The 59,415-nt window shown below is 42.0% G+C and overlaps 1 protein-coding gene across 3 annotated transcripts; it reads left to right on the forward strand.

The window, feature by feature from the left end:
• Nucleotides 1–30,808: 30,808 nt before the first annotated feature.
• Nucleotides 30,809–58,629, forward strand: ARIH1 (ariadne RBR E3 ubiquitin protein ligase 1). Of its 3 annotated transcripts, none has more exons than XM_072147806.1 (15): nucleotides 30,809–31,095; nucleotides 31,745–32,063; nucleotides 38,654–38,721; nucleotides 39,211–39,355; nucleotides 39,768–39,860; nucleotides 41,875–41,930; nucleotides 42,200–42,266; nucleotides 44,467–44,573; nucleotides 45,707–45,749; nucleotides 45,877–45,948; nucleotides 49,544–49,674; nucleotides 50,262–50,319; nucleotides 53,114–53,374; nucleotides 56,849–56,961; nucleotides 57,806–58,629. In XM_072147806.1, exons 2-15 carry the CDS (start codon nucleotides 31,776–31,778, stop codon nucleotides 57,888–57,890), a joined length of 1,587 nt encoding a protein of 528 aa, XP_072003907.1. In that variant the 5' UTR covers nucleotides 30,809–31,095; nucleotides 31,745–31,775; the 3' UTR covers nucleotides 57,891–58,629. The 3 variants fall into 3 exon arrangements, with proteins under 3 accessions (XP_072003907.1, XP_072003908.1, XP_072003906.1); XM_072147807.1 differs by having other exon boundaries at nucleotides 30,809–31,090; XM_072147805.1 differs by having other exon boundaries at nucleotides 30,809–32,063.
• Nucleotides 58,630–59,415: the final 786 nt, after the last annotated feature.

Here is a 59,415-nt window from a genome sequence, read left to right on the forward strand (position 1 = left end):
ATCTAACTGACCTCAACTCGCCCTCAGGTGGTATTTCAACTGCAATATAACATGTCAATGACTACCAACAGTAATTCGCCAACAGTAACTGTAGGATAAATTAGTGGTATCTATAGTCCCTTCTACTGTGGCTCCTCCGAAGATCTGTGTGGCACCTCTCCCGTCCTATAATGGCCGCCCAGACATTGAGAGTCCAGGAAACTGGGGGGCATCTCAGTTCAAGAGTCTCCAATCCTCCTGGGCCTCTTGTTGCCTGTAGATCTCCATAAGCCGCCTCTCGTGAAACTGTAGACTATGGTACCATAGAGGCTTCTGCCTCCTGCTGATCATGAAATTCATGCTGGACTCCATCTTGGGTCCTGATGCACAGCAGTGCTGGATAGGCCATTGGAATTGTGCATTCGTTGCCACTAGTGAAGAACATACTGGGCTAAACAGCTTACATTTTTTCGCCAAGATCTTACAGAGAGAGATGACTGTTACATTTTCAGGGTAAACTTAATTTTTAAGTAGTGGTTAAAAGTAGATAAAATTTTTATATTGATGTTAAGTATTGTTAAAATTTTCTTTCAGGAGGAATGGGTAAAATAGGTAGATAAAATTCATAATTTTTATAATACAATTTTATATATACTTTCCATGTATATTTCTCTTCAATTGCAGAACTTACATCGTTTACAATGAGGGGTTTAAAATGTATTATGTTAATACGATACACACTCAAATGTAGAGCTGATTATAGTTGGGTTGTGTTCACATTAATTTTTCATTAGTTTGCATATCAGAGAACTATCCCAGCATACTGTGGTCTCTGTTTATTCCTTTACAAAAGAAATGTATAAGGAGTTGTATACAGTTTTTAGTGGGAAAGATGTTTACTAAAAGATGTTTTCAACTATGCTTTTTCATAAAGAAAATGTTGGTTTGCAGAACATTATAATATACACGTCAGCTTCTGCAGAAACTCCTAATTAACGCATCATCTGCTGCAGAACCTGATAATACACATCTCAGATGCTGCAGAATTCCTGTGGACTGTTGGGGAGCTACTCCTGTTGGGAAACTACATAGGCTTTGCAGGTTTACAGGAAAAAAACATTTGTTGATAATTCCAGAACACAAGCATTTAGGTCTAAACACATCTGCATTCAGGAGAAAATCCTACCTTATGTGCTTGAAATTGTTTTTTAAAACACAATTCAAGAGCTTGAACTAGAACTCCCATGCGACACACTGTCAGACTTTGCATGTTAAATCTGGTGCATGGTCCGACTGTGCACCGGAATGCCCCTTTCAGTGCAGAAATTTAGTCATGGCTGCACTATTCTTCACACGACACATCTGCCATTTGATCTGCATAAACACTGATCTTGTTTAATCCCTGAATTGAATGGTTTTGCTGAAAAAACATTTACAACATTCAGGACCTTGGGAAAGAGTTTACATGGAACTGTAGAAGTTTACATGTAGCTACAGATGAAGAGACGCGGGAACGGGAGCATCGGGGAGCCATGTGGAGCATCGGAAGCGCCATAAGTTGAGTATGTAAGTTTATTTTTTTTTATAGACTTGTGTATAAGCCAAGGTGGGGTTTTTCAGCACATTTTTTGTGCTGAAAAACTTATGCTTAACAAACAAACCAGCTCTAGTCCAGCTTGTTGGCTGTCTGGGTGTCCCTTGTGCATTCTTGTGTATTGATGATAAACAAATCCTTTGATAGGGTGCAATGAAGATTCCCGAAGTTGGTTTTGCAAAACTTTAACTTTAGAGATAACTTTATAGGGGTAATTAGGTCACTTTAATCAAGACAGTCCGCTTTTGTGGCGGATTGGGGTTGAGGTCAGAAATTTGTTATTTCTAACGGAGTTAGACAGGGGTGTCATCTTTCGCCCCTTATTTTTAAGCTTTGTATAAAACCACATGCACAATTTATAGGATTAAAGGTATAATATATATTGGTCACACTCCTGAGGGTGGTGGCTGCCTGGGATAGAGTTCCTACACCCAATAGTATGAAAAAGTAAATCTTGGCACTCCAAAGATGTCTTGCTATAAACAATGTGCTTTACTACATGCTGGTAGGAGTATCTTGTAGGAAAAGGCAGTGTTATGGAGCGTAGTGGATCAGCACAGCCGTGCTCTTAAAGAGGACCTGTCACCCAATTTATCGTCACTAGGAGCTGCTTACTAAAGTAAGCAGCTCCTAGTGCTCGATCAAATGCCCCAGTGTTAGAGTGATAGCGTTACCGGAAACCTCCGGTAACGCTATCAAACACTGTGGCGGAGTACAATGTAATCATCGGACAGCTCGCAAAGCTGTCCGACGTATTCATGAGGGGGTGGGGTTAGGGCGTGGCTAGGGGTGATGACGCCTCGGACCGCCCCCTCATGAATACATCGGACAGCTTTGCGAGCTGTCCGATGATTACACTGTACTCCGCCGCAGTGTTTGATAGCGTTACCGGAGGTTTCCGGTAACGCTATCACTGTAACACTGCGGCGTTTGTTCAAGCACTAAAAGCTGCTTACTTTAGTAAGCAGCTCCTGGTGCCGAAAATTGAGGTGACAGGTCCTCTTTAAGTGATGCGGAAGTTGAATTTGTATGTAAGTCAGAACTGTATATTTTAGAATTGTAACTCCAGGCAAGTTTTTTTTTTTGGTCTCACCAAAGACACCTTTGATAACTGTTATAGCTGTTTATTGTAGCCTAGAGCTAAAGTACAGTATATTACCAATTACCAGAGGTCTAGGGGTTGTCTGTAAGTCGGATATTCTTAAGTAGGGGACGCCTGTATTAAATAAATACCAAAAACAAGACGAAAAGAGTGAAATCCATGCCAATAATAATCGTAAAAATAGAGAAACTTTATTGATAAAATAATTCTTTAAAATGTACTAAAAAATTCCAGGAGAGACACTGCATGAACAGCCCAGGTAAGGGTACACATCGGTATACAGAGTAGTACAAAAGGAGCACAGCTCCTAATGGCATTAATGTGTACTGCACCACATAACATAACTCATGCCCAGCCACAGAAGTTAAACAAGTAAATGCTACAAATAAACATACAATTATTTGGAATAGTGTCAGACCCAAACAAGAATGAAGATCTGTGAAAGGGAGATCCTGTGGACCACAATACCTGAGTTCTGTTATGTGGTGCAGTACACATTACTGCCATTCGGAGCTGTGCTCCTTTTGCACTACTCTGTATACCGCTGTGTACCCTTACCTGGGCTGTTCATGCAGTGTCTCTCCTGGAATTTTTTAGTACATTTTAAAGAATTATTTTGTTATCAATAAAGTTTCTCTAATTTTACGATTATTATTGGCATGGATTTCCCTCTTTTCGTCTTGTTTTTGGTATTTATTTAATAATTGTGAGGGCCACCTCTGACCACTCTGGCATAGTGGAGTAAGCCTCATGATTAGGTCTTAATTGACCTCTGTTACTGTTAGTACTGTTTACTGTTGTTGTGTTGTTTTGTTATTTTGAGACAGCCTGTATTAGTCCACAACTTTTCAATATATGAGGAATATGGACTATATCTGGAGAGACAATTTCTCCTCTCTCACTTCTTCACAGCCTCGCATAAGGGAGGCTCTGCCAAAGCCACGGCGAGGAAATAAAGAAGAGACGATTGTACAAGGAGCTTATGACTTCCTCTGCTGCATAGGAGTCCCTGTGCCAATACAGGTGATTACGTGCGGAAGAATGGAGGAAGCCCCTTCACTGATCAGTGGTGCTTATACCTTAAATGGGAAAGCCATATTGGAAGTGACTTGGAGAGTTACAGCCACGTTCAACAGCCTGGTGACATGCCCCCATGTTCTGGGTCACCTTTTCTAGATAACTCACAGGCAGCCACGGTGTGAGTCACATAAAAATAGGCATCCAAGTTGTGGGCCACCTTGAGACATGCGTCCATGTTATGAGTCTATCTAACCTTACTAAATGGTTTATCTGGGATATGACCTCTGCTATGTCTGGTGTGCTCTGTTTGATCCAGTGGTACATGATACTACGTTTTGCCATGAGCAGAAAGGCGTTGATGTCAAAGCTAATTAGTGTTCCCTCTTCTTGTACTCCCCCTCGCTCTAAATCTTAAAAGATCAGAAGCAGCGGGTCCAAGGGTAAGCCAGTTCCCCAATGACTTTGTATGTGGTTGAGCTCCAAAAGGTCTGTATTTGTTCACACTGCCATATAGCGTGCCATAGGTCCGTATTTGACGTCAAGCATTTTGAGCTTTAGATTAGCCTGTCCGGCATATTTTGTGTCCTAAGTAAGTTGAAGCCATAATATGTGTGGTGAAGGATTTTAAAATAAGTCTCCCTCTATGTCTTGCCCAGTACAGACTTTCTTACTTTTGTCCACCCTTTCATGATGCCTTTGTATACCTCCTTCTCTGGAAATTTGCGTATCCAGCACTTTCCCTTTTTGTTGCAGCTCCTGTTCTGTGGCCCATCGGGGTTCTGTTTCGTGTAATAGGTCACCCGCTGTTTTGATCCCTTTTGCTTTCCACGAGCGGTATAATACACTCTCCATCAATGGAGTAAATTCTTTGATACACCATAGGGGCATGTATTTGGATAGTAGGAAAGGCAAGTTTTATAATTTCCTCACCTCTTTCCAAGCCACTAGTGTGTCTTATAGTACTACTGATTTTATAACTAGTGTGTGCCATTTTGCATACACTCTATGAAGGAGTGCCTTTAGATCATATGGTGCTGCCAGGGCTTTTTTTCCCAGTCCTGTGTTGGAGAATGTATTAGTGTCATGATCCACATGGTGGAAAAGACTGGTCAGGTTGTATCCCCTAATGTTGAGAAGATTCATCCCCCCTTCAGTTTTGCACAGCATCATCTTGTGTGCTGCTATCCTTGGCCTCTTTCCCTGCCATATAAATGCCTGGAAAACCTTTGTCAGTTTGTTTATGTCTTCATGTTTCAATAGTATGGGTATAGTTTGTAGTGGGCATAGCAGTCTGCTGTATAAGTGCACCAGCTTTCGACAGGAAAGCGGGAAAACGCCATAGTATATCTGTACATTTTGGGTGTGTGACCTGTAGTGGGGCATGGTCTGACACTACTAAGTCTCCTATGTCTGAAGTCAGTAGATGATGGCATGCTCTATCTGAAAGTGTTATATAGTCAATGCATGACCAGCTGTCTTGGAAATGCGAGTAGAATGTAAATTCCCGGTCGTCTGGATGTAAGAGGCGCCAAGTGTCATGCAGACCTGTGAGTTTTAAGAACTCGGATAGAACTTAGTCTGTTGTTCTTGTGTGGTGCTTTATTGTTTGCACACTGGGACGGTTGCGTTTGCGGTCCTCAGCAGGGCAAAGTGTAGTGTTCAAGTCCCCTCCCAGTATTTTGAGTTTGTTACTATCCCCCATGAGTCAATGGGGCCATACACATTGTATATTGACCATAGCTCCCCTTGGAACTCAAATTTAATCCTCATCCATCTACCCTGAATGTTTTCCCGGTGAATTTTTGTGGAGTAAGATCACTACCCCTGCCTCCCCTTGTTTTGCCGGGGAGCCCATTACCTGTCCCACCCAGAATTTTTTAAGGTGTGGGAAGTCTTCTGCCCCTAGGTATATTTCCTGGAGAAATGCAATGTCTAGGTTGGACTTACATAGATATCTAAGGATTTTGGTGCGTTTATGCGGGGAACGTAAACCTTTCACGTTCCGTGTTATAATCTGCATGTTTTATTCATAGTGTTTGGAAAGATGATATTGCCCCATGTTTTATATTATACAATGTGGATTGGTGTTGGGCATAAGCCTTTTCGAGTTGAATTAACAATCCCCTCCCGGGACATAGTGGTAGTAGTGGAGGTGTTGCATTACAATGCTTGTTTACCAGGTATGTTTTAAAACATAAATAACATATAACCCAACATTTCAGTAACAATAACATTCTTCTTAACCAAAGAAGCATGGCTACTTGATGCTTCATCAGAAGCCTATGGACCAGCTTAGGGCTTGGTGCCATTTGGGCTATGGGACTTCTCTTTTTTTCGATGTGCGAGGGACGCTCAGGTCCACCGGTCATATGATAATCTCGGCTAGCTCTTCACCTGCCCTATTTGAATGTCCCGCACTTATTGAATTCTCATGGCTCCCACCTTGATTATCAAACAGTCCTTAAAGGGGTTGTGTCACCATAGCAAATGGCTGTAATTGGGTCCAATGCATTGTGACAAGTACTTTCACCATTTACACTTATTACAAAATCTGCAGGCTTACTAAGATAACTCCTTTTGTCCTGGTTGCTGGTGCCCCCTGGTGGTAGCTGTGTCCCATCCTGAGCTACAGCTGATCTGGCCGAGTCTGCGCAAAAGGAGTCAGTCAGCTGCTCTGCACTACAGATCACTCCATGGGCTCACAGCTCCTCTCCACACTGAGAGATCAGCTGACACACTGCAGCCAATAGGAGGTGAGAGAGGAGGAGGGGAAGAGATTGTGCTGTGATGGCCACTGCTTACCAGCTCCACAAGCGCCTACAGCAGCAGATACAAGGTAACTGCAGCCAGACATGACTATCTGCTGCACAGAGGAGTCCTCCCCTAACATCCCCTGGATCATAGCAATGTAGCAGCCCTTCCCTCCCTCCACCATTAGTCAGGTCACACAGGAGGCTGCAGAGATAACACAAGTAACAGGCTGAGCTCTGACCTCTCCTGATGCAGTCCTCCTCCTGTACTCTCCTCCATTCACTGTCCCTCCATGCTACCCTGCAAAGGGGCCCCTGTCCCTGACTAGCAGGGAAGTCGCTAAAGATTAGTAACATGTGAGAAGCTGTCACATATTTATCTATCCAAGTTCTATTATCTATCTATCATCTATCTATCCATCACCTGACATCTATCTATCCATCGCCTGTCATCTATCTATCTCATATCTATCTCTCTATCTATCCATCACCTGTCATCTATCTCTCATATATCTATCTCTCTATCTATCCATCACCTGTCATCTATCTATCCTATATCTATCTCATATCTATCTAATAATCCATCACCTGTCATCTATCTATCTATCACCTGTCATCTACCTATCCTATATCTATCTCATATCTATCTAATAATCTATCACCTGTCATCTATCTATCCATCACCTGTCATCTATCTATCTATCTATCTATCCATCACCTGTCATCTATCTATCTCTCATATATATATTTATTTTCTTATTCAAGTATATATTGACAATGATTAAAAGGAGAGGAAGCAGTGTCAGGGCTTTGGTAGGTGACACACAGCACCGATAGCATATTCATGCTGTGCTGGGGATCAGTAAATGCAGGGACTTTTTGAGCACAGCAGGTGAAAGGAGACTCTGAAGGCTTATCGCTATGCCCCTCCCACATCTGCTTCTGTGTGGAACAGAATAGAGGCTGAACAAGCATCATAATAACAAATAGAAAGATATTTTCTAATTCCAGGTAACCATTACAAATAGATTTTTGAAATATTTTAACCTCTTTGACAGCTTTTTGTAGTAAATAGTTTCGTGGCATAACCCCTTTAACAATTGTAACTAAACATAAGGTATCTGGAACATAGAGTTTCCTCACAGTGGGGCTGTATGCTTGCCCCATTATGTGGGCAATCTTACCCCCGGCTCAAGCGCGCATTCGGATCAGTCCCTTCTTAGCGCTCTCGTAGTTGGAAAACCTCCTTCTGGAGAAGAATTCCTGGAGTCGAAGCTCCGAAATCTCCGTCTTGACATTCTGGGGGGTCTTGGAGATGGCGTCTTCTTGCATCTCTCCGTATAGGGTTGGGATGCCGAAAGAATGCAATGACTCCAAGCCTCCTCCGCCGCCATTGGAGAGGTGTATGTTCCTACGGACCCATCTGCATAGAATACTCTCAAAGTCGCCAGGAACGCCAATTGGAAACAGATCTTTTGGTCCACCAATGCGGTGCAAATGGTACTAAAGGCTCTCCTTTTCTTTGTCACTTCCGCTGAGTAGTCTTCGAACAGGAGCAGCTTGGAATTTCTGAACAACAAGGGGCGGCTGCAATGGTGAAAAGCTCTAATGAAATCTGATTTGTCATTAAAGTCCAAGTATCTCATGATTACTTGATGAGGCCCGTTGTGGCTTGGTCTCTGCTTGATGGCTGTGAGCTGGTGAGCTTGGGATCCGAGCCCAGGCGGTGCGCCCATTCAACTCTGCATCTGCCTCTAATACCAAGCGCCCTTGGTAGCTCCATTTCACAGAATATCTGAAGATCTCCCTGTGGAATTGATTCTGGTAGGCCCACTAGACGCATGTTGTTTCTTCTGGAACGGTTCTCCATGTCGTCCAGTTTTTCTGTAAGGTGTTTTACTTCTAAGGTCACATCTTCCAGCTTGCTCAGGGCCTCCTCTTGTGAGTCTTCTGTATGGGACACCCTGTGCTCTGATTCCTTCAGCCAGGTCGCTTGTTGTGTGAGATCTTTTTGGAGGGACTGTATTGCCGCTTGCATGGAGGTCTCCAGGGCTTTCTGAATATCCGGAGCTAACTTGGCCACCACCTCCGCTGCTAGGACCTGGTAGTTCAAAGTCAGCGCTGTCGATGCACCTGCTTCAGACCTGGTTCCCCCTTCATCTGGTGGGGCTTGGAGTGGGGCTTGGAGTGTGTCTTGAGCGGGCATTGCTGGTTACTGTGCTGGGTCAAGTAGCTCCAAGTTATCTTCATGTGAGTTGTCTGGCTTGTGTTTCTGCGCACTTCGGAGCTCTATACACTCCCTTGCCTTTGCTGACAGAGTTTATCAGAGGTGGGGTCGGTCAGCAGTGCAAATGTGCAGATGTGTGTGCACCTTTAATGTCCTTGGTCCCTTCTAGCTGCTTGAGCCTTGTGAAGGTCTCCTAGGGTGCAGGGCTATTTACTTATTGCTGTTGCTGCATCTCTGCACTGTTGAGGGATGCCATTTGCAGCTGCCAGCCTGCCACATGGTTGTAATGGCTGCAGGTGCTCTGGCGCAGTAGTCAGCCTGCTATTGCTGGGCTGCTCGATCTGCCCCTGTCGGTGACGCTTCAGCCCGAGGAGGGCGTGTTTGTCTGCGCCTCTGTGGGTAACGCTCCATATGCCTGCAGCCACGTCTTGCCCTGCAATGCACGCCGGCTGTTTGCGGCTCCGTGGTTTAACTCCGGGGGCAGCAGTAATCTCCCCTGCGTGTGGACCGCTTATGTCGGGATGTGAAGGCCAGGGATGTCCGTGCAAGCCGATATAATGCGGGTATTCTGAGGCCGGTATGGGAGCGCTCTAATCACGCTCCCTCACATCACCGTGCCGGAACTGGAAGTCTTTTGGATGAGTCTGGGGAAGTGACACATTCATGATTTCAGACGTATGAGTTAGTGAATCGCAGCACACAGCATTATACACTCACCGGCCACTTTATTAGGTACACCATGCTAGTAACGGGTTGGACCCCCTTTTGCCTTCAGAACAGCCTCAATTCTTCGTGGCATAGATTCAACAAGGTGCTGGAAGCATTCCTCAGAGATTTTGGTCCATATTGACATGATGGCATCACACAGTTTCCGCAGATTTGTCGGCTGCACATCCATGATGCGAATCTCCCGTTCCACCGCATCCCAAAGATGCTCTATTGGATTGAGATCTGGTGACTGTGGAGGCCATTTGAGTACATGGAACTCATTGTCATGTTCAAGAAACCAGTCTGAGATGATTCCAGCTTTATGACATTGCGCATTATCCTGCTGAAAATAGCCATCAGATGTTGGGTACATTGTGGTCATAAAGGGATGGACATGGTCAGCAACAATACTCAGGTGGGCTGTGGCGTTGCAACGATGCTAAATTGGTACCAAGGGGCCCAAAGAGTGCCAAGAAAATATTCCCCACACCATGACACCACCACCACCAGCCTGAACCGTTGATACAAGGCAGGATGGATCCATGCTTTCATGTTGTTTACACCAAATTCTGACCCTACCATCCGAATGTCACAGCAGAAATCGAGACTCATCAGACCAGGCAACGTTTTTCCAATCTTCTACTGTCCAATTTCGATGAGCTTGTGCAAATTGTAGCCTCAGTTTCCTGTTCTTAGCCGAAAGGGGTGGCACCCGGTGTGGTCTTCTGCTGCTGTAGCCCATCTGCCTCAAAGTTCGACGTACTGTGCGTTCAGAGATGCTCTTCTGCCTACCTTGGTTGTAACAGGTGGCGATTTGAGTCACTGTTGCCTTTCTATCAACTCGAACCAGTCTGCCCACTCTCCTCTGACCTCTGGCATCAACAAGGCATTTCCGCCCACAGAACTGCCGCTCACTGGATGTTTTTTCTTTTTCGGACCATTCTCTGTAAACCCTGGAGATGGTTGTGCGTGAAAATCCCAGTAGATCAGCAGTTTCTGAAATACTCAGACCAGCCCTTCTGGCACCAACAACCATGCCACGTTCAAAGGCACTCAAATTATCTTTCTTCCCCATACTGATGCACGGTTTGAACTGCAGGAGATTGTCTTGACCATGTCTACATGCCTAAATGCACTGAGTTGCCGCCATGTGATTGGCTGATTAGAAATTAAGGTCGCACAGTCCTAAAAATGATAACATTGTAAACATCATCAAAAGCTGCAAAAAAGCACCTCCCAAAGCTCCGTACACCAAAGTATAAAAAAGTTATTAGCGCCAGAAGACAGCAAAATCCCCAAAAAATTTTTTGTAAAGGAGGTTTTAATTTTTGTAAATGTATGAAAACATTATAAAACCAAAAACAAAAATTTGTTATCCCCGTAATCGTACCAACCCAAAGAAAAAAGTAGAGCTGTCATTTGGGGCATACAGTGAAATCCGTAAAATCGAACCCTACAAGAATATGGCACAAATGCATTTGGTATTTTTTCCCCGCTTCCCAGCACACAGCAATGAATATTAAATACCACCATTTTGAAGTGTAATTTATCAGAAAATAAGCCATCACACATAAATTGTCAGTTTTTGACAAAAAAATGAATATGTTTTAAAACTTAAAAAAAATGTTTCTACTTTTATTACAGCCATCCAAGGGTACCTGAACCCTAGGGGATCTGATCACTTATACAATATACTGCAACAGGGTCGGTCTGGCCTGCCAGGGGGCTGGTGAATCCTCCGGTGGGCCCCAACTCCACGTTTCCGGCCACAATGAGTACTATTGCAGCCACTGGCAGGGGTCTTCCACAGCACTTCTCTTTACATTACCTCATACCTAGGACCAAAATGATAATCGCTCCTTCTTGCTGATAGGTTGTTTCCCCTCTAGATGGCAGGCACGTATCAAAAATGTTCTAGCTCAGCTCATGGCTCTAGCTCATTTGTGAACACCAATTTCCAAGTCAAGCAACAGATTCTTAGTGGGACTTAGTACTGGACTTTAGCTGCCGACTTCATATGTCTTACTTTAAAAAAAATGGCATCTTTGCAGCTCCGTCAGAGTGACCTTGGCTTCTTGCTGCTTCTCTTATTTGTTTCTCCTTGTGTGGGCTGTCAGTTTCCATGTACGGCCATTTCTTGGTAGGTTAGCAGCAAGGCCAGAACAATGGATAATTACAACCAGGTGCTCACCTTGAAGGTTGTGTCATAAGCCACAACAAACTTGTAGTGCTTTTGTAGACCAAATCCACAGGGCTGCCCTTGGTGGACCCACAGTCTCGCAACCCGTGGGTAAATTGCAGATGGAAGTTTGTGAGCATATAGCTTGTGGTTGAAAAAAAAAATCCCGTTCAGCGTCCGTTTCTGGATTTTTCACTTTTTTATTGTTTATGCTTAAAAAGCAAGTAAAATAGACTATAATTAAAATCACAGTTAAAATGGATTATTATTTAGGAGACTCGTTTCGTACCTGTACTGGGTACGTCATAAGTCCATCTGGTCAATGGAACCTGGGATTCCCAGCCAGTTTCCCATTCTGGTACTTGCCAAGCCTTAAGCTGCATAGCTGCTGTGATCTTACAAGAGCAGGCACGTTCAGCTTAGAATGGCCGATGACTCTGACGATGGACTGATGACGTGCCCGGTACAGGTACGAAACACGTCTCCTAAATAATAATACATTTTTACTGTGATTTTAATTATTGTCTATTTTTACTAGTTTTTTAATCATAAACAATAAAAAAGTAAAAAATCCATAAACGGACGCCAAACAGGATTTTTATTTTTTCAAACACGAGCTATATGCTCACAAACTTCTATCCGGAACAAGGGTAATCGCCTAGGGCGCCACCTTGCCACCTAACCTGGATCTCACTAGTAATCAACGTTACTGAATGTTGTACCTTCAGGATGCAGGCAGCATGATATTACCACTGCCTGTACCCTCTTTGTGACTCAGGTGGCACCGTCAACTAAACAATGAGGTCATTGGCGCCATTTGTGTCATAGAGAAGTTGCTAGCAGCAACATCATCACCCTGCCTGCACCCACGCCAGGGAGAGAGGCAGAAGCTGCTGAGGGCATGGGTAAGTGAGTATTCATTTTTTTTGTTTTACTGTGCTATATAACTAAGGGGATCCTGTGTTACATAACTAGGGGTTCCAGTGGCAGGCGAGCCTTGTGCTACATAAAATGCTACCTAATTCAGGGGTCCTGAACTAAATAACTAGGGTGTCCTGTGCTACTTAACTAGGGATGCTCTGTGTGTCTGGAAGGGTCAGACACAAATTCTGGTGTGGAGCAGCACCGTGCAGAGGGTAAAGCCGGGTGCAAAAATCTTCTAAACGGGCTTGGACACAGCCCACCGTAGTAGCAAGAGAAGCGATTAAGCAGCACTCCGTGTAGTGAAAAAATCTTTGGTTTTATTCCACCATAGTAAACATGCAACGTTTCACCTTATCAATAAAGGCATTTTCAAGCATGGAAGGGTCACATACTATGGGTGCCCTGCATTTTCTGGTGTGTTTTTTTTTTCATTATGCTATATGTTCACTAATGTTTTCTGAAAAAAGTTCTGTAGGCCATAAAAATATCCACAACAAACATTTCATAAATACCAAAAATTTGTAAAAGCATGGTGTCAAAACTCACAAAATTGTTCTGATGGGATCAGGTTTCTTGCTGGAAAACCACACCCAATGCTGCCTGTGAATGACAGCTCCATTTCTGATCTTGGGAAAGCTGGGTTTGTCTTTGAACTCGTTTTGTCTGCAGCTGCGGTTTGAGTGATCGACAGCTGAGCCAGTCAGCGCTGGAGGTAGTGTTCATTACTGCCCTATATAGTCTTGTGTGATCTCTAGTTCTGTTGCTATTGCGGTTCTTGCTATTTTGTGTATTGACTTCTGCCTTGCCTACTGACCATTCTAATTAAACCTCAGAGAACTCAAAGCAGTTCAGGAAGCCCTTTTAGAATTCTCTTCTGAAGTCCACTCATGCCATGTAAAGATTTTATTGGATGCCAACATACCTTACCTAAACAAGCAAGGGGGTACTCAAAGCATGAAACTGAACAACTGGGAGTCTCAAATTTTCACTTTTCAAAAAAGAACATACTTTCCCTCACAGTTTGGTAAATGGAGAATTGAACACCAAAGCGACCTTCCCAAGCCATGTCCGCCTGGATGAAAGGGAATGGTCGCTGTCACCAGAGGTTTTTCTCAGGGAAGTTTTTCTCTGGGGAATACCGGACTGGATCTCTTCGCATCCAGGAAAAACCATCTTGTGCCGAAATTCTTGTCCCTACATCAAGAAGACAATTCTCACAGAATAAATGCTCTCTCACAGCCCAGGCCTCGGGGCCTGCTTTATGCATTTCCTCCCTTTGCCTTCATATCAAGGGTAATACAAAAGATCCAAACTACAAAGGCAAGAGTGATCCCATTTTGGGAGAAGAGAGCCTAATTCCCTCTGCTACTTCAGATGTTGGCAGGAGACTTCAACTCCTCCCGGCAGGAGGGCAATCAACTAGAAAAACAAGGTTTAATCACCAGAGGTGACGTGGCTTTTTTTACTATGAGAACTGTCAATCTGTGGAATAGCCTGCCTCAGGTGCTGGTCAAAGCAGGGATAGCAGAAAGCTTCAAGAAGGATCTAGATGCCAATAACATTGGCGGTTATGTCCTATAGCAGTGATGGCGAACCTTTTAGAGGCCGAGTGCCCAAACTACAACAAAGACCCGCTTATTTATTGCAAAGTGCCAACACAGAAATTCAATTTGTGATTCAAACTCCCTTCTCTGTCACAGTTTTCATTGATACCAGCACTCTGAGGACACCAATAAAGCAGAAAATAGTCCCAGGTAGAGCTGTCACTTTAAAATAGCTCTGTGCACAGCAAGTCCTGGGCTGTCTGGGACTGCAGGAATATACCTGGAGTCCTCTCTGGTGATGGCCTGAGTGCCCACAGAAAGGGCTCCGAGTGCCACCTCTGGCACCTGTGCCATAGGTTAGCCATCACTGTCCTATAGAATTGTTCCCCTAAATTCCTCCCTTATCCAATCCCTTCCCTTGGTTGAACTTGATGGACATGTGTCTTTTTTCAACCGTACAAACTATGATATCCAACTGTATGAGCATACAATGTAAGCTTACAGTGGGATACACTACTTCCCTCCATTATAAGGATAGGTATCCTCCCTATGAATACTTACAACAGAGGAATAAAACCAAGTGCGAAGGGTTGTGTCAGGATCAGTGGATCCTCTGGACCACAGAGATGGAACTAGCCGATGCCTGGGAACGGAGTCTAAGGGGCACCTGGTTTTCACCAGAGTCAACCGCAGGCACACGGAACACAGCAACACGGAGGAACTCGGGTAACATAGCAACACAGGACTCAGGAGTGGAAATACACAGGAACGCAGGAATACACAGGAACGCAGGAATACTCGCTGGGAAGCTTTCTCTTAGGCTATGAGGCACAAAGATCCAGCAGAGCAGGAAGGGAGGAGCCGGACTATAAAGTGGAGGTTTTCAGCCAGCGCACCAATTTGCGGTGCGCTGGCCCTTTAAATTTTCGGCAGCCGCCGCGTGCACGCCCTAGGAGGCGGGGACGCACGCGCGCGCACAGCAGTCCAGGGAAGAGCAGGATCCGGAAGAGGTGGGGCTGCAGTGGGGGCACACGGAGGACCACGGGTGCGCCCGCGATCCGAGACAGGGAAAGCGGGAGCACCCGTGACAGGTTGTCTGGTTTCATAAAATAAATGCGTAACTTTTGTATTTTGGGAAGCTACACATTTTTCCAAAATTCTTTGTGCTTCATGGTTTTCTAGATATTTGCTTGCTGTTACCCTTTGCCTACTTCCAGTGGATAAAAATCTGTGCACTGTGTTATAATACACAGCTCTGATTACTGTGACATCACAAAACCATGGACTGATTTTATCCACTGGGAGAATATATAATGAATGACAGCAAGAATAGATCTAAAAACCATGATAAATTGATAAAATATATATTAAATTAATAGAAACAAAGCAATTTGTTAAAGGGAGGCATTATACTGTGTGGGGGCCACTAAGGGGATGGGATTAATTAACAAAATTTATTTATTTGAGATGTAACTATACATCTGTACATCCAGTGACCAGTATATTTGCACACAATAATGTACAGATTGGGGGGTGCCCAATCAATTCTTGTCACACCACTGATCTCTATAATATTTTCACATTTGGTTTTGACTCACAATAACCGCAGTCTAAGTGGTACCCAGTTTTCACCAGAGCCCGCTGCAAAGCGGGTTGGCCTTGCCACGGTATGGAACCACCTGGCCGTTCCACAGGTGCAACTTTGTCCGCGGTGGCGGCCAAGGCGAGGTACAGAAACGTTGAGCAGGATCATAGTCGGGAACAGGCAGAAGATCAGAGTCAGCGATGTAGCAATAGGTCAAGGCAGGCAGAAGAGAAGTGTAGTCAGAAATGGAACCGGGGTCACAACGGGAAATCACAATGACAGCACAGGTCATCAGGAACAAAGGTTTCTCTAGGGCACAAAGATCCGGCAGGGTGAGTTTCTGCGTATAGGATTCTGGGTATGGCAAGCGACAATTATCGGTGCGCTGGCCCTTTAAATCTTCTGAAGCCGGTGCGTGTGCATGGACGTCGGACCAGATGTAGGAGTGAGGACAGGTGAGTGATGCGGGTGCCGTGCTGGAGCATGGAGGCCACTGGTGAGGCCGCAACCCAAGATATGGGTTGTGAGAGAACCCGTGACAGTAACTCCCATTTCGGCCTCCCCCTCTTCTTGGGCTGGAGGAATCTCTGCGGGAGAACATGGTCCAAGATATTGTCCTCGGGCTCCCAAGATCTCTCCTCAAGCCCAAACCCCTTCCAGTCAACCAAGAATAACTGCTTACCTCTCATGTCTAGGATCTCTTTTACCTCGAAGACATCGGTGGAGTCAGCCTCAGGAGTAGGAGGAGAGACTTGCCGGGAAAAGGATGACAGACTTGAGTAGAGATGTGTGGAAGGAGTTCGGGATGCACATGGTGGGAGGAAGGCGCAGCTTCTAGGCCACAGGATTCATGCGCCTCAGCACCTCGAAGGCTTGGTTTGGGCGGAAGCCTGAAACAAGGAAAGGCTAGTCTGCTGCCAAATGGACTTCAGATCCTGTACAAACTCCTCAACAGCAGGAACATCCGAGGACACAGGTAGAGGAAGAGGGCGTGGATGCAGTCCGTAAACGATGAAAAATGGTGCAGAGCTGGTCGATGCTGAATTCAGGGAGTTATAAGAAAACTCTGTCCATGGTAACAGATTGCACCATTCGTCCTGACGAGCAGAAAAAAAACGGCGGAGATAGGAGCCCAGAGTCTGGTTAATTCTTTCCACTTGACCATTCAACTGTGGGTAATAGGTGGAAGAAAAGTTAAAAAAGATGGAAGTGGATAAAGAAATTGAAACGAGAAAAGAAGAGTGACCAGCAAGCTTGTCGTGGGTTAAGTCGCTGAGCAGTCTGGATATAGAGGAGGTTCTTGTGATCTGTGTATACCGGAAAATGAGCTCCCTCCAGGAGATACCGCCACTCTTCCTAAGCCAAGCTTTAAAGCCAATACTTCTCAGTCCCCTATGGAGTAATTCCTCTCTGTGGAGGAGAAGGTTTTAGAGAAAAACCACCAAGTAAGATTTCGGCCTTTGAGCCCTTTCTGGGTGAGCACTGCCCCAGCTCCTACTAAGGAGGCATCGACTTCCAGGTGGAGAGGCTTTTCTGTATCGGGCCGTGTGAGAACTGGGGCCGAGGCAAAGGCAGACTTAAGTTTAGAGAAGGCTTCTTCAGCTGCTGGAGCCTTCTTGGTGAGTGCCACAATGGGAGACACAGGAGAGGAGAACTGCGGGATACACTGCCAGTAGTAATTTGCAAAGCCCAGAAACCTCTGTATAGCATACAGTACTACTGGGCGTGGCCATTAAAGAACTGCAGACAACTTAGCAGGATCCATCTGTAGGCCCCTGTCAGAGATAATATAGCCAAGGAAGGGAAGACTCTTCTGATGGAACTGGCACTGGCTTAAAGGCGATTAGCTCTTATGTACTTGCCGTACGTAGGACCAATGGTATTCAATGTCTGTAGAGAATATTAGTATATTGTCGAGATAGACCACGACACATGTACACTCACCGGCCACGTTATTAGGTACACCTGTCCAACTGCTCGTTAACACTTAATTTCTAATCAGCCAATCACATGGCGGCAACTCGGTGCATTTAGGCATGTAGACATGGTCAAGACAATCTCCTGCAGTTCAAACCGAGCTTCAGTATGGGGAAGAAAGGTGATTTGAGTGCCTTTGAACGTGATATGGTTGTTGGTGCCAGAAGGGCTGGCCTGAGTATTTCAGAAACTGCTGATCTACTGGGATTTTCACGCACAACCATCTCTAGGGTTTACAGAGAATGGTCCGAAAAAGAAAAAACATCCAGTGAGCGGCAGTTCTGTGGGCGGAAATGCCTTGTTGATGCCAGAGGAGAATGGGCAGACTGGTTTGAGCTGATAGAAAGGCAACAGTGACTCAAATCGCCACCTGTTACAACCAAGGTAGGCAGAAGAACATCTCTGAACGCATAGTACGTCGAACTTTGAGGCAGATGGGCTACAGCAGCAGAAGACCACACCGTGTGCCACTCCTTTTAGCTAAGAACAGGAAACTGAGGCTACAATTTGCACAAGCTCATCGAAATTGGACAGTAGAAGATTGGAAAAACGTTGCCTGGTCTGATGAGTCTCGATTTCTGCTGTGAAATTCGAATGGTAGGGTCAGAATTTGGCGTAAACAACATGAAAGCACGGATCCATCCTGCCTTGTATCAACGGTTCAGGCTGGTGGTGGTGGTGTCATGGTGTGGGGAATATTTTCTTGGCACTCTTTGGGCCCCTTGGTACCAATTGAGCATCGTTGCAACGCCACAGCCTACCTGAGTATTGTTGCTGACCATGTCCATCCCTTTATGACCACAATGTACCCAACATCTGATGGCTACTTTCAGCAGGATAATGCGCCATGTCATAAAGCTGGAATCATCTCAGACTGGTTTCTTGAACATGATAATGAGTTCACTGTACTCAAATGGCCTCCACAGTCACCAGATCGCAATCCAATAGAGCATCTTTGGGATGTGGTGGAACGGGAGATTCGCATCATGGATGTGCAGCCGACAAATCTGCGGCAACTGTGTGATGCCATCATGTCAATATGGACCAAAATCTCTGAGGAATGCTTCCAGCACCTTGTTGAATCTATGCCACGAAGAATTAAGGCAGTTCTGAAGGCAAAAGGGGGTCCAACCCGTTACTAGCATGGTGTACCTAATAAAGTGAGTGTGAGTATGAGTGTATATAGTAAGTCTCTGAAGATGTCATTGACGAATTACTGAAACGGCATAACCAGGTACTCAAAGTGTCCATCGCAAGTATTGAAGGCGGTATTCCACTCGTCACCTTTGCGGATACTAATGAGGTTGTAGGCCTCACGTAGGTCCAATTTGAAGTACGCAGTACAACAGTTCAGTGATCAATGGCAATGGATAGCGGTTCTTAATGGTAACCTTGTTAAGACTGCAATAGTCTATATATGGACAGAGTGACCCATCCTTTTTGGTCACAAAAAATAAGCCTACACCGGCTGGAGAAGAGGACTTACGTATGAACCTCTCTGCAGGTTCTCTTTGATGTAGGCTGACACTGTCCCCTGGAGGAGACGTCCCCAGCAGCAGGTCAACAGGGCAGTAGTAGGGACGGTGCGTTGGCAAAGTCTCTGCTTGCTTATTTGAAAAGACATCTGCAAAGTCTTGAAAGGAAGCTGCAAGACCATCAAGAGGCTTGGTGACCACAGAGGAGACCATGAGAGGTACTGGATGAGGAACCACCATACAGAGAGACTGGCAATCTGATCCCCAACAAAGAATCTCCCCAGTCTTCTAGTTAAGCACGGGAGCGTGGAACTGCAACCACAAAAGACCCAAAAATAGGGAAGACGTGGACCGAGGTAGCACATAGAAGGATAGTTTCTCTTTATTTAGAGCTCCGATTTTCAGGAACAAAGGCTCACAGAGGATTTTGGCCACTGACCAAGGTGATGACCAGGGGCTTCTCAAGACAGACCACAGTTTATTGATGCTCGGAGACCAGAACAGCATCCTCAAAGTTTCCTGCAGAGCCGGAATCCAAGAAGGCAGAAATCTGGAACTGGCTACCAGTCCCAGAGCTGAGCAAAATGGTAATATTTAGATGCGAAGAAGCTTTGCTCTCACCTAGGGACGCCTCCCAGGGACATGAGACCACTCAGTGTAGACGTCAGGTCGCTTGCAGTCAATGCATCTTTAATCAGCCCAGAAAGCCCTTTTTTTGAAATCACGAAAATCACGAACATTCCCCCTGACGGAGGTTCAGCAGTGCGGTCTCAGCAGAAGAAGCACGTTCAGGTTCCTCAAAGACAGACTAGAACTGGTAATCGTGGCTGTGACTGGGTCTTTTCTGTCCCAGAGGGGAGTAGCCCATGCCAGGGCCTTCCTGGAGAGGAGGCTGATGATGAATGCCACCTTAGACCATTCCGTGACGAACTGTTGGCATAAGCTCCATGTCCAGGGAGCACTGGGTGATAAAGCCCCTGCACAACTTGGGGTCCCCATCATACTTGGATGGCATGGAGATTCTCAGCCTAAGTTCAGTGGAAGGCAGGCCAACCGTAGTAGCAAGAGAAGCAGCAGGAGCTTGACGCTGTTGGTGAGTAGCCATCAATTGCTGCAACATGGCAGTGACTTGTCCAAGCTGATCACCTTGCAAGGCAATCTGCCAGGACTGCTGGACCACGATGGCGATAAGATCAGTGTACTCAGGTGGACCTGAGTCCATGGCTGGATCTTACTGTCAGAGTCCAGGGGTAGTGGACCCACAGGACCACCAAGGAGAATGACGTAAGATGATACCTGGGGCCGCAGTCTAAGTGGTACCCGGTTTTCACCAGTGCCCGCTGCAAAGCGGGTTGGACTTGCTGTAGCGTGGTACCACCAGGTCGTTCCACAGGTGCGACTTTGTCCGTGGTGGCGGCCAAGGCGAGATGTTGAGCAGGACTGTAGTCGGGGACAGGCAGGAGGTCAGAGTTGGGGGCGTAGCAATAGGTCAAGGCAGGCAGAAGAGAAGCGTAGTCAGGAATGGAACCGAGGTCACAACGGGAAATCACAATAACAGCACAGGTCAACAGGGATAAAGCTTTCTCTAGGACACAAGGCACGAAGATCCGGCAGGGTGTGCTGGGAGAGGCTGGATTACCAAGGATTCTGGGTATGGCCAGCAGCAATTAACAGTGTGCTGGCCCTTTGAATCTTCTAAAGCAGACGAGCGTACGCCCTAGGAGATGGGGACACGCGCACACAGCTGCTGGACCATAAACAGGAGCAAGGACGATTGAGTGGTGCGGGTGCCGCGCTGGAGCACGGAGAGGGGCACGGGTGAGCCCACGACCCGAGATATGGGTTGCGGGACCACCCATGACAAACTGATACAAACAATTGTGTTGAGTTGTGAACTTGCCATAGCTTTGTTGGGATACAATTATAGCAAACTGTTAGAATGAGATGATGAGGACAGTACCAATTTAATATTTACATAATAATAATTTATTTTTATTTTTTTTCATTTTATTTTACTTGATGAATAGGAAAACTGTCATCTAAAAATCTCCTGGAAGGTGGTGTAACTCTTTCTCTCTCTTTCTTTATCTTTCTCTTTGTGTCGCATCTGGAACAATAAAGCTTTCAAATTGCATAGTTAGCTTTTTGGCATGTGACTACTGAGTCAGTTGAATGGGTGGAGATTAGACAATTTTCCACTCATCTACTCTGCTATTTCTACTGCACATTCACATGCTTGTGCTCATACAATTGAAAAAAAAAAAAATGAAAAGAAGCAACTATAACACCTACTGTACCTAAACATCGCCATGTTTATTTACTTCTCTATGCAGGACAGTAAACAGCACACAAAGAAGAAATTTCACACTGAATTTGGAAAAAACAGTAAATATATACACAGCAAAAAAAAAATTAAAATGGTCACTAACTGTTCCACAAACATAAATCAATTGTACAAGAGAATACAAGAAACTTTGTGATATTTGTAATCAGTGATTTACTGTCCTATTAAATATGGGATATGGTGACCTGATACAGTGCCGGGAATGATGGGCATGGCCGGCCACCTTGGCTGGAAGCTCCCCGAGCACAGCTTCCGTGCCCCAGTAAACAAATAGGGGCACACATCAGTCGGACTGCGGTGTGGGTCATCAGGAGCGACGTAGGAGGAGTAAATGTTTATTTTGTTTAAAACTCCTGCACCAAGCGCGACTCCTAATTCTTTGAACTCTCAGACAATCCCTTTAAGATTTCCCTTACAAAACAACAAATCATAACAATTTAAAATCACTTAAAGGACGTCTACCACCATTTTCTCGGTAGTAGACTGTCCTATAACGCACCCTTGTTACCTGCAGGGGATGACTGAGCCTTTTTTAGCTTCTGCCGGGGCCTCCATCAGAGGTTATAAAAATATTCAAATGAGCCTGAGGCGCTCAATGTCACATCGTCCGAGCGCCTCGTGGCTCCTCCAATACCTAATTTATGCACGCCCCCCACTTAATTGTTATGCACCCCTCCCCAGCCCTCATTGCGGCCAGACAGCCAGGTGATGTCACTGGCTGATACAGATGTGACTGATCAGATGGCTGTGATGTCAGTAAAGGTCCTCTAGCCCAGTGATTTTCAACCAGTGTGCCGTGTGCCGTGTGCCGCGGGGAAAGTTCCCAAAACTATGGTGCCCCCTGTGTTTTGTTTCCCGGCAATGCGCAGCGATGCACAGTCACGGCTTCTTACAATGTAGGAGACGTGTACAATAACACATGCGCAAGCTTTGAACCTCGGGGGACAAAATAACGTCACCAAGGCTGGCGCATCATCCTGAGAGCGGAGAGACTCTCGCATTTGGCCACCGCCAAGGTAATGCCCACCAATAATGCTGACTATATGAGATTTTGCCTGAGTATATGAACTGTTGGCAGAATACTCAGCATATGAGCTGGTGCTTTTAGTACTCCAGCAGTATACTTCATATAACAATGAGAAATGTAAAATGAGAAATACTATAGTCATGAGGCTGGAGTACTATAAGTACCAGCTCATATGCCATGGTCATAGTACTTCTCTTTGTACCCCTTTATTTTGCAGTATATGAGCCACATAATAATCAGCACCATATACTAAAACCAGGGAGAAACTGAGAACTGTTGAGGAAGAGCTTCGTGTGCGTCTTTCCACCATTCATGCCAGGATATCCCTTTTGTGTTTATCGAAACAGGCCCAGGTTTCCCACTGAGTGAGTAAAATAAATTTAGAATCTATATTATTAGCTATATGTATAATATGACTGTTTTTGTGTCATTTTGTGCTATTTTGGTTGGTGGTGTGCCCCAGGATTTTCTAAGTATAAAAAGTGTGCCGCGGCTCAAAAAAGGTTGAGAATCACTGCTCTAGCCTATTAGTGGCCACACTGTGTTCTGCTGTGCGGCAGCCTCTGGCTATCTGCTGCTGGAAGGTACGGCTGTCCGGACATCTTCTCATGTCTTATTAAAATCATAACAACTAACCCAGCGCTCTCCGGTGACAGCCGGCAGCTGCACAGCAGAACACAGTATGGCCAATAGTAGGCTAAAGGAACTTTACTGACGTCACTGCCAAGTGATCAGTCAAAGGCTTATCAGCCAGTGACCTCACCTGGCTATCTGGCACAGAGAGGGCTGGGGGTGCACAAATTAGTTATCGTAGTAGCCAGGAGGCGCACAGCCGATGCGACCCTCATTTGAATATTTTTAGAACCCTATTTTCTGGCTCTAACAGAGGCCCCAGAGGAAGCTACTAAAGACTCAGTCATCCCCAGCAGGTAACAAGGGTGCGCTATAGGACAGTTTACCACCGAGAAAATGTTGGTAAATGTCCTTTAAAGGAAAGCAACAATTTATTTTAACAAAAAACAAAGTAAACATACTCACCTGTGCTCCTCTTAACCGGTTAAGGACCGGGCCCTTTCCTGTTTTTTCATGTCCATTTTTCACTCCCCACCTTCAAAAATCTATAACTTTTTTATTTTTACACGTAAAGAGCTGTGTGATGGCTTGTTTTCTGCGTAACAAATTGCACTTCATAATGATGGTATTAAATATTCCATGCCATGTACTCGGAAGCGGGAAAAAATTCCAAATGCAATGAAAATGGTGAAAAAACGCATTTGCGCCATTTTCTTGTGGGCTTGGATATTACGTCTTTCACTGAGCGCCCCAAATGACAGGTCTACTTTATTCTTTGGGTCGGTACGATTAAGGGGATACCAAATTTGTATAGGTTTTATAATGTTTTCATACATTTACAAAAATTAAAACCTCCTGTACAAAAATAATTTTTTTGATTTTGCCAACTTCTGGCGCTAATAACTTTTTCATACTTTGGTGTACGGAGCTGTGCGTGGTGTCATTTTTTGCGAAATTTGATAATATTTTCAATGATATCATTTTTAGGACTGTACGACCTTTTGATCACTTTTTATAGATTTTTTTAGATTTTTCAAAATGGCAAAAAAGTGCCATTTTCGACTTTGGGCGCTATTTTCCGTTACGGGGTTAAACGCATTGAAAAACCGTTATCATATTTTGATAGATCGGGCATTTTTGGACACGTCGATACCTGATGTGTTTATGATTTTTACTGTTTATTTATATTTATGTCAGTTCTAGGGAAAGGGGGGTGATATGAAATTTTAGGTTTATTTATTATAATTTTTTTAAACTTTTTTTTATTTTTATTTATACTATTTTTCAGACTCCCTAGGGTACTTTAACCCTAGGTTGTCTGATCGATCCTATCATATACTGCCATACTACAGTATGGCAGTATATGGGGATTTTCTTCCTCATTCATTACAATGTCAGCACATTGTAATGAAGGGGTTAAAACGAAATAGCCTCGGGTCTTCGGAAGACCCGAGGCTACCATGGAGACGGATCGCCGCCCCCCGATGACGTCACGGGGAGCGGCGATCCCAGGTAAGATGGCGGCGCCCACGCGCCGCTATCTGTTTGAGGCTGCCGGCAGCTTTGCCGGCAGCCCACGCTGTAAAAACACCCGATCGCAGATGTTACCGGTAAGCCTTTGCTGCAATATGCAGCAAAGACTTACCGGCTATGGAGAGGGCTCAGCCCGCGGTTAATTACAATCCCAGCGGAATCATCTGGAAAAAAAAGATTTATAATTAGCATTCTTAATCAACGTCTCAACACTTCCCTCTCCCATGCTAGATGTGACATCACGTAAGAGGCGTGAATAGTAAAGCGTGCATAATTAGCAGCCCATAGCATCGGACAAAGGGGTTTCCTTTATTGGTGTCCATATTCCCATTTAATGACCTCTTATTTTTTTCTGAAGTCAATACAAAAAGTAAACAAATTAACAGAACTACTAAAGTTCAAAAACCCTAAGGTGCCTCAATAACTGAAACCCTTGCTGTAAAGAATCTGAGGAGAGATGAAGTCAGAGCCACAGGGTGAAGAGGAACGCCAGAGGTAAGTGTATTCTTTTATTTTTTTATGGGGCCCTCGCTTTGGACATTTAATAGTGGGGGGAGCACTCCAGGGGACATTTTATGGGTGGGAAAGCACTGCTGGGGACATTTTATAGAGGGGGAGGCACTACTGGGGGACATTTTATGGGGGGAACACTGCTGGGAGCATTTTATGGAGGGAGCACCGCATGCACTGTTGGGGACATTTCAGTGGAAGATCGCTGCTGGGGACATTTTATTAATGTTGGTGAGGCAGCTGGGACATTTTATTATTGAAGGGAGGCTACTGCTGGACATGTTGTAGGGAGGACACTGCTGCAGATGTTATTAGTCAGAGCAGGGCATTCCTGGGCCATGTTATTAGTGAGGGGGACACTGCTGGCACATTTTATTATTGAGGGGAGGCCACTGCTGGGACGTTATTAGTGAGGGGAGCTGCTGCTGGGACATGTTATTAGTGAGGGGAGGCCACTGCTGGACATGTTATTTGTTAGGGGAGGCCACTGCTGGACATGTTATTTGTTAGGGGAGGCCACTGCTGGACATGTTATTTGTTAGGGGAGGCCACTGCTGGACATGTTATTTGTTAGGGGAGGCCGCTGCCAGGACATGTTATTAGTGAGGGGAGCTGCTGCTGGGACATGTTATTAGTGAGAGAAGGCCACTGCTGGACATGTTATTAGTGAGAGAAGGCCACTGCTAGGACATGTTATTAGTGAGAGAAGGCCACTGCTAGGACATGTTATTAGTGAAGAGAAGGCCACTGCTAGGACATGTTATTAGTGAAGAGAGGCCACTGCTAGGACATGTTATTAGTGTGGGGAGGCCGCTGCTGGACATGTTATTAGTGTGGGGAGGCCGCTGCTGGACATGCTATTAGTGTGGGGAGGCCGCTGCTGGACATGTTATTAGTGAAGGGCGGCCGCTGCTGGACATGTTATTAGTGAAGGGCGGCCGCTGCTGGACATGTTATTAGTGTGGGGAGGCCGCTGCTGGCACATGTTATAAGTGAAGGGAGGCCACTGCTGGGACATGTTATTAGTGAGTGTTATTACAATATACAGGAAAATAAGGAGAAAAAAAAATAGAACACAGAATTTTTCTTTAAACCAGTTCCTTACTGCCGTAAACGATATATGTTGTATAGAAGTAATTGCTTCATGCTGTGCCCTCTCCATATGTGGCAGGTGTTCGCTGTATCACTTATACAGATGTATGTGGAAACATAAAAGGGATATCTATTAATAAGTAAAAAATAAAAGTCAAGTTTTAATATTTATACACCATTTTCGCTTCTTACCCAATTTTCTCAACAACTACAGTTATCCTTTCTGGTGGTGTACACTGTGGGTGTTCGTCTCTTAATATTAACACCTTACATTTCTAGGTTTACCTGGTGTGCTGCTTGGACACAGTTCACACAGTGTTAACGTTCAAAATAAGAGTATCATTCATGGCTAGCTTAAATATTACAGAAGCTTTAAAAGAGGGATATTACAAACAACTTACAGTAGTAGATTTCTTTCAATCAGAAAGTATAGAGGAGGAGAGAGATAACAACATAATCTCATTGTTAAGTTATTGTTAAGTTTACAGATCTATTAGTCAAATAAACACAAGCTGGGTGGACAAAAATACTTTACAACAACAAAATTAGTCACAAGAGGACTAAGAATATCTCCTTTTCCCAATTAGGAACTACAATATATACTCAAGTATAAGCCGACCCGAGTATAAGCCAAAGCCCCCAATTTTACCACCAAACACTAGGAAAACCTATTGACTCGAGTATAAACCGGTCGTAGCCGCCCAGCATATAGCCATCCAGCCGCCAGTTGTATATACAGTAGCCAGTCAGAAATATTTAAATGATCAGAGAGACTTCAAATCTGGGACAGTATACAACTGGGACAATAAATACACTGATAAGAAAACAGGTGTTAGGAAAAAGGCAAGATACCGGTAATATAAGGAACCCTGATTTTGAGTACAGTGAATCCTCTGCTATAGAGACAGAATCGGACATTGAGGTAGTAGCAGGAGATAGTAGTTCTGTAACACCTCTAGCCAGATCTCTAACAGTCAGTCCCCCATTTTTTAATAGACAAAAATGGGGGTACAGAGGAAAGAAGCTACAAAACTGGAACATTTAAGGCAAAAAATTATAGTAAAGAGATCAGGAGAAGGACTCGATGAAAATTGTGAATCTTTCACATGATGTGTTAACTGGAGATCAAACATCCATTCTTAAAATAAATCCAGTACAGGCAGTCCCCGGGTTACGTATAAGATAGGTTCTGCAGGTTTGTTCTTAAGTTGAATTTGTATGTAAGTCGGAACTGTATACTTTATAATTATAACCCCAGGCAAAAATTTTTTGGTCTCTATGACAATTGGGTTTTAAAAATGTTGGGTTGTCATAAAAACCAGGATTAACAATAAAGCTTACTTACAGATACATTTGATAACTGTTATAGCTGTTTATTTTAACCTGAGACTTAAGTACAGAAAATCACCAAAATCCAGAGGTCTGTTTGTAACTAGGGGTTGTCTGTAAGTCAGGTGTTCTTAAGTAGGGGACCACCTGTACTCTAAATTTCACAAGAGAAGAAAATTTAGCAATTAAAGAAATGCAAAAATGGGATCACGTGGGAGCACTATGGAATGATCCCACCACAATCTTTTTGGAACTCCCAAACTTTCCAGCTCCCAGGATCTTTCCTCTGAACCGAACCCCTTCCAGATAAGATAGAATCGCTTCCCACTGACAGTCTTCATATCAAGAATGCGATTGTGCTTGCGGGGGCAGAGGGACACGGGCGAGACAATTATAAAGGGCTTTTGGAAAGGGGAGGTCAGAATAGAGACATCTGCTGCTTAAAATAAATTTTAAAAAAACGTAGAAAATCCACCTAGCAGGCCGATTGGATCATGTATTGGGTGTCTGACTGAGAGGCTAAGTAGATAGCTAGATGAATTAAGACAATGGGGCTCATTTACTAAGGGTCCGAACGCCACACTTTCGTCGGGTTTAGCGATTATTTCCATTTTGCGCCGAATTGCCCTGAGTTTTTGCCACACGCGATCGTATTGTGGCGCATCGGCACCGGCTTGCATGCAACAGAAATCGGGGGGGGAGGGGGGAGTGGCCGTCGGACAACCCGACGGATTCGGACAAACTGCGGAATTTAAAAAAAGGAAATGTGTTGCAAGATCAAGCACTTCCATGCACCAGGAAGAAGCAGGTGAACTCCGGCGGACCTCGGCACAGAAGCGACAGATGCAGGAACTAGGGCGCACGAGCTTAGTGAATTGCGGCAGACCCGAATCCTCGTTGGGCAACGCACCTCGGGATCACTACAGGACCGGGTATGTAAATCTGCCCAAATGAATTAAGACATTGGTCTTGCAACACAATTTGTAAGTTAAATCCCTGGCTCAGTCGAAATCCGTTGGAATGTCCCCCGATTTCTGTTGCATGAAAGCTAGGGCAGCTGATGACACAATCCCAGCAAAGACGCCTGTTAAATGCCTATCAAAGCCGTGCATAACCTGAAAACGGCGCAAAGTCCAACAATGGTGAAGGGCGCAACCTGTAGTAAGGAAGCCCCATTATGTGCTGAACCTGACTTCTTACACAAGAGAAACCACGCACATTTTAAAAGACCTTAAGATAATAACTTAGAAAGAGATGAGATACTAGTAACATTGGATGTGGAAAGTCTCTATACCAGCATTGGGCAACGAGACAGATGCAATGCAGTGGAATATTTTTTGAGGCTACAACGATAAAAGCCCAGCAAGACAAAGCTTTATTTTTGATTCATTAGCTTTTGTATTGAAACACAATTACTTTATTTTTGATGCTCGCGTCTTCCTCCACACCCAAGGAATGGAAATGGAGGCAGCTTGAGCACCCACATTTTCCAATCTGTTCCTTGGGTCGTGGGAGGAAGATCGGGTAGTCTGTGTTTCATTAGAAGAACTCACACACTGGGGCACATTTACTTACCCGATCCAAGGAGTTCACAAAAAGCGCATGTTCCAACGATCATGCATTGTGCCGCGATTCACTAAGATCGTGCGCCCAATATTCTGCATGTGTCGCTCCTTGCGCAGGTCCACCGGAGTTCACCTTCTTCTTCCTGGTGTATGTAAGTGCATTATATTGTGACACAAATTGAATGTTAAATCCCACGCTCAGTCTGAATCAGTCGGATAATCCGACGGCCTGCCCCCTGATTTCTGTTGCATGGAAGCCAGCGCAGCTGCGCCAAAATCCGATCACGTGCGACACAATCCCCTGCTAAATACCTGTCACAGCCGCACAATCCCCAAAAATCTGACAAAAGTGCGGCCGCAGACCCTTAGTAAATAAGCCCCACTGTGTGATGTTTTGGAAAAGATGTAAAGACGGTGTAGTACCTGTCTGGAAAGGAACAGAAGAGATGCTTACAGAATTCATTGGTAAACTCAATGGTAATGACCTGAATATCAAACTTACCCTCACCTATAGAAGAAAATCCATTCCATTTTTGGACATTGATTTTCTGGTAGGAAAGAATGGGGCACTACAGACTGACATGTACCGAAAGGAGACGGCGACCAACAGTCTCCTACATGCTAAAAGTGTACATCTTCCCTGAACTATTAATGGCATCCCAAAGGGTAAATTCTTGAAACTACGTTAGAAGAGGGTGCAATAGCCCTTATAGCACAACCACGTCAGAGGCAGTACTCGGGTCATCAGATCAAAAAAAGCATATAATAAAGCAATGTTGGCTAAGTATATGTCAAAGATAAGAGATGATCAAATGTCTCTACAACAATATTGACTAAGCGTCACAATGCAAATCATATTAACCCACTTATAAGTCTTATACTGAGAATGTCCCTTCTTCTCTATGACAACCAGAGTTCTTATTTATGCTTTGTAGCAAAATAGAATGTGAGCTGCGATTGGTTGCTATTTAGGCTGACATAACAGTCAACAGCCAATGGCTCCTATTGTTTTGCAGTTACTAAGTGCATTTTGGAAAGTAGAGGTTAAAAAATTTCTACTCATAATATAATCTGAACTGATCCCGGTTCACAAGGGTGTTTTATTACTGCGACATTGCGTATTCCATTAGCTGACATACACTCAGTTTTATATATTAGATGTTGCAAAGTATAAGGTTTACTATTAGCACCTGCACAACTGATTTATCAGATTTTTTCGTTAATAGCATTAATGTTTAAAATAAACACTGTCAAGAAATTAAATAAACCAGAATAGCTCTTTTGTAAGACCTGCCTTTCCACAAAAATGTATGAAGAAATTAATGTTTAATGTACCGATGAAAGCTACAGCTGCATAAAAAATATGCTGACATAAGAAAAATAAAGGTCTGAAATTATGTTGATATAAAGCATTGTTTAAAAATGAAAACATTGGAAATAGTAAAGAAATTGGTAACAGGCAATTTTACCTCACACTGAATAATGTAAAACTGTGATGTAAGACAACGATAACTTTATATGATAAGGTTTGCATGGACTAAGCCGTTTTAGCGTTTCTATCCAGATTGAACAGACAAACATCACAAAGCAGCCAAGTATGAAGGCAAACTTTGTCCCAGACCCAAATCTGCCACAACCACAATGGCCTCTTCCACAAGTCGCCCATTCTGCCTCATACAAGCTGATACACTTCACTCTTTCCACACCCAAGATGGCGAACTGACTTCGCCGGAAACTCGACGCCGTCGCTCAGGTGGTGATGCGCTAACGTGCCCGTGCGTGACACTACCGCCCCTTTGTTGGCTCAGCGACGGGAGCTGCACGGTGTCTCCAGGAGACCGGAACCGGGGGAGGGGGGGTTGTCCGTTAGTTGGCGAGTGAAGACGATCTGAAACGGCGCGTCTTCTAAGCTCGTAGGAGTAGCGGACTCTTCACCCGGGGGCGCGCACTAACCGGAACGGGGGCGCGCATCGGGAAGGGGCGGTGATAGAGGGGCCTGAGGCCTGTCTGCCTCGGACATACCGGAGTCCCGTGTGTCTATGTCTAGCTAGAGGTCCGGTGAGCAGGGGCCGCACACACAGTGTATAGGACGCACCTTATATAGGATACGGGCCGTATAGGGCCCAGCACAGCAGAGAGAGCTCCTGTGTGACTCATTCATAGGTTATATTAGGAGGTGCACAGCTCACACACTACATAGAGAGCGGCACATGTCATGGTAGTACTGCAGATACTACTGGGCACAGTTACCCCTTCCATGCCTGTGTACAGCTAACCTGGGCATCACTTGTGTGCACACCTGACATTTAGCTTCAGACTATTAATATTTACATCAGTTCAATGAAACTATTAGCTATGTGAATGTCCATATTTACTGTGACCTGCTAAGGAGGACGTCATTGACTTGCAGGGACAAAGATGTTTTAGATCTTTTAAGTGACATATCTCTCTGACCTAAGAGATATTCCCATTTACATAATTCTCTATCCTACCCCAAGATCGGGCCTTGTACCGTATTGACAGCATTACTGCAGTGTAGCCATTTATACACTGGCCTTTTGAGATTGCTGACATTTGGGCGCTTTTGGGAGAAGTTTAGGGATCCGTTCATTTCTATTATTTGACGTTGTCGGCTTTTTGTTATCTCCTCTGACGGGACTGTGAGGAGTGGCTGACCTTATAGCTAATACCTGATATTGGTTTGTAGTTGTGTTTATCTTGTCCCTACAACTGGGAACATGGACTCAGACGAAGGCTACAACTATGAATTTGATGAAGATGAGTGCAGTGAAGATAGTGCAGCTGATGAGCCGGAAGATGAGCTAGAACTAGCAGATGTGGAGCTGGTGGAAGCTGGACTTGGTGGATCTGAAAGAGCTGGAATATGTGGAGAAGGAGGAGGGGGTGTTCTTGGACCTGGTCCTGGTGGAGAAGAAGATGACGACTACAGATATGAGGTCCTCACCGCTGAGCAAATTTTACAGCACATGGTTGAATGCATTCGTGAAGTGAATGAAGTTATCCAGGTATGTCCTGTGCCATGTTACTCGCCTAATAATGTCTAATATTTTGTAAATAGAACACAATGCTAGACACATCTCATTTCACATCTCAGTTTGAGATACTGTATATTGAAGGACTATTCCATGATCTATTTATCACTGCTCCTTTTGGATAGGTAATCAGTATTAGGTTGGTGGTCTGTCAATAGGCTGTATGCTTCAAGGACCAGTAATGTCAGGTCCATTTTGTCACATGACCATTGTACAGTTGCAATACCAAGCACAGCTGCTGAACAGTATATTGTGATGAGAGAAGATGCTGCAGTCTTTTGATAATAGTGCTGATATTGATCTGTAATAAAATCCTCTAAAACCCCTTTATTAAAGGGATCCTGTCACCACATTTTATACTCTTTTTCATGCCATATGCCTCATTTGTTCATCAAAGGTTCTTTACCCAGTAACATTAACATCTACCTCAGGTATGTATCTGATCACATGAAATCACAGCATGCCTCCATGATGTTACATGACATCAACCTGGTAAAATGACATAAAGTTCTCAATGATGTAATAGAACTCTCTCTCAATGTTCCAGCAAGGCATTGTATAAAAGTGACAGTTTTTTTTACCCATTATAATTGGTAAACAGAGCTGTATATGTCTCTGGTTGAATATTGACAGGTGGTCCCCTTAATTTTTACAAAATGTCATCTATGTTGTGAAAAAATTTAGTGGTGACCAGTGCCACCCTCAACATGTCTACTTATTGCACATAGTCTAGCTTGCACATTAGTTTTTTTTTTTTAATTGGGGGCTTTTCAGAAATACTCTTGACTTTCTGTGATGGTAAGTCAGTGGAATGTCTGCCCTGTCCCCAGCTTCATAATTTCTCTGTTACTATCCATTCCTGATTTTGGCTTCTTAAAAACAATTTAAAAAATCCTATATAAGCTGCTGTTTACACTGGTTCTGGATTCTACAATGATTTATTGTGTCAGATTAGCAGCGTGACACACACATTTATAGATTGATATTATTGGTACATAAAGCTTTTCACAGATACTGTATTAATCTATCTTAGGTAATTGGGGGGTTCCTAGACTTTGCAAAAACAAATATTGCACTTTTGAAAAGGTATCTTAAAGAGGACCTGTCACCCTCAATGATGCCTCTAGTAGCTGCTTACTAAAGTAAGTAGCTCCCTACCCCAGCAATAGCATTGTTAAATCGGTAGCTTTATCGAAACATACCGATAAGATAGCAAACACTGCACTACATAGCCGCCCGCTGTGAGCTTGGTCCTGCGTATTCAAGAGGGGGCAGTCCAAGGACTCTGCCCTGGACTCTGCTTCGCCCCTCCCACACAATATGCCAGCGGTGATGCCAGGCCCCCTTTATGAATATGCTGGACCGCTGTAAGCTGCGTTTTTTTTCCAAGTACTATTCATGTACCTAACCCATAGCACACTGAAAAGGTAATTTTTCCGGCCTCCGACACAAGGCTGTGGTATCCACAGTCCCATGCGTTAGCCGACTATCCATGGGGGTTGACTTATTATCGGAGTGGACTTCACACACCATTGACATACGGGCAATAATCAGAACACTGATCTGTTGTTTGCAGCCTATGATTTGCACACATTCATGTGCACGAGGGCTTACAAAGCAGATTGTTATCACAGAATATAGAACCCCCCTGGGATTCTCTTGACCTTTCAGTATTCAATGATTACTTTCTGAAAAAGTTTTACTTCTAACAACTTCTGTAAAGTTAAAGTACTTTCTAATAGTAGATAGGTTAATGTTGCAAGATTCCTGAGATTACCAGTACTCACGGCTATATATAAGCAACATAAGTGGAGGTAGCAATTCTATGCGATGTCAAAATATCACAAGACATCTTTGCCTGTGGCATGACTCTGCACAATCCAGTGAGTATCAACAAGAAGCCCTAATATGACTCCTCTGCACAAGTCCTATGGTCAGAGATAAAGTGGGCTCCAAACCCATGTTTTGTCCCTTTTTCCAAGTTTATATGTTGGGAAGAAGATACGATGCATGACTTTGATGTCATGCAGTTACATATATTGTCCGTTCATAAAAGGGGTACAGGAAAAAGTGGCTTCATGTTGGTCCATAACAGAGAGGTGCAGGTACTTTCTGCTACAATAGGAAAATTTGTAGCTCTATACCAGCCAATGGGAGTAGGTCATAAAAATGAATTTCTTTGTCATAGTAACGTTATGTCCCTAGCTGTCATAGTTGGTATTTAATTTTGCAGGAGGAGGAATGTTAGTATGACATCAATGCAGTAATATGGTATGTATAAACACATTGAGATGCCGTTGTGTGACTTGGAGTTTGTCATCTTGATAATTTCCATGTCAAGCGAATGATTAACCGCCAGCTGCATGTCTGTCTTCCTTGCTCCCTTTCCTGGGAACAGGGTACAGTACAGGTAGCATACGGCCATAAAAAACATTTGTGTTCAAGAAACCTAAGGCACATGAACGGAGGTTCACCCAGGCATCCAGCCTGTTACAGGAGAGAGGAAGTGTGGGCACAACTTAACCATCCATTGTAAGCCAAACAACTCGCACCATCATACGGAAAAATCGAGGAAATGTCCTATATTTTTTCATGCTCAGTCAAGCTGCAGTGAGAGATTGTGTGCCAAAATTGACTGGCCGCCATAGACTTCTACGGGGCCATGATTCGGCAACAACATTTCCCCTTCTGTCTGTTTGCATGAGGCCTAAGTCTGTAAACTCCAAGTTAAATATCTCTTCCACTGATCTTCTATGTTATCACATAACAATATCCATCCGATCCTGGTCATGCACATTTAATTGCGAAACGAGGAATAAGCCGCTAAATGTTGCTAGATACTTCCATAATTGGTGTTTTTATGCCCTAATTTGTGTGTGGCATGGCAAGTATTATGTTATGTAGGTAGTATATTATAGATCAGGAGGATCTGATTAGATTTATGTATAGTTGTATTTCTAAAGATTTAGTATAATTTGTGTTTTAAATCTTTTACTTATTCTGTTCTTAGGAATTCAGTGGGTGGCCCTCCTTGGGGATTGACAACGTTGACTGTATGATTGAGCATGAAACAAATGTTTTAATTCACTCATATGACCATTGGACTCCTAATAAAGAATAGGCAAAAATGTGGACTAATATGGCTATGGCTCCTACATTGCTCGGATTGATTGACTTGTTTGCAAATAGAGACTTATCAACAAAGCCAAGCAGGGTGTGGACAACACCTCTAGCAGAGTAATGTCCTGTGACTGGCCTTTTACCAACAAATTCTAATGCTGCAGGGGCATAAACCCAATGACTGGTTTTTGTCTGATCTGCTAATATACCAGGGAGCTAGACGTACAACTTTCCTCCATGTAAGAAATATGGAGAAATCTATGGAGACCTAGAAATGGACTTGGCTGCAGTTGCTGATAATCTGGGTTCTTAAATACAGCTGCTTCAGTTTCACATTGCTACACTTTTAGGCTACTTGCACTAACTGCAAAAATTGACATCGATTCACTTGTTTGCGGCCCACAACAGCCATGAGAACAGCAATTTGTGTGCCTGAACGTGTATCTTACATACAGACTATCTTGTTCATGAAACTGCTATTGTCCATTCATAGCTTCTATGGAGCAAGCTGTAATTTAGCATTACAAGGTGGTCCCATCGTTCACCTCCTTTCTTATCCTTCATAATTTCTGCCATAAATGCTTGGTCAGCACAAGCTTTGACTAAGGAAAGGGATCTTGTGACCCATGTTCATTTATTTTTGTGTACATGACATTATAAACTTGTAAAAATGGGTTTTATTTGGTAATAGCTATGAGTTTTAAATCTTGTTTTAGATGAAGGTTTAGTTATATCGCCCCTTACTGCAAACAGGTTAATTCCTGGGCCACAGCACAAGCTTCTTATGTGTGACGCAGAAGCTAATCACTAGTCCCTGTCTCAGTACCTGCCCCGAAATGTGTCAGGAGTTGTACTCATCCTGCTTTAATCAGCTTTTATACATCAATTCTTTTTCACTTGTTTTCTATAATTCTTTTTGAATATTTTGAATATTTCTTTTGGAATAAAATAATCTTCCTTTAAGCATTTCTTAAAGGGAACCTGTCACCAGGAGACCCATTTTTAGCACTCCCCCAATCCCCACAGAGCATAGTACATACACTGACAAAGTGTTTTTGTATAAAAAAAAAATAGGTTTCACAGAAAAAAAGATGTTTTATTGTACCTTTCATTAGCATCTGCTGTGTGACTAGGCAGTTGCCCACTGGGAGTGGCTAGAAAATATCTTTTTTTCTGTAAAACCTATTTTTAATACAAAAACACTTTGTACTAAGTGTATGTACTATGCTCTGTGGGGACTGGGGGAGTGCTAAAAATGGGTCTCCTGGTGACAGGTTCCCTTTAAAGAAATATATTATTTTATTTAAGAATTTGACCATGACAGCTGGCAGTTGCTCAAAGATGTGACTAGAAAAGGCATAAAAGTACTAAAGTGCTATACAGTTGAATACAGATAGTTGGTAGATGGGTGTCGACGAACTTTAGAGAATCCAAGAAATTTGTAACCCTTCCAAAGCTTGATGAAAGTTCTGAATTTGAGCAAAGTCCTGAATTTTTTTAAATGGTTTTCTTACAAATCTGATTGCTTGTCCAAAATACAAAAGAAAACAAAAAAACACTCAAAGTTAAATGTCTGTTATGTGAAAAGACGTAGGGCTTTCGTCTCTTTGGCTATCCATTTTGTGCAAAGCCCTGATCAAATAAGCCATTCACAAGCTATCCTGCTTGTACACGTACTACTTCAAAAAGGATCCTATGCTTATATATGTTCACATACATATGTCTACGTTGTTTGCTGCTGATTTTTTTTTTTTCACTTAACTCCTATTTTGCATTAGGCCTTTTTTCACAGGAGCAGTTGTTATGCATTTCTGCATCTTGTATCTGTAATATGGACAGGTACTGCATTTTATATCCCTATTTGTGTTGTGTACACCATGTCCTTGAAACCGGAGAGTGTGTAGCAAAAGAAGATCTTATAATGGTGAGGTTAACTGTTCCAGTACCCGATACTGTAGCTTTATTTACTTCCATGGGACAAACATAATATAATAAGCAATATAAAAGCAATAAACTTAATAAGCAATATTCAGCTCTATCCACATAGGGGGATTCATTGTGATTGTTGGGGAACTTGGTGGTAGATCCCCAGTAAAGAGATACTTGATCTTCGTCAACCTCTTGTTACCTGTTCCTTAGTGTACCTTTTTTATGGATTCAATGGGATTTGTAAATGTTACTGTATCACAAAAAGAAAAATATTGCTGATTTTATGCAAACTATGTAATACAGCCAGAAGTGATTATCTGTGTAATGGGTAGGTAGTTAATAATAGGAAAGTACCTGTATGCAACCTATGGCCTTTTTTGTTAGTAGCATCCTGACAAGAAGATCCTGACAATTCTGGTGATTATTAAAATACTGTAACAGTTAATACTTATATAGTGAATAGGTGTTATCTGTGGTGATAGAATACAGACTTCCAGTCTTTAAGAATATGGGAGAGTTTAAAGAATGGCTTTAAGTTTTCCTGTACCTTCTGGCCAATTTCTACATATCTACATTAACTTTTTTTCCAATTCAGATATTAGAAGGTGGAGATTTTTGTAGGTTTTTTGATATTTGGGGAGGGGTAAAAAATGTACACTTTGCAACCCCCAACCCCTGCATATATGATGAAGTATAAGTGCACGCATGTTATCAGTAAACACTTGTGTGGACAAAGTTGCAAGTAAAATATGGCAGCTGTGGATAAAGACTTTCTCGGTGGAAAATTTTGAAGGAGAAAAATACGATCCACCAGGATCAACATGAAGAGGACAATAGGTGAGTATTTTCAGTGTAATTTTACTAATAGTTTGTGGTATATTTCCTTTAAATACATTCATCCCAGAGCTAGGGGAAAGAATTAAACAAAGAATTAACCTAAAATAGGAGATTAAAACAAAGATTATTTTATGACAGAGGACTAGTGTGGGGCTTATATTCCAATTTCTAGGATAATTGGAGCAATATCCGATGTTAGGATAGGGCCTAACTTCCTGATCAGTGGGGTCTCGGTAATGAGACCCCCACAGTTCATGAGAACGAGTGGTCCCGCTGGTACCTCCGTCAGACTCCTCGTCATTTCCTGAGATTGAGGGAGCAGATGGCTGCTCGTGACCGTTCTGCTCCATTTATCTCTATGGAGCTGATGGAGATTGCAGCATCAACTTGTTTCTTGGGAAAACCCCTTTAAGTGTTCTTGTAGATCCTTCTTCATTTTCCTGGGATTCCACATATTTGTTAGAAATACAAAGTCTCTATTTGTGGCTGTTTGAATTTTTCTCTTGTAGTGTTACCATATATTTGTATCTTTTGTTTTGTAAGCACACTTTCTTTTGAGGAGTAGGAAAGTGTGAGGTGGAAGATTCTGTTGTCTAATTAAAAGTTGCAAGTGAGGAATTAAAAATAGAAAGCATGATCTTCTATGTTTGACTAATGTATTTTTAATAAATCTACAGAATCCTGCTACCATCACTAGAATACTCCTCAGTCATTTCAACTGGGACAAGGAGAAGCTAATGGAGAGGTGAGTCCCTTGTTTGTGCAAAATCTAGAAAGTTTCCTTGTTACTCTAATTTTAAGTGACTGTTCAGTAGTTGTGGAACAAAGGAAGAATTTATGATAAGGCAGGATTTGTGCGGCAGTCTTAGGATCTCTACTGCATGTCAGATTTATCATAGTGGCTTAGATTGCTTGTTAAATCTGACCTATGAAAACTTTGCAGAATTGATTCCTAATTATTCCCTACCCCAGGATATGGGGATTAAAGTGGCTTTGCACCGACCTCCGAAAAAGTCACGCATGTTAAATCAGATATGGATTCTAGTGATAAATGAGACGCATGTTAAGGAGTGGCAAGGGTATGGAATAGTTGCTCATATCATTAGATGGGACAATTTAGCAACGTGAAACTGCCTGAAAACAGGCGCAACTACAAAGATAAATCCTTCCCAATGTTTACATGTCTTAGGTTTTTTTATGTTACTTTTAATAACTGGTTGTTCTGCTTACACAGGTATTTTGATGGCAACCTAGAGAAACTCTTTTCAGAATGTCATGTAATAAACCCAAGTAAGAAGTCTCGGACACGACAGATGAACACGCGTTCCTCTGCCCAAGATATGCCCTGTCAAATCTGCTACTTGAATTACCCCAACTCAGTAAGTGGTTTTAAAATTATGATCTTGTATAATTCTGTTAACTTCACAAAATTTGTTTTCTGTATATCTCATATTCAGATCTGACTATTGGTTGGCATCTACACTAAAATAACAGTATAGGTTGCCAACTTTATATGCACATATTGAAAAACGGGCAATAAAATGTGAAGGCTGCATGCTGTATGCTCAACCAAAGTGGCGGTCATCTATGAGCACATTGGGTTGCAGTTGTCTGCTTCCTTGGTATCTCTACTTGTGAAAGCAAGAAAAGTATACATTACAAACATATACAACCGCCTGATTGAAGGCTTCAATATTTTGCTTCCTGCAAAGTAATTCTAGTTGTGACCTCTTTATTTTACGCTTTTTGAATTGTGTTGTTTTTTTCTAATTCCACTTCATGTTTCTCCAGTATTTCACAGGCCTTGAGTGTGGTCACAAGTTCTGCATGCAATGCTGGGGTGAATATTTAACTACCAAAATCATAGAAGAAGGAATGGGACAGGTAATAACAGCCATAGAGCATTCTAACTTTATGGACCATAGTTTAGATTGTGTTTGTCATTGGGTGATTATATGGTATGTTGTATATTGAACAGTTGCCTCCTCTTATAGGTGATGTGCTTACCATGCATAGTGGTCAGAATAGTTTCTTTTTTAAATTGAACATCTTTTTTCAGAGGTCCTAAACCACAATACTTACAGGTAAAACTGAGGTCAGCACTTACAGATGCTCCCCCTTCCCACCAGTTACCCCAACCAGTCATATACACCTTTATCTCCTCCATCTAGTACGATTTAGGACTCGCCACTTCCTCCATCTCTGGCGGTGCCAAGTATGACAAAATATAAAACCTTTGCCCCCACCAAGCTGCACGTCCTCGTCTGCGAAGCCGGAGTTCTGCGCATGCGCAGTAGCTCCGGTTTCGGAGCAATGACTGCGCAGCCGCGGGCCTACTGTTCTTTGCATACGCAGCACTTTGGCTTCGCAGGCGAGGGCAGGCAGCTGCTCATAGCTGCGCGAGACGAAGATATCTGGTAGGAGGATCAAAGAGGCTACTGGGGCCACTCCACGCCCCAGTAGCCTGTTTAGAAAATTAGCATATTAGGGAAATAAAAGTTTTATATAAAGATTTCAGGAACTTGAGGATTAGCCCTTAAAAGGGCTATCTTCACGTCCAATAGATGCACCTACCACCCGATCTATCTTAATCGGTAGGTGGTGGTAGGTTTCCTTTAAAATATTATAATCTCCATAATAATAATCATCATCTCCATAATAATAATTTCTGAGAAGATCCCTGTCTATATACCAGTGCATTGAACCTGTGTCACAGTGTCACAGTGAATTTGTTACTTACAAAAAAAAATCCTTGCATTGACAGCCGGTAAGCCCATAGCATAGTGGGTTGAGGCTCTGTCTTATATCTATATTGCAGCTGAGGTGTGGAAGTTGTGGGTTCAAATCCTGGGCTAAGGAAAAAAAATTTTCATTGCATAATTTAGAGCCTTGTGCCAGGGGAAGCCCTGGGGGATCTTACCCTACTCCCTGAACACAAACATTTTGCTACCTGTCAATTCAACAGATATTACATTTTTATGGGCTCATACATAGCCATGTATTCTACGCATCCATTTGCAAATTGTGAATCCAGAAAGTTTCTTTTGCGGTCATCGGATTGTGAGGGTACTTCACATGCCAAATATGTGTGGTGTGAGCACAGATCTGTTGTTTTTTTTTTTTAATTAAAGGACACCTGTCATCAGGTCTCTGTCACTATTTCTGTCACCTTTACCTGTTGGAGGAGTTCACAAGGATCCCATCCCAGCCGTTATCTAGTTATTTCATACGTTAATGATTATAAAATCATCTATTCTTTATTATGTAAATGTGGCTGATCACATGGTCAGAGGCAGTGATGTCACCCATGTTACCCCTCCCCTCTCCTCCCCCTGCTCATGTCTGTGTGTAATGTATAGTAAAGCATTGCTAGTGTCTGTGCTTTATCTGCTGACATGCTGTATCCTCCTAATACACATGTGAGAGACACAGACATCAGCTACACAAGTACCTGACATGTTCTGCTATAACATGGCTTCCTGAAGCTGTTGTATCTCTCCTATACACGCACACAAGCTGCAGGGGGCGCCAGCATCAGGAAGCACATGGAGCAGCCATTACACCATTATACCTCACATCATTATACAGGCTGTCAGTCAAGCACTGGGGGTGTGGCTGTACCTCCCACTCATGAATAAGCTGGACAGCTTGAATATGCTAATGACTCATTGGCAATTGCACAGGTCATTTGCATACAGCTTTAGGACCTCATTATTTAAGTTTACAGACATGTAGAGGGACAAGGAAGGGATAGAGGCAATGCTCTCTAATGGCAGTTTATGAAAATATATTTAGATTAGACAGATTATTTTGCATGACGGGTTCTCTTTAAGCTTGTTTCTTACTTTGGCTAACAGTCCCGCTTTAATATTTTCACATGTATTCTCTCTTTTTTTAGACCATCTCCTGCCCAGCTCATGGCTGTGACATTTTAGTTGATGACAATACAGTAATGTAAGTGTTGAGCTACTATTAAGTTTGTTTTTGGTGTTTAATTGTTCTTAACTTGGCAATAAGCATACTCCAAGATATTATTTAAAATTATACAAGTCTGGTTCACCCGTTTAAGGAAGTGGATCAATGGAAGAAACTGGCCCATGTTTTTCACAGTGTTTGGCCTAATTATTTTCTTGTGCAATCCATCAAAAAAATCTGTATATTTATTCCTTCAATTCATTTTTCATTTTGACATCATAACTCTTTTGATCTCTTGTCCCCATCAGGCGTTTAATCACAGATTCAAAAGTGAAGTTAAAGTATCAGCATTTAATAACTAATAGCTTTGTAGAGGTAAGAGCATGACATGAAGATTCCTTTTTTGTTTTTGTTGTGATAACTCAGACACGTATTCTTGGAACTAATACTTTTATATTTAAAGGGGACCTGTTATCTACTTTTATCCCATTGAACTAGCAGCCCCTTAGATTATGGAATGTCCTTTCTAGAATTCCATCTTTTATCAAAAAAAAAATCACACACATACCTATAAAAAAAAAAAAAAAAATCTCAAGTCATGTGAAATTGAGCAAAGAAAAGTTATATTTTGCCGGAGTTGAGTAAGGTTTAGAGGCTGTAGGGGGTGTATCTGTAACGGATAGAATTATGGCTCTGGTATCAGATTAAAGAACCAGAGACTGAACTGCACCAGACTTGTGGTTCATGGAGCTACAGAACCAGACATAGGAACTGGTAAAGTCATAGTTGGGAATGCAAGCCACAGATAAAGATCCAGTTGCCACCTCTTTCTTTAACTTGCTTGTGGCAATGACAAACTGTGTTGAGAACAGCCTATTGATCTAGGGTATGGTAACACAGTGTACGGTTCCAGGAGGAATAAGAGGGACACTTAGAGAGTTCCAGAATAGTTATATAAGTAATACAAGTGGTTTAAACAGACATGTTGGGAGGTATACAGATCCCACAGGTTTTTTTTTCCTGGTCTATGCAATGTAGTAATTGTTAGCTGTCTTTGACCAAAAATATTTTTCTTTCTCAAGGTTGTCAATCTGTTATGTTCTAATCCTGCTCTCTATTGCACTCATATTTCTTAGCTTTCTGCATTGTATCAAAGTACCTTATTTAACTCGCGTATCGTTGTCTTGATTGGATACCATTTTGTCCGCTTCTCAGCTTTGCCTGGTTAAGGCTGCGGTCACACTTACCCCTTTGACTCGGTTTAGAAACTTACTCAAACGCATGCAATCAGTAACCAGCGCCCAGTGTCTTGTATTGTTTAAATGCAAGACACTGGCTGCTGGTTACCGATCGCATGCATTTTCACAGAAACGTATATGTGCTCAGGTTGTGGCACATCCCTGTGCACTTTGATTCTGTTTGAGTCAAAGCAGTACGTGTGACTGCACCCTACAAGAAAATCTCTTGTAAATATACAGGCATCAGTCTAGCATCTGTTTATCATGGATTCTCATAAACTATAGTCTGAGTGATCCTTGAAAAAATAGGACATGCTCTACTTTTACAGATTGCATGGTCTATGGTAGCTGATCCATTAAAAAGTTTATCTTTAGTGCAGCCGTGTGCCATCCATTGTTGTTTTGTGGGTATGATTCTGGGTTTATGATCTGGTTTTATTCCATATTTTTGGCGCAGCAGTGAGATGGAGCTAAACATTTGTTTTGCAAAAATCTATAAGATCTATTTTTTCCACAATAAATGGGAATAATAAAATTCTTATGAATGATGTCTTATTTTCTGCCTAAGTAAATAGATGATCCACTTATCCTGCTTATGTGTATATATGCACAAATCACTTGCCTATCATATAGCAAATAAATATATATTATAATATATAAAATCACATTACACCTAAATAAAGCTTTGTGGTAGAATGTGTGATAGAGCTAATATCACAGCTGGAATATTATATAAAAGCCCGACTGAGGCTATATACCTTGCTAATCTACTCTTTGCCCCGGCCTGGTCAGCTACATATATAAGTCCACCCATCACATGCCTGTTGGCTGTATTTATATATGGACATGTAATTATATATGCTATTTACATTTTTGAGATTCTTCATTTCTTTTTAGGTTTTGGAATGCGTATATTATACTTGAGTGATTTGTATAGATAAACAGGATAAGTGCCCTTACAGGTTAATATTTAGTTTATCCATTTACCTTCTAGTCAAAGTATAGACAGACAGATTGGCATATTATCATTTCCAAGTGGTTTATTGTCTTTTTTTTTAAATTCATTATTGATATTTTCCCTACTGATACTTTTAAACAAAATATAAAAAAAATATTTGGTTTGGGTAAATAATAAAGCCAGTCTGCCATCTCATCTGATACAAAAATAAAAATGTAAAACGTGCATATAACCTCTAGTTACAGTGAGGGACTCATTTGTAGTATACCCTAAATTTTCTAACATTACTAGAAAGTACTCCTGTGCTCTACACAGTAACAGTAATTTGGTACATTATCTATTACATTTATTTTCATAAAATCTGTATTTCTTTGTACAGTGTAACAGACTATTGAAGTGGTGCCCTGCCCCTGACTGTCATCATGTTGTTAAAGTTCAGTATCCAGATGCCAAGCCTGTGCGCTGCAAATGTGGTCGTCAGTTCTGGTGAGACGCTTGTAGAAGAAGCTCCTTTCCTTTGTTTAAACATGTATTGGGAAGAATGAATGTTAAGCTGTCAACTGTCTGAGGAGCATTTTCAGCTCAAAGGGGTTATGCTAAAAAAATACTCCTGTCAAAATGTTAAAGGGAACCCGTTACCAGGGACCTCATTTTCACTGAAGACAGGTTGCAGAACCTGCCTTCTCTAAGCATCTGCGTTTATTCCCAAGGGTTGGCTTTGGTTTTCATGCATTTCAAAAAACAACACATGACTTTTCTGTGCTGCTCACCCCTTAACCCTCCTGTACAGCTCCTCCCTCCCCCACTGATGTCAGCTCACTACGCTGTGAGCTGTATTCTGTGAAGGAGCACAAAGGTGGGTATTTTTGAAATGCATGCAAACCAAAGCCAACCCCTGAGACTAAACGGAGGATTTTGTCAGGAAACATGTCATCCGGACAACTGGAGCAGTTTGCTTGTAAGGAGTGGGTCCAAATACTTCTTGAGAGGTGCAGGAGTCTTATTGACAGTTACAGAAATTGTTTTATTGCTTCAAAAGGTTGTGCAACAAAATATTCATGAGTTTGTTTGTTTTTTATTCTGTTGAAGCATGGCTCAAAAGCAATGTCTGCCATTCATTTGTTCATTTTTGTAGAAATTTAAAATATAAATGGTGGTCTCCCAGGACCCCACATAAAGGAGAATAAAAAAAAACAGAAAACAGTGTACAACTATACAGTATGCATACTTTATCTGCTACCATAGACGGGTCGTCTCCACAGTAAAGTAAAAAAAAAAAAAAAAAAAAAGAACATGTAGAGGCATCAAGCATGTTTATAGAAAACTACAGTAAAGGGCAGTCAAGCCATTTGTCCCAGATGGCGTGGAACCAAATTTAAATATTTTTTTATTTTTGCCAGATTCCAGTTATTTTTGTGACTATTGTGGGTTTTTCTTGCATTAAGCGAGGAGTACAAAAAGTTTTGTCCATGTGTACAAAAGACCTTCTCTGAGTTTTGGGCTCTGGCAGTTGGATCTTTGCCGTGCAATGGTTGTGGGTGTGTATAATATGTTTGTAGTTCCAGATTATTGTTATAGTCTATGCTGAAAGTTGTCTTTCTTTTTTTATTTTGTTACAGCTTTAACTGTGGAGAGAATTGGCATGATCCTGTTAAATGTAAGGTCAGTAAATATGGTGGAAGTGATTTTTTGATTACTTTGCCAAATCCTGTTTCCGGGATATAAAGTGTATCTTAAAGAGGAAAGAAATCATTGACATTTTTAGAGCATTGTGATTTCTTTGTTTCAGTGGCTAAAAAAATGGATTAAGAAGTGTGATGATGATAGTGAAACATCAAATTGGATTGCAGCAAACACAAAGGTAATATTCTTAGAAACATTTATACATCTTTGAAAATCACGTTTCCTAATAGATAATATTTAATAATGACAACTCCAATGTCTCTTCCCATCCTCTTTCATGGAAAATTAATATTTTATCAAGCACATACACAGGTGTTCTTAGAGTTCATCAATGGAAAATTATTATTTTAATCTAGGGTTCACATTCAGAGTTATTAGTTGTCACAGGAAAAAAAAGCATTTCTCAGATCCTGAACTCTACATTTTTACACTATTATACCAAATCTCCAGCTGGATTGTTAAATGGGTGTTCCAGAGAAATATTTCTGGGCTAATTATTCAGATGTCCCACAATTAGCTTATTTGGATTTTTTTCAAAGTAGTCATTTGTGACCATATTCAAATATTGTGTTGGATGTTTCATGCCATTGCCAGCATTTTGTTCCTCTAACTTCTGTGGTTTTAAGCCTCTGTAACACATAATGAAACCCAGTATACTGCACTACATACTGTTTACTGTCACTATACTACTGCAGCGGCAGTATGTAAACCATATGTGGCAGCCTTTTGGATCTCCAACAGGATAATTTTGCCTGATGAATGGTTTATACATGCATCACGTTAATTACTTGTGAGGTGCTTGGGAAATCCTTGGAGAATAAGCATTTCAGAATACTAACCGGTATATTGTTAGCTCTTGGCAGTGGTGGTTCCCAGGGTAATTATTGGGGGTACTGTAATAATGTAATATCATCAGGACAAACCACAGGCAGTCACTAGGTTGCAGCTTTATGCAATTCGAAACTGTTATATTTTATAATAGTAACTCCAGCCAAAAATTGATTTTTGTCTCTGTGACAAGGGATGACAAGACATATGTGCATTCTGCTTGGTAAAATGACTTCAAGTTAATGATAATTATTACCAAGGCAAAACATGGTCAATCTTGTCACAAAAAATAAATTGCCGCTGCCAGTACATCAACGAGCGTCTGGGTCTTCCGGGTGTCTGCTCCCCTCAGGTGTGTCTCCTGGGCCTAGTAGGAGACGTCCTCCAAGCAAAATTTGAGAGGGTTCTGTTCCGACTACTAATGTTTTATGGTAGGAAGGTTATCCTGCTAAATTGGAAGCCTCCTAAGCTCCCCACGTTGGCCAAACGGGTATCGCTGATTAATGCAGAACTTCCAATGTACAAACTCACACTGCTAGAGGTGCTCCGGACCACTTTTCCTTGATCTGGGATGTGTGGGTGACTGCTCAGACTGCTTCGGGAGAGGAGGAGGGATAGCTCTGTGTGTGTGAGGTGTGAATGGAAGAGTGAATGAGTTTCCCCATCTTGGGAAGTGCGATGCCTTCTGCGAGGCAATATACGGGCTTGGTATTGCATTACTGACCGATGTATTTCTCCAATATTGATTTCTTTGTACTGCTAACCCTAACTTTATGATTGTGCCTTATACTTGTAAAAGAGACATAACAGGTGCGCTCACCAGCAGGTGCTCAATCCAGAAAAGAGTCTTCCACTTTCACAAGCAAATGCAAGTCCAAAAAAAAAAGGGAGTTTGATCCCAGCTCCGTTAAAAATAGTTCAGCTTTATTCATCCAAGATGAGACAATACAAAGTGCAAGGATAAGGTGCAAAAACGAATAACAATCTTACGAATCCGGTCTGCCCAGCATATTAGACTGCTCTCAAACATTCAGGGATATCTATGATTAACCCCTCTACGGCGCAGAGGTATAAGGGATGTATGAAGAGGGCTCACAGGCTGAGTCCTCTTCATACAAAGGTGGGGGTTTTTGCATTTTGCAGAAAACCCCCACCGCTAATAACCGCGGTCGGTGCTTGCACCAATTGCGGCTATTAACCATGTGATTGCCGCCGGCGTCTTTAATGCGATCGCTGCGCCCCCGAACGTCATCGGGGGGCGGCGATCGGTTGCCATGGTAGCCTCGGGTCTTCTTTTGACACGAGGCTACATGGCTTCTGCAGATTCGTTACAATGAGCCAGTGGCTCATTGTAATGAATGTGTTGCAAAAATGCCATATATTGCAATACAGAAGTATTGCAGTATATGGTAGGAGTGATCTGACCATCTAGGGTTAATGTACCCTAGATGGTCTGAAAAATAGTGAAAAAAAAAAGAAAAGTTTAAAAAATAAAAAAAATAAACAGTAAAATAACACATAATAAACAGTAAAAATCACAAACATATTGGGTATCGCCACGTCCCAAAATGCCCGATCTATCAAAATATAAAAACGGTTACAGGCGGCAGTGACCTCCGAGGCGGGAAATGGCGCCCAAATGTCCGAAATGCGACTTTTACACCTTTTTACATAAAAAATGAAATAAAAAATTATCAAAATGTCGCACAGACCTCAAAATGGTAGCAATGAAAACGCCGCTTTATTTTGCAAAAAATGACCCCTCACACATCTCCGTGCACCAAAGTATGAAAAAGTTATTAGCGTCAGAAGATGGCAAATTTTTTTTTTTATTTTTTGTACACATTTGTTTCATTTTTGAAAATGTATTAAAACACAATAAAACCTATATAAATTTGGTATCACCGCGATCGCACCGAACCAAAGAATAAAGTAGGCGTGTTATTTGGAGCGAAGAGTGAAAGTCGTAAAAACTGAGCCCACAAGAACGTGACGTGCGTTTTTTTTTTTTTTCAATTTTTCCACATTTGGAATTTTTTTTCAGCTTCGCAGTACACGGCATGTTAAAATACATAACATTATGGGAAAGTAAAATTTGTTACGCACAAAATAATCCCTCACACAGGTCTGTACACGTAAAAATGAAAAAGTTATGGATTTTTAAAGTTGGAGAGCGAGAAATGAGCCGAAAAACCCTGCGCCCTTAAGGGGTTAAGGACTTTAGTGTCTGAAATGCGCAAGATTGTTATTCGTTTTTGCATCTTATCCTTGCACTTTGTATTGTCTCATCTTGGATGAATAAAGCTGAGCTATTTTTAACGGAGCTGGTGAGTGCCAATCAAACTCCCTTTTTTTTGGACTTGCATGTGCCTTATACTTCCCTGAGGCGGATGTTTTGTTGTAATTTTGAAAAATGAAAAATAAAATCTTTAAAAAAAAAAAAAATAGCATGCGTACTGGGCATGGCTGTTGGGAGCTCCATCCACTATGACCCGGCTACAGAGAAAAAGTATCTGGTCAGAAAGGGGCTGTGTCTTGGGTGCTGCACTCCTCGGGGTCTCGGGCTCACACATAGCATGTCAGCTGCGCCTTCATAGTAACTCCTCTGTCTCCTCTCAGCAGTGGCTCTTTGTGCAGAGCTGTCAGGAGCTGCAGCAGAAATTCTGAGTCCTGCCAACCCCGGTCTCCCCTGATAAAGTGTAAAGTGTTAAGACCACAGGAGCATTTTTAAGGAGTAATACTGCTTGTTCTAATGTCTATGACATGTGTTAATGCGAGCTCTGATTGAAATTATATTATTTTTCTGAACACACATTGATTTTTAAGATAATTTTTAATATCCCCATTAGAACTACAGTATATGTACTCTTGATATAGTCATGTTTTAACCTCTACTTTTATAGATTGGTAATGTCGTTTTTTATTTATTTTGGCCTTTTCACTAGGAGTGTCCCAAATGTCATGTAACCATAGAAAAAGATGGAGGCTGTAATCATATGGTGTGTCGGAACCAAAACTGTAAGGCTGAATTCTGCTGGGTGTGTCTGGGTCCTTGGGAGCCCCATGGATCTGCTTGGTAAGAGTTTAGGAAGTGTTTATTATTGTGAATGTAATATTGAATTCAATTGTTTCTATTATTTTTCCTAAGTTATAAGCATAAAGAGAAATGAATTGCTATTGTCCTTGATGTGTGAAAGTCTTTGAGTGCACTTGGCATTGGGAGGTTTAAATACGTGATGTGGGCCAGAGCGGAGGTGCTAAAGGTCTAATATAAAGTTTAATACCTTTTCAAGGAAAGTGAGCCCAGTGCACTCAGCATAAAATCCCAGACTATTCAGGCCATGCAGGATACAAGCAACATACTAAAAACACAACTGACAGACAGGCCTACTACGAAGTGCGTCTTGGGAAGCTCAGACTGTGAAAACGGTCCATCAGCATTTGTGTTTATGCCATGTTTCTTGTATTGTGCATGGCCTGAATAGTCTCTTTCTTTGAGGATAGCTCTCTTTCTTTGAGGATGTGATGAGCATTTATTGACTAGCAAAATTTACTGGTCTCTGTATACAGAATCTTCATATTGTTGAACCACTATTTATAAAATCATCTGTGGTTTTGGAGGTTTAATTTTTCACTATATATTGACATTAACAAATTTTACAGGTATAATTGTAATCGCTACAATGAAGATGATGCAAAAGCTGCCCGAGATGCACAAGAGGTGAGTATGTGGAAATGGAAAAATTATGTTAATTCCATTATTGTAGCTTTCTACTTATTTTAGCTTAACCCCTTAACACTGCGCTGTAGCTCTACAGCACGGGGGAGGGGGGTGTATGAAGAGGGCTCACGGGCTGAGTCCTCTTCATACACAGGTGGGGGTTGTTGCATAAAACTCCTCCGATGCGGCGTCATTTAAAATGGCGGTGGGTGCCGCCATCTCGGATCTGATTGTTTCTCCCCCGAACATCATCGGGGGACGGCGATCGGTTGCCATGGCAGCCTCGGGTCTTCGTCAGACCTGAGGCTACATGGTTTCTGCAGTTTCGTTACAATGAGCCAGTGGCTCATTGTAACGTATACAGTGCAGAAATGCCATATACAGCAATACAGAAGTATTGCAGTATATGAAAACTATTTTTCACGGTGCACAGTTCCCCCCCTATGGAGCTACTCATGGAACAAGACTGGTCCACAAAGTCTTAATATAAGTTCAGGAATCTTTTAGAGAAAAATACATTTCACTCTAGCCAGAGCTCCCAAAATACTTCTTATTACTCTCCTGTAGTATTAGATCTCCATGTGTCAATGTCGTACACCAAAGATCCTTCTGATGAGATTATATCCCAGATCAGACCAGCACTAACAAGTTATTCTTCATTCGTCTTCAATTATTCTTATCAGACAATATTGTTAAAAGGAATATGCAAGCAGATAGTGTAGTATGTTCCAACAAGTTTAAAGTTTAGCTCACGAGTTTAGCTCACGAGTTTAGCTCACGAGTTTAGCTCACGAGTTTAGCTCACGAGTTTAGCTCACGAGTTTAGCTCACGAGTTTAGCTCACGAGTTTAGCTCACGAGTTTAGCTCACGAGTCCGCCCGACTCAGGATTTCACCTCCAAGGCTTGCAACGCCCCAGAAGAAGCCTTGGAGGCGAAACGCTGGGTCGGGCGGACTTATGAGCTAGGGTCCCGCTACCATTTTTTAATGCGCATTTCAACTTTTATTCTGTGAGTATGATGAACTAAATAAATTTTAAACTTGTTGGAGCATACTACACCATCTGCTTGCATATTCCTTTTAGCAATATTGTCTGATAAGAGTAATCAAAGACGAATGAGGAATAACGCGTTGGTGCTGGTCTGAACTGCGACATAATCTCATCATAAGGATCTGTGGTTTTGGTGTTGGACACTGACACATGGAGAACTAATAATACAGGAGAGTAATAAGAAGTATTTTGGGAGCCCTGGCTAGAGTAAAATTTATTTTACTCTAAAAGATTGCAGTATATGGTAGGAATGATCAGACCATCAAGGATTAATGTTTTAAAGGATGTAAAAAAAAAAAAAAAAGTTTCCAAAAACTTTATAATTTATAAATAATTAAAAAACCTAAAAGTTCAAATTGCCCCCCTTTCCCTAGAACTGACATTAAACGTAAAAGTCAGACACACTAGGTATCGCCGTGTCCCAAAATGACCGATCTATCAAAATATTTAAAAAACGGTTATTCCTAGCGGTGATCCCCCATAACGGAAAATGGCTCCCAAATGTCCGAAATGCGACTTTTACACTATTTTACGTCACGTAAAAAAATGGAATAAAAAGTGACCAAAATGTCGCACAGTATACTCAAAATGATAGCAATGAAAACGTCGGCTTCAAATGAAAATTTGAAGATGGCAATTTTTTTTTTCTTTTTTGTACTTATTCATTTAATTTTTAAAAATGCATTACAAAACAATAAAACCTATATAAATTTGGTATCACCGCGATCGTACCGAACCAAAGAATAAAGTAGAGGTGTTATTTGGAACACACAGTGAAAGATGTAAAAACTGAACCCACAAGAACGTGACGTGAACATGATTTTTTTTTCTACATTTGCAATTTTTTCCAGTAAAAATTGTTACGCACAAAAAAAGCCCTCACACAGTTCTGTACACAGAAAAATGAAAAAGTTATGGATTTTTGAAGGGGGAGAGCAAGAAAAAACCCTTAAGGGGTTAAAGGACATCTACTACCACATTTTTTGGGTGGTAGACTGTCCCCAAACATATTCTCGTTACCTTAGGGGTCATGGGGGACTGCTGCTGACATGTTCCAGGCTGTCTTCTATACTCAAATATGCAGTTATAAACTTTATGCAAATGAGCCTCCTAGCTCCGTCGGAACATAAGCCGTGTGACGTCATCAGCTGTCTGCAGCGTTTTCCATCGGTGCAGAAGATGTTTATAGATGAGGGGTCGTGCATACATTATGTTCCAACGGAGCCAGGAGCTTCATTTGCATAAAGTTTATAACTGCATATTTTGGAAAAGAAGACAGCCCAGGGCATATCAGCAGGAGTCCCCCCATCACCAGGTTAAGAGTATACGCTTGGGGACTGTCTACCACCCCTAAATGTGGCGGTAGATGTCCTTTTAAAGAATAATTCACAAAGAAGTACAAGTTTCCCACAATATTTAGTTTTCCTTTTTTAAATACTCCTGCAGGTTGAATACAAGTTGCCTTGCTTCCTGTGTCATTTCTTTGCATCCATATTGTCATTACTTTTTGGACTACAAAATGAGGATCTCGTTACCTTAGGGGTGCCTTCTTGTTGTCCCTTGTATTATGCAACACAGGTGGTGGGGGAAATTTGTTAAAGGATGAGAGAAAGAAATTAATCTGCACAAAATTGTGCAATAAACTGGTTATTGTTTTATTTTTGTCTGAAATATGCCTTGAAATGTTTGATTTTGAATTCGTAAATGTGAGAAAGAGCTTATCTTTGTATTATATCTGGTGCAGCGATCCAGAGCAGCCTTACAAAGGTATCTGTTCTACTGCAACCGCTACATGAACCACATGCAGAGTTTGCGATTTGAGCACAAATTATATGCCCAAGTCAAACAGAAGATGGAAGAGATGCAGCAACATAACATGTCATGGATCGAAGTGCAGTTTCTGAAAAAGGCGGTGGACGTGCTGTGCCAGTGCCGATCCACACTAATGTACACTTATGTCTTTGCGTTCTACCTCAAGAAGAACAACCAGTCAATTATCTTTGAGGTAAGTTTTAAAATATGTATTTTGTGTTATTTGCTGATGTCAAAGAAGGCAATGCAGGGAGATCGGGAAGTCTGTAAAACATCTTTGATCGCCTTGCACGGCCTAGAGACATATTGGTCACAGAGGTCTCGGGTCAGCCTGTCACATTAATCATAGTGAAGACAGTGAGTGAGATCAGTCTGTCTGTAGACCATTCACAGTGGTCTCCAGGCAAATAGTCACTGTCAGTTGTTTGTCAAAGTAATTTTTTTTTATATACTTTAAAGTCGTTTATACTTTACAGGAGACCTCTCACCAGAGGGCCATTTTTAGCTGGGGACATGTTCCTACAGAAACAGTACAGTATATTCCATTCATGTTATTAAAAATTCACAGAAATATCAGAAACACCTAAAAACGTAACTTTTATTAATTCCCTTTTTAAAAAAAGAAACAAGAATTTCTAGGACATTTGTCCCATTTGTGATAAAAACGTGTAGTTGTAGTGTCCTGGCAGGTTCAATATTCGTTAGGAGCTACGCTTGTGTAGTGAGCCCTGCGCAGTGAAGTGAGAATAGTAAGTGGGAGAATAGCTTGCTGTGGTGAGCCAATGTCATTGAGTGGAGGATAGAGGGTGTGGGAGGGGCTGGAGGAGGGACAATCGATAATGATAGGAGGAGGGCTTTAAAACAGATGATGAATATTATGATTTGAAATGCCTCTGGAGCACTGCTGAGGAATCTTGCTGGGAGCCAGTTGTTTAATATACACTATACACTCAAAAGTTTGGGATCACTTTAAAAAATCCTTATTTTGGAAAGAAAAGTGCATTTTCTTATAATGAAGTTAAGGTTAAATGAATCATAAATACACATTGTTAATGATAAATGACTATTCTAGCTGCAGACATCTGTTTTTTAATGCAATATCTACATAGTTGCATATAGGCCCATTTCCAACAACCACCACTCCAGTGGTTTAATGGTACATTGTGTTTGCAAACAGTTTGACTGATTAGAGAAGCTATAAAAGCTTTCCTTTGGTTGAGAATCTGGAGCATCACATTTATTTGTTCTATGAAACTCAATGGCCAGAAAAAAAGAACTTTCATATGAAACTCGACAGTCTATTCTTGTTCTTAGAAATGAAGTCCATTCCATACAACAAATTGCCAAGAAACTGAAGATTTACTGCAACGGTGTGTACTACTCCCTTCAGAGAAGAGCACAAAGAGGCTCTAACCAGAGTAGAAAGAAAAGTGGGAGGCCCCCTGCACAACTAAGCAACAAGTCAAGCACATTAGAGTCTCTATTTTGAGAAACCAATCCCTCACAGGTCCTCAACTGACAGCTTTATTAAATAGTAGCCACCAAACGCCATTGTCGACCTCTACAGTGAAGGGGCGACTCCAGGATGCAGGCCTTCAGGGCAGAGTGGCAAAGAAAAAGCCATATCTGAGACTGGCTAATAAAAGAAAAAGATTGATATGGGCAAAAGAACACAGACATTTGACAGGAAGATTGGAGAAAAATGTTAAAGACAGATACATCTAAGTTTGAGGTGAGACACAGAACAAGTGAAAAGCTGCTGGAAGATGCCTGGCGGCATCTGTCAAGCATGGTGGCGGTAATGTAATGGTCTGTGGTTGCTTCTGTACAAGGTCAAAGGGATTTAGAATATGGCAACGCTTTGGACAGCTCTTGATTGTAGCCAATTTCATTCTTCAACAGGACAAAGACCCAATGCACACCTCCAAAATATGCAGGCAGCTGCTATTCTATCTGCAATGGAGTGGCCAGCCTAGTCACAAGATCTGTTGAGGGACGCAAAAAGTGCCCTCAGCTAGAATGCCAAAGGTCTGCAATGTTGGAATTCAGGAAGAATTCTTTGATGAAAGCAAAGTTTGAAGGAGAAAATTATTATTTCAAATTCAAATGAAATGAATTTCAGACCTTGTCAATGTCTGGTCTATATTTTCTATTCATTTTGCAACTAATTTGAAAATATAATAGTGAGTTTTCATGGAAAACACTAAACTTTTGAGCGTGGAACGTAGTTTATTTCACTAACCATAGAACACGCAGCTATTTTAAAAACGTGTGGAATATAGTGTGCCGTTTCTGCCGGAACCTGTACCCAGCTTAAATGGTTCCTTCTAACACGAATTGTGACGATGTACATCCCACAGCCCTACTGCAAAAGTGTGAAGTTACCCATAGGGCACCAACACATGATTTATCACACTTGGTTTCTCTTAGTGAAAAATATGCTTAAACCTACTGATGATCAGTGATTCACGGACTATGCAGTGTCCTACACCATAGACTGCCATGAACAGGACTTCATGAATCATGGGGATATCTGATGCAAAGACTGCAGCAAAACAGCAGCACCAAACTGTTATCATGTTTACAGATCAGTGTTCTGCGGGTAAGCAGCGTCTTACATGGTCATTCATCACTATGATGCAAGGAGTGCTGTCCATGGAACAGGGAGCAGCCCAAGAAACAGGACACTGCGCAGTCCGTGATTTACTGATCCAGCTCCAGTTTCGGTTCTAATACAGTAGGAGAGCAGTGTATGAGATTTATCCAAATCCCTTAGGCACACTGTTAAAAACTTTGAGGTTTATGATCCACAGGAAGTCACTTAGGTGCTGCTCATACTGAAGTGGAATTCAAGCTTTGTAATGCAAAGGATGAGCCCTTCACCTTGCAGCAACATCACAGCATAAAACCGCATCAGAAACCAGACGCAAGGTTCTGATTTTTGCCACTAGGTATTCTGCACCTTCTTCTGAAAGTCATACACTGGTCTTTCTGGTAGTCGTGTGTGTATATACCATATGCACACAGTAATTCATAATTTATTGAAAGGATTTATCTATTAGTATATAGAGTGACAATTGGATATCACTTTAGTGCTTTCAGTTTTCATGCATGTGTTGTGATTATCAAACTCTACTCTTATGAATTACAGAAACTTAGTAAGATAGCGCTAAGCATAACACTGACGAAAATACCCCAAATGAACATGTTTGGGTGTCATCTCCATCAAGAGTAGTCACTTTGAGGGTATTTTGTAATGTTTTGATGCAATACAACATGTATAATGGCGGTGTGGTACCAAAGGCAAAAAAATTGGATTCTAAACTTTTATTTTCAATTTATTTTCCTCCAAATTTAATTTAATTAGCAAAAAGTACAAATTTCCTCTAATTAAATATCTTTGGGGAGTAAACATTTTGAAAAGTAGTTACTTTGAGGGTGTTTTTATAATGTGTGTAATGGCAGTGTGGTGCCAGAAAACCAGCAATAGGGAGAAAAGAAGTTCCAAAATCCATAATGCGCTCCTGTCATTTCATGTCTTGTGCTGATTCAAGCTAGCAAATAAATTCTACAGCCATCGATTTTTACAATATAAGTAGAAGTATATTAATTTTGGAAAGGGCTTAAACATATTTTATCAAGCGTTTTACATTTTTCTTCTGTGTAGAATAATCAGGCAGATTTAGAGAATGCAACAGAAGTTCTGTCTGGATATCTGGAACGGGATATTTCCCAGGATTCCCTTCAAGACATTAAGCAAAAAGTACAGGATAAGTACAGGTGAGAACTTTTTTTTTTTTTTTTTTGCCATAGTGCCAATGTGTCTTGCAAATATATGAATTTTGTTTTGTAACTCCTACCTCCTTGAACTCCTTCCCTACTAATGTGACCTACACGTACCCCTTGTAGCAGTGTATGTTTTTTTTGGGGGGGGGAGATGTGGGGGGTTTTGTCTTCTGTAGAGTAAGACAAATAGTATGTTAGTTTGTGGTATATGTAATTGGTTTTTGGTAAAATATCTCCTCAGAATTAAATTGAAATTTCTTTTCAATTAGCTTATTGATGGAATCTCGTTGGGTATACAACTTGCAGGATTTTTTACAGGAAAGTTGTCCCACACGTCATATACAGTTTGTTCAGTTCTGCTATCCTGTAAATAGGAGCTGAGTGTCTTTTGAGACTATAACTTATTTATAGGAGATGGACAGCATAGTTTGTAGTGTAAACTTTATGGATCCTATTAAAATGTTGTGTAGGCTTGCTGGCTGTTCGGTGCGCGCTGATGCCACTTTCAACCGCATTGGGGAGAAAGGGGCAGCCAGTGCATCTGCACAAGACTTTGAGCTGATCTATTCCATCAGTGGAGAAGAGAAGCTTTGGAGGCAGCGGACGGGGTAGAACTGCTGCAGGAACTATGGATAAGGCAATGAAGCAAGAGGTCATAGGGGCTATAATGACCCCAGAAGCACTTCTCTCATTTGAATAAAGGTGAAGGTATGGCTGGCATGTACATTATTACTTCCACAAGGCAGAAGGTTTATGGAGGATAGATTGCGTGATAGATTTCCTGTAAAGGTGTTTTCATTGTGAACTATACTGAACGATTTTTTTTTTGTTCCATCAGATACTGCGAGAGCAGGAGACGAGTTCTGCTTCTTCATGTGCATGAAGGTTATGAGAAGGACTTGTGGGAATATATTGAGGACTAAGCCGTCTCCACAGACCAACCTCTGTTGCCACCTGACACTAGATTTCAAATCCCATTAAATGCATCTCTGCCCCATGAGGCCGGTCCCTGCACATTCAGCCGTCTCCTTTTCAATCTCTTGCTCTCATCTCTTGCGCTCCTACCAGAATGTTTTTCCCCCCTTTTTTGTTAACGAAAGGTTTAAGTAAATTATAATGTAATAATAAAAGGAAAGCAGTTAGCAGAGGCAGTGGTTTGACAGTATTGTAGGCTTATTTAACCCCTTTGGCACATAGTTACCGGGAAAGCGCTGATCTGCATGTAATATTGTTAGATAAGGCTTTGCTGGTTACTTGGGACACCAAGGGGTTAAATTGTGTGCAGCACCTCCGCTATTTGCAAATGCTTTCTCCTAACATTGGCTTGCCATAATGAGGCTGATTTCCCTTCCACTTCCCCCCTCAATAATGTTCCTCTTCAGTCTTTATACCATCTTGCCAACTTGTTTTCTGCCTATGTTTCCCCTTTTTAAACCAATCTGCTTTCTCTGCCAGTCTCTACTTTATTTTCTTTATTTCTTTTTAATCTTCAGACTGTCCCTCAGCACCTTTTCTATTCCTGGGTTGGAGCTGAACTGCTTTGAAAAGTTGAAAAAATAGAAGAAAAAAAAAATAAAAAAAAATAGCTTTGTACATGACTTTTAAAAACAAAACAAGATTAAACTGAACAGAAGACAGCAGTATTTTTCAACCTTGTAAATAGTGCATCTGCATGAGAAGGGTTGAGGTGGGATGCATGGTGTTTGCATCATGTTTAAGTACAAAACAGGAAAAAAAAAATATTTATTCTTTCTTGAAGATCATTGGTCCTGGCTGTGCTGTTTATTATTGGGATCTTTTAGACTGGATGATGCGTCTACGCAGTCTAAATAGATCCTCCCAGTTGCCACAATAACCACTTGGTAATGAATGTTGGTTGCATATATTGCATTAAATCTGGCTGTGCTGGCTGAGATAACATTACCAGTAAGACCATGTGTGTGAGACTGTGTGGATGCCACTAGATATTAGGAACCCATTAACTGTGTTACTTGAAGTGATAAAAATGAGAGTGATTGAAGGGACGTTTTGCTTGAACTGGGCTCAACCTTGCAGTCTGTCACTATATTGAGTATTTCTGCAAATGTGATGTTATAGAGTGCCTACAGCATGAGAGTTGACTATAAGTGAGCATTGTATAGGAGGTGAACATAATTATTTTTGCCTTTCATATTAAATCAGATCTTACAGAGAGATTCAAACCAAAAAAGGGGTTAACTATACAAAGCATAGTTTTGTTAAACATGTTATAGAACTGTTGGTGACATTTTTATTTCAAGAGCTGCTCATAAATTGTTCATTAAATTTGGGAAGACCAAACAATGAAAGTAAAAAAGTATTCCCCCCCCCCCTTTTCATTGACCTGCCTTTGAATGACCAAAATAATTCTATTCAGATAGATGACAGAATCCATGAAGAAGCTGCTGGATCATTACCCAAGTCATTTTT

Source organism: Engystomops pustulosus, chromosome 4 (assembly GCF_040894005.1).
Source record: "Engystomops pustulosus chromosome 4, aEngPut4.maternal, whole genome shotgun sequence".
NCBI lineage: Eukaryota > Metazoa > Chordata > Amphibia > Anura > Leptodactylidae > Engystomops > Engystomops pustulosus.

What these genes read in the sequence shown, in the direction of transcription:
- ARIH1 (XM_072147805.1), top strand. Translation starts at nt 31,776, where the DNA reads ATGGACTCAGACGAAGGCTACAACTATGAATTTGATGAAGATGAGTGC. An exon ending in ACTTGAATTACCCCAACTCA is followed by an intron (nt 39,356 to 39,767) that starts GTAAGTGGTTTT and finishes ATGTTTCTCCAG; the next exon opens with TATTTCACAGGCCTTGAGTG. An exon ending in GTTGATGACAATACAGTAAT is followed by an intron (nt 41,931 to 42,199) that starts GTAAGTGTTGAG and finishes TGTCCCCATCAG; the next exon opens with GCGTTTAATCACAGATTCAA.